The 72,089-nt window shown below is 40.9% G+C and overlaps 2 protein-coding genes across 7 annotated transcripts; one reads left to right on the forward strand and one right to left on the reverse strand.

The window, feature by feature from the left end:
- Window positions 1-24,281: 24,281 nt before the first annotated feature.
- On the forward strand, window positions 24,282-24,896 carry LOC110685262 (GEM-like protein 1). The gene has a single exon (XM_021861760.1). It carries the CDS (start codon window positions 24,282-24,284, stop codon window positions 24,894-24,896), a length of 615 nt encoding a protein of 204 aa, XP_021717452.1.
- Window positions 24,897-25,248: 352 nt separating this feature from the next.
- Window positions 25,249-31,356, reverse strand: LOC110685189 (probable protein phosphatase 2C 52). Of its 6 annotated transcripts, none has more exons than XM_021861665.1 (7): window positions 31,291-31,356; window positions 30,732-30,788; window positions 29,649-29,979; window positions 29,213-29,557; window positions 29,015-29,132; window positions 28,714-28,937; window positions 25,249-26,071 (listed from the first exon to the last, which is right to left on the reverse strand). In XM_021861665.1, the coding sequence occupies exons 3-7, from the start codon at window positions 29,895-29,897 to the stop codon at window positions 25,601-25,603; spliced, it is 1,407 nt and encodes a 468-aa protein (XP_021717357.1). In that variant the 5' UTR covers window positions 29,898-29,979; window positions 30,732-30,788; window positions 31,291-31,356; the 3' UTR covers window positions 25,249-25,600. The 6 variants fall into 6 exon arrangements, with proteins under 6 accessions (XP_021717357.1, XP_021717359.1, XP_021717355.1 ...); XM_021861667.1 differs by lacking the exon at window positions 31,291-31,356 and adding an exon at window positions 31,103-31,284 and having other exon boundaries at window positions 29,649-29,968; XM_021861663.1 differs by lacking the exon at window positions 31,291-31,356 and adding an exon at window positions 31,103-31,284.
- Window positions 31,357-72,089: the final 40,733 nt, after the last annotated feature.

Here is a 72,089-nt window from a genome sequence, read left to right on the forward strand (position 1 = left end):
TAAAATTCATTACTCCATAAATGAATGGTTTCAATACAGTGTCTTACATTAAAAACACTAGTTTAATTAAAACACATGTACAGGGAATTTCAAAGCCAATCTCCAACGTGCTTGATTCCCAGCCTCAATGTGTTTGTTGTGCTTCACTTGAAGCAGAGGTTTAGTCAAAGGATCGGCCACATTATCATCCGTTCCGATCTTGCAAATTCTGATTTCACCTTCGGATTTCCATTCCCTTATCATGTGAAATCGCCTCTGGACATGTTTGACCTTCTGGTGCTCTCTTGGCTCTCTAGCCTGAGCGATAGCTCCATTGTTGTCACAGTAGAGATCTATGAGACCCTTGATGGAGGGTACAACACCAAGTTCACTAATGAACTTGCGAATCCAAACAGCCTCCTTAGCGGCTTCTGAAGCCACTAAGTACTCGGCTTCAGTTGTAGAATCTGCAGTTGTGCTTTGCTTGACACTCTTCCAGCTAAACGCTCCTCCATTTAGGAAAAATATGTACTCTGACTGTGACTTGTAGTCGTCTCTGTCAGTCTGGAAGCTAGCGTCGGTGTATCCTTCAACAATCAAGTCTTTGTGGCCACCATAGACTAGGAATTTATCCTTGTTCCTTTTCTGGTACTTCTGGATATTCTTGGCCGCAGTCCAATGCGCCTCTCCTGGGTCTGATTGGTATCGGCTTGTAGCGCTTAAAGCATACATTACATCTGGCCTGGTACATATCATGGCATACATGATCGATCCAATTAGCGAAGCATATGAAATCTCATACATTCTCTCTCACTCAACAGGTGTTTGCGGACACTGTTTCTTGTTGAAAGTCACGCCATGAGACATGGGTAGGTGCCCTCTTTTGGCATTTTCCATGTTGAATCGTGCCAGTACTTTATCAATGTAAGTACTCTGGCTTAATCCAATCATCCTCTTAGATCTATCCCTATAGATTTTGATGCCTAATATGTATTGTTCCTCTTCTAAGTCCTTCATTGAAAAGCACTTTCCCAACCAGCCCTTTACGGATTCTAGTAATTTTGTGTTGTTTCCAATGAGCAGTATGTCATCGACATATAGGACTAGGAATGCGATGTCAATCCCATTGACCTTCTTGTAGACACAAGACTCATCTAGATTCTTGATAAAGCCAAACTTACTGATGGCTTCATCAAACCGCAAATTCCAACTTCTTCTTGCCTGCTTTAGTCCATAAATGGACTTCTTAAGCTTGCATACCTTTCCAGCGTTGCTTGGAACAACAAAACCTTCCGGCTGTGTCATATACATAGTTTCTTCCAAAATCCCATTTAGGAAGGCGGATTTGACATCTATTTGCCATATTTCATAATCGTAATATGCAGCAATCGCTAGGATAATCCGGACAGACTTTAGCATTACAACAGGTGAAAAGGTTTCATCATAGTCAATCCCGTGGATTTGTCTATAACCTTTCGCCACCAGTCTAGCCTTGTATATTGATACATGTCCATCTTTGTCTGTCTTCAATTTGAATATCCATTTGTAGCCGATGGGTGTGTAACCCTCGGGCAAATTCACCAAGTCCTAGACTTGATTTTCAGACATGGAGTCCATCTCGAATTTCATGGCCTCTTGCCATTTAGCAGAGTCGGGGCTCGTCATAGCTTGTTTGTATGTCGCTGGCTCATCACCATCCATAACTAGGATGTCCTGATCATCGGTTAAGACAATACCAAGGTATCTGTCTGGTTGAGATCTTAGTCGTTGCGACCTACGAAGGGTAATGGGTTGAGCATTTACATTGTCTGTTTGATTTTGAACAATCTTCTCAACTGCTTCCAAAGCACTTAGATTGTCAGTTTTATTAGGTTGACATTGTTTCTCATCCTCTCGAACTTCGTCGAGTTCGATTTTCCTCCCACTTGTCATTTTGGAAAGGTGTTTCTTCTCCAAAAAGACACCATCACGAGCAACAAACACTTTGTTCTCGGATTTATTGTAGAAGTAATACCCTTTGGTTTCTTTTGGGTAGCCCACAAAGAAACACTTGTCTGATTTGGGGTGAAGTTTGTCCGAAATTAATCGTTTGACATATTCTTCGCATCCCCAAATCTTGAGAAAAGACAACCTAGGAGGTTTCTTAGTCCATAATTCATATGAATCTTTTCAACAGCTTTTGACGGAGCTCGGTTCAGTGTTAGTGTCGCGGTTTGTAGCGCATGTCCCCAGAAAGAGATAGGAAGTTCACTAAGACCCATCATTGATCGAACCATGTCTAACAAGGTTCGATTCCTCCGTTCAGACACTCCGTTCCATTGAGGAGTTCCGGGAGGTGTTAGCTCTGAAAGAATACCATTTTCTTTCAAGTGATCGTCGAATTCATGGCTCAAATATTCGCCACCTCGATCCGATCGAAGTGATTTTATCTTCTTGCCAAGTTGATTCTCAACTTAACTCTTAAATTCTTTGAATTTCTCAAAGGATTCAGATTTATTCGACATAAGGTAGACATAGCCATATCTACTAAAATCGTCGGTGAAAGTGATGAAATATTTGTAACCTTGTCTTACGGGTGTACTCATTGGTCCACATACATCCATTTGTATTGGACCTAATAAGTCACTTTCCCTTTCTCCCAACTTGGAGAACGGTTGTTTTATCATCTTGCCTAATAGACATCCTTTGCAATTTTCAAACGACTCTAAGTCGAATGAGTCAAGAACACCTTCTTGTAGAAGTTTCTTGATGCGTTTGACGTTAATATGGCCAAGACGACAATGCCACAAGTAGGTCTGATTCGACTCGATGGTCTTAGCCTTTTTGGTGGTGTCATTAATGTTATAAACTTGTTTGTCTAGAGAAAGCACATAAAGACCATTTTCTGAATTTTCCTTACCATATAAAACATTGTCGAAATAAAATGAACTACTATTGTTCTTAATTCAAAATTCAAAACCTTTTGCGTCCAATGCCGAAATTGAAATAATGTTTTTGGTAACTCTAGGAACATGATAACAATTGTCAAGTTCTAAAATAAGCCAAGAGGGAAAAGACAAACTGAGAGTTCCAACGGAAACGGCAAACATCTTGGCTCCATTGCCGACCTGAAGCTCGACCTCTCCCTTCCCTAGCCTCTTATTTATCCTTAGTCCCTGAGCATTGGAACAAAGGTGTGAGCCACATCCGGTATCTAATACCCTTGATGTTTTGCTAGCAAAGTTAAAGTCTATAACAAAAATACCTGATGAAGAAGCAACGTTGACATTATTCTTATCTTCCTTGAGCTTGAGGCAGTCCCGTTTCCATGTCCCTTTTTCTTGCAGTAGAAACATTCGGAGTCGGATTTGGAAGAAGCTACCTTCTTGTCCTTGCTGGTCTTGGCAGTGTTTGACTTAGGCAAAAAATTCTTCCTTTTTCCTTTAAAGATTTTCTTCTTGCCCGGACGCTTGAATGGCTTGCCCTTCCTCACCATGAGCATGTCATGCTTGCCCTCATCCTTGAGGGTTTTCTCAGCTTGCTTCAACATACCATGAAGCTCGGTGAGGGTTTTCTCCATGCTATGCATATTATAGTTCATCTTGAACTGAACATAGCCTTTGTGAAGCGAGTGGAGAATGATGTTAATTGCCATCTCGGTTGAATACCCAGCATCAAGCCTTTCCATGTTCTCCAATTATCCAATCATTTTGAGGACATGCAGGCTGACTGGCTCTCCCTTCTTGAGCTTACTCTCAAGGATCTGCCTATGGGTTTCGAACCTTTCAGTTCGGGCCTGCTCTTGGAACATATTCCGCAATTCAGAAATGATCACAAAAGCCGTCTCCTTTTCAAAGAAAGTCTTTTGAAGCTCTGAAGACATAGTGGCCAACATGATATATTTGACATCCCGATTGGCACTTTGCCATCGGTTAAGGGCAGCCTGGGTAACCTCCTTATTGGGAGTTTCGGGCATTTCCTCATCAAGGACGTATTCCTTTTGCTCTTGCATAAGTACAATGCAAAAATTTCTTTGCCAATTAAGAAAATTTGGCCCGCTCAACTTCTCCTTGTCGGGAATTGAGCGTAAAGAGAATTGGTTGTTGTTTGAGTTACTTGTAGACATTGTTCTACAATTGAAAGAATTTGAAATGAAAAACCATTCATATAATCAATAAGTTTGAAATTTAAAAGCGTTCATGCAAATTTTCAATCTTATTGAGCATTTTATCCACACATTAATAATTTATCCCTTTTAGGCGAGAATAAAATGATTCCGAGATCCCAAAAATCAAAAAGTGATTAAGCATGCTTTGGCTTGTCTTAACACTAGATATTTTAGGGTAAGCAATCCAATTTCTAATAGCTCCAATCTACTCTCGGTTTGATAAAACGCCGCATCTAATGCATTCTTGACATTTTATCTCTTTTGCTACGACATCTAAGGACTCCTTACTAATATCGTTGAGCTTAACCAAGACCAACTCGTATACCTAGTATACCTTACGTTCCTAGGGTAGTAGTGATGCCTCACTTTGGCGTAGCCCATCACGTACGCGCATTAGTTCGGTAAGTGTTGTTCTTGGAACGGCAAATTTTAGCTCAATATTTTAGGGACCTAGGGTTTCTATGTTGGTTGATTTAAGTGAACTTAACTAATCATCGCAACATATCGAAATCCTAAACATGCATCCATCATTCACAATATATATATATATATATATATATATATATATATATATATATATATATATATATATATATATATATGTATATATGTATATATGTATATATATATATATATGTATATATATATGTATGTATATATATATGTATGTATATATATATATATATATACATATATATATATATATATATATAAGGCATAAATTTGATGCATTTGGCAACTAGCATGACCCATTGAAATCTTCAAATCTTCAAGGGTCTTCATCTTGGCTCGTCTTCTTCGAAACGCCGTCTTGAGACATCTCTGCCAAGAAACTAATTACTAGTTACTACGACTAAGGTTAATCTAAAGTACAAAAATACTTAACGGTACGCAGACCGTATTTAGATTACAAAAATACTTAACGGAACGCAGTCCGTATTTTCTATCCTAATCGGGTCCCACTAGTTGCCATTTTCTCAAAACCTATTTTGAAACAATCTTTCATTCACCCATTCACTATTTGTGAATGGCCATTGCATTTTACGAGATAAAAGAAGTAAACACGCAAAACTAGTAACCAACTTAGGTGGTTAATCCAATTAACGCGCCTAATTAAAACTAGTCAATGTTGTTTAATAAATTATGTTTTATTAAGGCGCAATTTGTTCACGTAATTAGCTAAGCTCCCAGTAAATTCCGCATCCAACTTAATCAATCAAATTAATTAAGCCGGTTAACCCAAATTTGTCAAAATCTTGCAAGAGCCGGAAAAATCGAGGTCTAACCTCGTTAAAATAATTACATAAGTATTTAAAACGGCAAAATTTTCACAAAACACATAGCCCGAAATTAAGCAAAAACAACCCACTCATTTCCTTGTGGGTTGCGCACCATGGCTGCTAGGCAGCCCATGGCATGTGCGTGATGCTTGGTGCAAGCATGCTGCGCCCAGCATATCACACTACGCTGGCTAGCACCAGGTGCTTGCTACGCATGCTGGCTCTCATGCTGGCGCCTGCCAGCAAGTGGTGGGCTGGCTGAGGCTTGCTACCATGCTGCCCAGCAACATTCCCAAGCATCCAGCAGCCTAGGCCACTACCCAGGCACCAGTGCACTAGCATCCCTTCGCCTCACAGCAGTGCCATTTCGAGGCTTAGCCCCTGCGCGCACCATAGGCAGCCCGGCTGGCCTTGGTGGCGCTTGGGGTTTTTACCTAGATTTAAGTGCATTTTTCTCGGGATTTTTTAATCCCGATATACTTGTGAAGTAACATTAATCTAAATTTATTTTAGAATTAATTTAGGGCAAAATGAAAATAAAATAAGTCCAACTTAATTAAATTCAATTTTAATGGTGCACAAGCCTAAATTTCCAATATCACCTTGGAATATTTTAGGTCTTTCTTGATGCTTAAAATTGAAAAAGCTATATCCATAATTAATTTAACCAATATGCAAATTAATAATGGATTTTGACAAATAAGGAGTTGGAAAAATAAACCAATCATCCAATGAAAAAGTTTCCAACTTTTAAACTTGTGTAAAATAACAAGATTACATCTTCCAATATGAAGATTAATCAAAAGTAATCACAAGCATTTGAACTTTAAGGATTTTAATTAACCAAATATGGAAAAAAAAAATATCCAAAGTTATTTCAACATGGAATTTAGAGTCAAGATTCCAACCATTTAGACATTTAAAGATTGGATCTTTAACATGCTAGGAACTTTAACATTACACATTCACAATAAACATTCACTCATTAATGCAATTTATTTGCATAATTGTGAAAAACAAGTTTATGTTAAAAAGAACATATCAACTTAAGCACATATTATAACTCCATAATCATGCTTAAAAGATATTTAAATTGTAGTAGATTAGGGATGCAATAAAGCATTTAATCTACCCTTGACATGCTTTCATTAATCAAGGCATAAAAGATTTAAAATTTTCGTTGAAAACGAAAAAACCCTCAAAAAATGGGTTTCCGGTTTGAATTAGGCTTCTGGACAGCCCTTATAAGAGTTGAAACTGATTTAGAACGTCGATTCCACCCAAAAAATACTATTTTGGAGCAAAAATCCGAGTTCTTAGGCCAAAAACCGAAAAATACGAGATTAAAACTATTTTAAAACCGTACTTCTAATCTAATTAGAAAAGCAAAACCAGAAATTAAATCTACTTTAAAACACCTTAATTAATAAATAATTGCAATTATTAAAAAGAGCACGGCTCCGATACCGCTGTAGGGTTTCGTAGAGACCCACTCTACGCGGAAGGAAACCCACCAAGACCCGCCCCGATAACTAAAGCAATTAAAGCATGCAAAACATAATTAATACATAATTAAGAGAAAAGGGAGAAACCCACCTAGACGTGTGCTTTGCTCACCAAAAGAGCTCTTACTTGAACCCTGCAATCGCAAGGTCTCCGACGGCTCGTACCCACGAACCCTGACCCGAGCGATCCAAGTCCCGAAGGTTAGTCGAGACCCGATCAAATAAAAAGGGATTTTTACGAACTTAAGGCTTTCTCAACTATTGGAGATACCTTTTGAGTTCTACTCAAGTTGTTGTATTCTTAAAATCCCAACCAAGGGGTATTTATAGAGAATGGGGACTTGAATCTCATTTCATGATCAATGTGGGATCATGTGCAATTGCACTAATTTATTTAATTCCAAAATAAATTATTAAGCAAATGCAATCACATAGAAACAAGTGGCAAGAGGAGAGAATGGGTTAGGTGAGGACCATATCCCATGGGGGGACCATTGCCTTGCTCCCCAAGGGAAGCCTTGAGGCCTTGGTCCCCACCTCTCCTAAACCGCCACTCACTAGGGTAGCTGTGCTGCGAGCTGCTGGATTGCTGGGCGCTGCTTAGCGTAGTGCTGCTGCATAGCCAACGCACACACACGTATAGCCTTGATGGATGGTGCGTAGTGCAGGCCCAGGGCATTCGCACTCAGCGCATAGACAGCATGCGTTATGCTAGCGAGCCACGCATGTAGGGCATTGCCTCGCCAGCCACACGCACAAGCACGCTATTGCTTGGTGCTGTGCTAGCGATGCACACGGACATGGCGATGCTGCCTAGTGCTGTGCTATGTGCTGCGATGGTGTGATGAGCGATGCAAGGTCTTGCCTAGCGCCAACGCCTAGCATGCAAGCAAGGCCTAGCCTTGCGATGCTTGGGCGCATGGCTTGCTAGTATATGCGTAAGAACCTAGCACGCCTAGCATGCTAAGCTTGCGATAAACTAGCCTAGCCTAGCACTCACATGGCTACGCCAATGTGATACTACGGCTATGCTCGTACTTGTTGCTTGGGATTTTGCGATGCTCGGTCTCGATACCCTACGTCTGTGTTCGTAAAACTCCGACGACTCATCGAATCCTTCGGATTGATTCTTCATCTCAGATCGGTTGTTCGATTGGGTTCAACCCGAAGGGTTCAGTTCAGATTAATCTGTAATATTAATTGTACCTTAATATTACTGATCGAAAGCGGCCTCCACCTAGGCATTCCGATCACTTGACCTTACTGAAGAATTAGATCTGTAATAATTCTAAACCCTTTATCAGAATAATACACTTGTTGGAAAGACACCATTCCTTTCAGATGCGTGCTGGCTGGCTGGGCTGCCCAGCCTTGGTGCTAGGCGCCACCTGGCAGCCAAGGCAGGCTGCTAGCTAGCCATGTGGTATGGTCAGCCGGTTAAGGGAGGGGACCAAGGGGCTGGTGTTTGGCTTGGGGAGCAAGGTGATTTGGTCCCCCCCCCCTTTAGTGGTCCTCACCTACTCTCTCCCTCCATGTGACACTTGGAGCTTGTTGATTGTCTTGCATTTTTATTTTGTTTTTGATTAAAATAAAATAGAGGAAAATGTAAATCTCCCACATTGATGGGAGAAAGGAGATCAAGTCTCCATTCCCTATAAATACCTAACTTTTGGGTTTGGGAAAAATCGCTTGAGTTGAACTTAGTAAGGCATTTCATCATTAGTGATAAAACCTTAAAGTTCGTAATACTCTAGTTTTATTTGGTTAATTCCCGACTAACCTTCGGGATTAAGACCTTTCTGGTGGGGTCGAGGGTGAAAGCCGTAGGAGGTCGTCGCACTTGCGTGGCTCGAGCTTTGAAGTAAGAGCATGTGAATCGAGCGAAACACGCGTCAAGGGAAAATTGTGTCTTTTCTCTTTCTCTTTCTTATGTTGTTAATTATGTGATTGCATATTTAGTTGCTTTAATTAGTGGGCGGGTCTTGGGCGGGTTTCTCTTCCGCATAGCGTTGGATGCTATGAAACCCAACAGGATTTGACTATCATGTCATCAATATACGCCTCTAAATTCCTCCCTATTTGATTAATGAAGACTGTATTAATCATTCGTTGGAAAGTAGCTGGCGCATTTTTCAAGCTAAACGACATCACAATATAGCAAAATAACCCCCTGATCAGTGTCGAATGTCGTCTTCTCTTGAACTTTTTTCCACAAGGGTATCTAGTGAAAGCCTGAATAGGCGTCCATAAAGCTCATCAAGGCATGTCTGGCTGTAGAGTGGACTAGACCGTTGATCTTTGGAAGTGGATAACTATCCTTCGGACATGCCTTGTTCAAGTTAGTGTAATCAACACACATGCGCCAAGTACCATTCGGTTTCTTCACAAGCACAACATTCGCAACCTAATCGGGGAAGTGACATTGCCGAATGAACCTGGAGTCTAACAGCCTTTTCACTTCGGCGCCTGCTGCCTGACTTGAAAGGAATGGTGTCCTTCCAACAAGTGTATTATTCCGATAGAGGTTTCAGAATTATTAGAAAGCTAATTCATCAGTGAGGTCAAGTGATCGGAATGCCTAGGTGGAGGCCGCTTCCGATCAGTAATATTAATGTGTAATTCGTATTACGGCTTAATCTTGACTGAACCCTTCGGGTCACAGCCAATCGAGTAACCAATCCGAGACGAGGAATCAATCCAAAGATTAGATGAGTCATTAGAGTATTACGAACAAAGACGTCGGATATCGAGCATAGAGCGTCGAGACCAAGTATCGTAAGTCGAGTCGAATTTAGAATTCGACAAGACGTGGAATCAAGCAAGCAAAAAGTACAAGCCAAGCCGTAGCATTGCATTGGTCTAGCCATACGAGTGCTAGCTAGGTGAGGTGCCAAACCGCATGCGTGCTAGCGTGCCTGGCATTGCCTAGCACACGCACGTCGCAAGATGCGTGCCATGAGTGTGTGTGTTGTAGCCTTTCATGCGTGGCTAAGCGCGCTAGCTAGCATAGCAGCACCAGCCGCAACATCGCTAGCATCGCAGCATGATGAGAATAGCCCAACACATCACAACCTCTCACATAGCAGCCACGCATCGCAGCGTGCTGTGGCTGGGCATGCTTGTGTACTGAGCAGCACTCTTGCATAGCAGCATCACGCACCCAGCAGCAGCGTGCTAGGCATGCTGAGTTGTGCGTGTGTGCTAGCGAGCAGCACCAAGCACCACGCTACTCGCATAGCATCAGCACGCACCAAGCAGCAGCATACGCTGGCTGGCTGGGTGCTAGCTGGCTGTGCGCATGTTGCGTGCTAGCTGGCTAGGCTGCCCAGCCTTGGTGCTAGGCGCCAGCTGGCAGCCTTGGCAGCTAAGGCAGGCTACCAGCCAACTAAGTGGCGTGGTGGTGCGGTTTTGTGTGGGGACCAATATTGAGGGTTTTGCTTGGGGAGCTACGGGAGAATGGTCCCCCCTTGTGGTCCTCACCTAACCCCTTGCTCACCTCTTGACACTTGTCATTTGTTGATTCACTTGCATTTCAATTTGATTTTTGAATTAAAAATAAATTGGATAAAATGCATTTTACCAACTCTCCCACATGGATGGGAGATTGAAGTTCAAGAGCTCCCTTTCCTATAAATACCCATCATTTGGGATTGGAAAGGGACACTTGAGTTGAACTCAATGAGGCATCTCCATTTAGGTGAGAAAACCTCTAAGTTTGTAATACTCTAGTCTTATCTTGATCTAGCCCTGGCTAACCTCCCGGGTAGAGACCGTTCAGGTCAGGTCTCGAGGGTGGACTTCGTCGGAGGCTTTTGCGCTTGCGAACCTAAGGCTTTGAAGTCCAAGCTCTATAGGAGCGAAGCACGCGTCAAGGGTAAGAATGTCATTTCCCTTTCTCTCTTTAATGTTGTTAATTATGTGATTAAATATTTAGTTGCTTTAATTAGTGAGCGGGTCTTGGGTGGGTTTCTCTTTTGCGTAGCGTTGGACGCTACGAAACCCAACATCGGTATCGGAGCCGCGCTCATTTTAATTAATGTAACTAATAATTAATTGAGGTGATTTAAAATGGATTAAAATTCTGGTTTTGCTTTCTAATTAGATTAGAAGCTCGTTTTAATTAGTTTTAATCTCGTATTTTTACTAATTTTGGCTGACGAAACCATATTTCGACTCAAAAATAGTAATTTTTGGGTGGAATCAATGTTCTAAATCATTTTTGATACTTTAAGGGATATCCAGAAGCCAAAATCCACCCAGAAACATGTTTTTCGAGGGGTTTTTCGTTTTTGACGAAAAATTTTAAATCTTTAAACCTTGATTAATTATGGCATGTTAAAGGTAGATTAAATGTATGGTTGCATCACTAATCTACTGCAATTATATACCTTATTAAGCATGTTTATGAAGTCATAATTGGTTCTTAATTTGGTGAGTTCATTTTTCACATAAACTTGAAATTTTCACATTTTTGCAAATAAATTGTTTTAAGTGTAAATGTTTATGGTGAACTTGTAATTATGAAGTCCCTTATATCTTAAAGATCCAATCTTTAATTGTTTATTTGGTTGGAACTTTGGTTGCTAAATTCCATGTTGAACTAATTTTTGGATTTAATCATCTTTTAGTTGATTAAAGTCGTAAAAGTTCAAAACTTGTTATTGAAATTTAATTAATCTTCATATTGGAAGATGTAATTTTTCAATTTTACACAAGTTGTTGTTCGAAATTTTTCATTGGATGAAAGGGTTTATTTTTCCAACCTCCTTAATTTTGTCAAATCTCATTATTAATTTATTTGGTTAAATTAATTATGAGTGTAGCCCTTCAATTTTGTGGCATCAAGATAGACCTAAATTGATTTAAAGAATGGTTCTTGAATAATTTAGGCTTGTGCACCATTAAAATTGAATTTAATTAAGTTGGACTTGTTTTATTTTCATTTTTGCCCTAAATTGATTCTAAAAAAGATTTAGAATTAATTCTATGTCACACGTATAACGGGATTAAAATCCTGAGAAAAGGCACGCAAATCGAGGCAAAAACAACCAAGCGCCAACAAAGCTAGTCAGGCTGCTCACGCAGCCCACATGTGGCTGCCTTAGGTGCGCATAAGGGTGCTCCACCTCGAGATGCAGCTGTAGCTGTGTGGCTGGTCATATGTGCGCTGTTGTGGTGGATGGCCGCTCGCCATGCATACTTGTGCGTGCTACTGGGCAGCGAGGCAGCAAGCCTGCCATTTGCCTACCAACGCTAGCAAGCAGCTAGCATGCGTAGCAAGCTGCTGGTGCCAACAAGTGTGGCATGCGTTGCTGGGCAAGCATGCCAACACCTAGCCCATGCAGCCGCAACTCCCAAGCGCTGCTAGGCAGCCATGGTGCGCATCCCACGAATTTGGGGTGGGTCGATTTCTTGCTTGAATTGGGATATCGAGTTTTGCAAAATTTTTATCGTTTTAATTTTATTTAATTATTTTAACGAGGCTAGGCCTCGATTTTCCGGCTTTTGCAAAATTTTAATTTTTTGACAAAATTTGGGTTAACCGACTTAATTAATTGGATTAATTAAGTTGGATGCGGAATTTAGTGGGAGCTTCGTGAATTGCATGAACTAATTGCGTTTTAATCACATAAAATATTTAACAACTTTGACTAGTTTTAATTAGGCGCGTTAATTGGATTAACCACCTAAGTTAGTTACTAGTTTACGCGTGTTATGCATTGGTACTTGTTTTTTGTTGTAAAATGCATGGGCCATTCACATATAGTGAATGGATGAATGTAATGAATATAGTTTCGCAGGTTTTGCGAAAATGGCAACTAGTGGGGCCCGACTAGGATAGTAAATACGGACTGCGATCCGTTATGTATTTTTGTAAATCTAAATACGGTATGCGTATTTTTGTACCTTAATATTTAGATTATTCCTAGTCGTAGTAGCTAGTAGATGCATAGTTGGCGGAGGTGTCGCGAAGACGGCGTTTCTAAGAAGCCAAGCCAAAGAAGTTGCATCAGAGACCCTTGAAAATTTGAAGACTCAAGGGGTCATGCTAGTTTCCAAATGCATCATTTACTTATGTTTTATATATATAATTATGTTTATATATGATTGAATAGTATGATAGATGCATGTTTAGGATTTTAAATGTTGCGATGATTAATTAAGTTCACTTAAATCAACCAACATAGAAACCCTAGGTCCCTACAATATTGAGCCAAAATTTGCCATTCCAAGAACGACACTTACCGAACTAATGCGCGTGGTGATGGGCTACGCCAAAGCGAGGCATCACCGCTTTCCTAGGAACGTAAGGTATACTAGGTATACAAGTCGTCTTGGTTAAGCTCCACGATATCAGTAAGGAGTCCTTAGATGTCGTGGCAATGGAGATAAAATGTCAAGGAAGCATTAGATGCGACGTTTTATCGAACCAAGAGTAGCTTGGAGCTATTAGCAATTGGATTGCTTACCCTAAAATATTAAGTGTTAAGACAAGCCAAAGCATACTTAATCACTTTTTGATTTTTGGGATCTTGGAATCATTTTATTCTAGCCTAAAAGGGACAATTTTTTAATGCGTGGATAAGACGCGTAATAAGATTGGAAGTTTGCATGAATTTCAAACTTATTATGTTATGAACTTGATAAAGGTTATACTTTGCACTTATATTTGTAGAATTCTAAATCAAATTATATTGTTTTCAATAATTGGTAAAGGAAATCTTTTGAGAATGGTTCTCAAAGAATGGAAAGGCATTTCTAAAATACAACCTCTCATAATTGACTTTTATGAATTAAGTCCGAAAGGACGGTTGGATATCATGTATTCAAAATACTGGGTAGTATTGATGAACATGTATTATTGAGTTGGAAAACTCAAATTGTCAATAGTTGACAACCAACAAATCTTTTCTCTTCATACACAAATGAGTAGGACTCATTGATGTATCAATTCAAGTACGAATTGAAGGAAAAGATGGAACTTTGTTTCATGGCGCATTAGATGCTTAATTATGTCTAACAAAGTGTAAAGGTCAAAGTACTTAAAGAAATGATTCTTAAAGTTATGAGATGGTGTATGATAAGAAATATAGGAAACAAGGAACAAAGGAAAGGAATAAGATTCTTTTTCTACCCATGAGTTCATGCTATTATGGTCAACTTAGCAATTCATTATCTTCATAAGTATAAGATACTGCTTAAGTGTTCCGCTTTGAAAGTGACCCCAAACCATTGAAGACAAGCTAAGTTATTGACTTACAAGCTTAGAATGAAGCAAGTAGAGCTACATCAGTTGTAAGGTCATTTGTTTTGTTTAAAGTCCTTTTGAGCCAAGGCTGGAATGGTTATTATGTTCCATAATCAGCAAACGATCCATTTACACACGTAAAGACTCACATTCAATAAAAAGGAAATAGTTGTGGGTTTTATTTGAATGGCATGGTTGTCTAAGCCATAAGTCAAGAATGCTAGATTATAAACAAACATTTCCCTAACATGAAAACTCACAAGGTTCAAGTCATGGAAATGATTTGTGTTCCAAACATATTTAGCAATGTCACATCGACAAGAACATACTCAAGGCTCTATTAGATAGACTCTTGATAGTTGATCGATTCGGAATCGTCCTAAGACAAGCAAGTCTTACATGTTGAAATTGAAAAATAAAGGAACTATTATGCTTGGCATAGACAATTGACTCCAAAAGCTAAAGAGGATTCCATTACTTCAACGTCTCACAAAGAATTTGAAAGAATGTGGCTACATTCAAATGTGAACAAACTGGATCTTGAGCAGCTCAAATGTTCAGTGAAGTATAGAATCGACTTGGCAAGATATCAAAATGTCTAGATTAGATCGAGCGGTGTTTGCTTGAGCCAAGAGTGATCATATCAAACTTATGAAATTGAAAATTCATAATGAGCTCCACAAAGAATATAGTATGTCTTGACGGAGACCTCGATGCCATTTGGAAATCACTCAAATGATGATGGATCACATCCCTTCATATAAAGTTCTTAAAGATTTGCACAGATGACTAATATTACACTAAACAAAATTGTCGAAGCTATGAAAGGACACCATATTCAATTATGGATAAAAATAGTTTCTAGCGTCTTTTTAAGTATATGTCTAGGGCTCTTAGCTCAGTGGGAGTTCATTGGCTCAGTAAGAGTTCATTGACTTAGTGAGAGCTAAGTGGCTCAATAAGGGCTAAGGTAGATCAAGAAGGAGCTAACTATGTTTCACAATGAACTTTTACCTAAAGACAATATACATGTCTCTTTGTAAGTATTCAAGGGAGACTACGGGCATTACCTCCACAACCTAATTGAGAACATAGTATTTGTTGCTCTAAGTGGTGTCTTTCTAAAACGACAAGTGGGAGGAAAATGAACTCAATGACTATCGAGATTAGCAACAAACTAGAATTAAGAATATCCGAAGACTTTAGAAGGGCTTCATGAGAATGGTTGATCAAGAATACTCAAAGGACTTTACAAGTGCCTTAAATGAGAATTCAATAATCACAAAACTTTAGAAGTGGTGGAGTAATATCAATATAATCAAAGGGCTTTAAAAGCACCTTGAAACAAAGTGTTTGATGCAATTACCCATATAGGTATAGAATTCACCAAAGGCTTGGATTGAATCCTATAAATTTCTATTAAGTTAGAAATAAATCTATACTATTTACCATTGGATGGTGAGGGAATAGTGTCTTGTAAATTAGCTACGACAATGGTTAGAGGCCATAAAATCCGAATTAGACTCCATGTTTGTAAATCATGTTTGGAAGGGTGAAAGACCCATCAATCGCAAATAAGTTTTCAAGAAGAAAATTGACCAATGTGAAATGCATAGTGCATACAAAACTAGATTGGTTGAAAAGGATACAATTAATTCACGGTGTTGATTTTAATAAAAACCTATTCACCAATCGGAACGCTTAAGTCTTTTCATGATTATTCTAGCAAAATTGCGCATATAAAAATATGGTAAAATAGATAACGAAACCGCCTTCCTAAAATGGGATTTTAGGAAAAGACTATGAAATTAGTCTAAGGGTTTTGAGAATCTAAATAATGCTAGATTTAAAAGCAAGCTCAAGAAATCTATGTGGGATTAAGTGAAGCATTGCATGTAGGAATTGGAACATGTGTTCTCATAAAGTCAATAAAAGGTTTGACTTATGGAGAATCATAGAAATTCTTATGAACAAGAAGTTTAGTGGGAGCAAAAGTCAATCTTGAATGGTCCAACAAGAAGTTTACAAACCCTATTGTGAAAAGACTATCAAATGCTAAATTCTTAGATTTGAAAGGATTTTCGACAATGGACCAAGCAAAAGGCGATACTTAGTACATGGTGGGAATTAAGATCTATTGGATAGACTTAATGAAATGTTTAAACGAGTAGAGGAATTTACCGTGTTAAACATGAAGGACTTGAAAAGACTTTTGACCCATAAAACTAAGTAAATGTTTGAACTAAGTCAAACAAGAAAGACTCTAGTAGAGACTTTCAATCGTATCACATAGTAAACAATTTAGCAAGACTCAGTGAAACTTGATGAGCTAAAAGGTCACATGAATGGAACATATTGGGAATAATTCTGCAATTAAAACCATCATGTATGCTATGATATGGAGTCGTCACTCAACTTACATACTTAGAGCATGAGAAGTATAAAATACCAATCAATTAAATCTAAGTGATGAATCGTTAGATAATGATCAAGAAATATCCAAAGTACTTTGATAAGTAAAAGGGGATAAGTTCTTGACGTATGGAAACAAATGTAATTTGAGAATTGATGATGCAAGCACATCCTTAGCAAGGATTAGATCCTTAATAAGGAAGCCGTTTATAAGCACGAGCTAGAATGCGTCGTGGCTTGAGAATGGTAACATGGACGCGCATCCATGTATAATGTGCGGAAATTTAAGATAAATTTCCATAATCACAAGTGATTAGGGTCTCCCAAATCATTATGAGCCGTTTGGAATGAAATCCGAGCAAAGCACCATCAAATGTTTACTGAAATATATGTTGAGAATATTGTTGCCTGGAAGGCAATAATAAGAAAGTGTTCAATGGAAAGTTCGTTGTCGAACATTGATTGTAGGTTGTCAAGTTGAAAGATCTCAAGTCATGAAAATGAGTAGGAGCCATCACTTGGACAATAAATCCTAAATCACATATGATCCATAACACTCTCAAAATTTTATCATCTTATTATGAAATTGATCGATAATGAAGATGCTAAGATTTGCAAAGTAATAGTAGCTAAACCTATGCAATAAGTGAACGAAAACATTCACCAGATTGCATGAAAGGAATCAAGCATATTAAATATGGGTGTGATTTCTATAAATGTTTTGTGAAGAGTGTTACTCTTGAAACATTTGGGGAAAACCATTTATCATAAAATGAAACGTTGAAAAGTTTCATGGTGGAATAAAATATTACTAATAAAATTCCACAAACAATTTAATTGTGGTTTAGAATTAAATAATGAGTCCATTCAATTTTAAAGAATATTCAAGACAGGGTATCAAGACCATGTCTTGGATAAAGAAACACCTGTTAAGTGAACATTGAATATTTCAATCGAAAATTATCCCTAATCAAGGTCATTTAAATAATGGACGATTAATGACCACATGAGATTAGTGTGTAGTATGATTTATAACACTGTTTCTTGTGCTACGAGGACATGATAGTCATAAATCATTTGCACAGATACTAGTTTGGAACTGTACCGAATCGACCTATGAGAGTACTTTTAGAGATTTAAAAATCATCATAAGTATATTTCTCATTATAGCTATCGAAACCTTTTTCCTCGACCATGAGTATTGCAAGTTCTCTTGTTTGGGTACTAGACATTTTGATGTTGTCAAACGTCTGTTGTAAATGGGGATTATAACGGCAACACTCAAGCGACTAGGTCCTCTTAGTAAGAGAAGCTTACAGTACAAGACTGGGAATGTCCCCCTATTAACAATAGGGAATATGTCTTTGTTGTTTACAAGGCCTCTCGAAGAGCGAGACTATGAAAATGCATGGCCATGCTTAGATGGATTTTAGAAATCATCTGTTTATTAACAGTCAAACTCATGAATCGAGAAACACTTCTGGACGTAATAAGGATGACGAAGAATCTTACCTTATAGTTCATGAAGACACATTAAGTGACATAGAAAAAGGGCTATACACCTTTTGCACACTTGTCCGAAAGGACAAGTGGGAGATTGAAAGGAATGATGTCCTTCCAACAAGTGTATTATTCCGGTAGAGGATTCAGAATTATTAGAAAGCTAATTCTTCAATGAGGTCAAGTGATTTGAATGCCTAGGTGGAGGCCGCTTCCGATCAGTAATATTAATGTGTAATTCATATTACAGCTTAATCTTGACTGAACCCTTCGGGTCACACCCAATCGAGCAACCGATCCGAGACGACGAATCAATCCGAAGGATTAGACAAGTCATTAGAGTATTACGAACAAAGACGTCGGATATCGAGCTTAGAGCGTCGAGACCGAGCGTTTTAAGTCGAGTCGAATTTAGAATTCGATGAGACATGGAATCAAGCAAGCGACAAGTACGAGCCAAGCCGTAGCATCGCACTGGTTTAGCCATGCGAATGCTAGGCTAGGCGAGGTGCCAAACCGCATGTGTGCTAGCGTGTCTGGCATTGCCTAGCACACGCACATCGCACAGCACGAGCATCGCAAGATGCGTTCCATGCGTGTGTGTGTTGTGGCCTTGAATGCGTGGCTAAGCGTGCTAGCTAGCATAGCAGCACTAGCCGCATCATCGCTAGCATCGCAGCATGTTGGGCATAGCCCAGCACATCGCAGCCTCTCGCATTGCAGCCACGCATCGCAGCGTGTTGTGGTTGGGCATGCTTGTGTGCTGAGCAGCGCTCTCGCATAGCAGCATCACGCACCCAGCAGCAGCGTGTTAGGCATGCTGGGTTGTGCGTGTGTGCTAGCGAGCAGCACTAAGCACCACGTCACTCGCATAGCATTAGCACGCACCAAGCAGCAGCATACGCTGGCTGGCTGGGTGCTTGCTGGCTGTGCACATGTTGCATGCTAGATGGCTGGGCTGCCCAGCGTTGGTGCTAGGCGCCAGCTGGCAGCCTTGGCAGCCAAGGTAGGCTGCTAGCCAGCCAAGTGGCGTGGTGGTGCGGTTTTGTGTGGGGACCAACATTGAGGGTTTTATTTGGGAGCAAGGGGAGAATGGTCCCCCCTTGTGTTCCTCACCTAACCCCTTGCTCACCTCTTGACACTTGTCATTTGTTAATTCACTTGCATTTCAATTTGATTTTTAGATTAAAAATAAATTGGATAAAATGCATTTTACCAACTCTCCCACATGGATGGGAGATTGAAGTTCAAGAGCTTTCTTCCCTATAAATTCCCATCATTTGGGATTGGGAAGGGACACTTGAGTTGAACTCAATGAGGCATCTCCCTATAAAGTCCGAGCTCTATAGGAGCGAAGCACGCTTTAAGGGTAAGATTGTCATTTCCCTTTCTCTCTTTGATGTTGTTAATTATGTGATTAAATATTTAGTTGCTTTAATTAGTGAGCGGGTCTTGGGTGGGTTTCTCTTCCGCGTAGCATTGCACGCTACGAAACCCAACATAACTTCTCTCCTCGCCGTGGTTTCTTTTCTTTTGCCTAATCGGCTTCTTTTTGGGATCCACGACGAGCTTGTGGACAGCTAGATCCGAGCTGATGCTTGGCATCTCTTCCACTTCAAAGGCAAAGATGTCTTTGAATTCATTTAACAAATTGTGCAAGTCTACACCCAGCTTGGCAAGAGCAGCCGCCCTAACTTTAAGAGTACGCTCCAGAAGGTTATCGTCCAGAGCAATATCAACATGTTCACCAGCCAGCTGGGGAAGGAGTTCATTTAACCGTTCCCCGGTCAGTGATTGCTATTTCTTATCTTTTTCCATGGCCACCAACTAGTCGGCCTTTCTCTTCTTTCCGGCTACTGTTGGAGCAGGCTCAGCTTTCTTGACATTGTCAAGGTCTATTGGCTCCTCACCCCGGCCGGCTGCGGCCACTGTGGGCTTAACGTCTGAGAGGTAGCACTCTCTTGTCGTCTTCTAGTCCCCGTTCAGGGAGCCAACAGACCCATCATCCTTCTCAAACTTCAACAGCATGAGGGATGGAATAATGACGGCCTTGGATTCTTTTAGAGTCGGATGGCCTAATATCAGATTATAGGCGGTCAGCTCCTCTACGACCAAGAACTGGACTACCATGTGGCGTCCCTCTCCTTTTTCCCCCAGCCGGATGGGTAGGTCAATCCGTCCGATTGGGTCCACAACTCCACCCCCAAAACCAACCAAGGGGTGAGAAACCTTGTGCATGTTGTCGGGCTTGTACTTCAGCTTTGACAAGAACTTGTAGCTGATGATGTCAGACGAGCTTTCGGTGTCAATGAGGATCAGGACGACCTTCTGGTTAGCCACTTTGCACTCAATGACAATGGGGTCATCATGCGGTCGGTGGACCTTGCCCCTGTCCTTTTCAGTGATGATGACCTCAGGGAAGGTGTCAGTAGACGCCTGGCCCTCATTAACTAAACTGACATCCAGCCGTCTGACATGGTCCTTGGTGCCCCTGATGGTTGGGCCCCCTCCATCAAAGCTGTCTCCTACTGTGTAGGTCGGTTCTTTGTCAGTGTCCGAACTACTAACAGTTTTGGCATATTTTTTGGATGACTACCTGGGGTTTGTCTTCATGGTCACCTTAGACTTTAGGATGTAAGACTTCAACACCACTTTATCAGCCAGACGGTCCAATAGCCACTTGAGACTATAGCAGTCGTTGGTGTCGTGGCCAATATCCTCATGGAAGTGGTAGTACTTGTTTTTGTTCCGATTTTGGCGGAACCTTTCATAGCAGCGGGCTTCTCTATGGTCACCCGGTCCTTTATCTCCATGAGGATGGAGTAGCAGTCTTTGTTAAACTCGTACTTTGGGACGTCCGGTTTAAATTCTTTCTTATTCTTCTAGGATAGCTGATGAGAGTCATTAACCGCCCAGATCTCTTTTCTCTTCTTACTCTCTTCAGGTTTCTTAGCCGGCTGAGCTTGTCGACTCTCTTTTTTGTCAGACTTCTTGGAGTCCGACTGCTTGCTGATGGAGCAGAGCTCGGTCGCCTGTATATAGGCTTCCGCCTCCATCAGCGCTTCCTAGAGGGTGGCAACCCTCTTTCTGACGAGGTCAAACTTAAAAGTCAACCCGTCCTTCAGACCCTTGAAGAATTCTGTATAAGCCACATTGTCAGACAGCCCTTGAATCTGGATTCTCACCAGATTGAACCGCCTGACGTATGACCGAAACCCTTCTCTATCCCCCTGCTGCACTGCACCCAAGTCAAGACTTGTTTTCTTGGCAGGGACATTCATATAGAAGTTAGAAGCAAACAAGAACGCAAGCGTCTTAAAGCTATTGATGCAGCCGGCTGGCAAGTTGCCGAACCATTTTTGGGCGATGCCCTTCAATGTAGCCGGAAAGCATCGGCACTAGGTGGCATCATCCAACCCCTGCAAGTACATGAGGTTAGTGTAGGCCATGAGGTGGTCTTCAGGGTTGGTGGTACCATTATAAGTACCAACCAAAACATTTTTAACCTTGGTCGGTTGTGCCGCCTCGGTTATTTCCTTAGAGAACGCCGAAGGTTGTTCCCCAAGTTTTAGCAGACGGAGTTGCCAGTTCTAAGGTTGGACGTTATATGTCGCCTGACCCCCAAAGAGGGCCGGTTACTTGTAAGGTTGTCCATACGACATGTATAGCTGCTGAGGCACATACAGGGCCAAATGGATCATCTGAGGGCCAGTGTGGATGGACGGGCCGCCCGACTGACTCTCTCGTACAGATTGAAAATACCTTATTGAGGTATTCTGGAAGCTGTCTGGGTAACTCGACGTTGAAGATGACTCAAACAGTTGCTGGTTTCTCTTCGGCTCGATTAGGAACCGAGCATCAAAGTATGTCTTTTTTGAGCCATCCGGCTAAACATGTCGGATGACCTTGTTCTTCCCTGTCTCATGAAATCGGATCTTGGAAAAATCAATCAAGGGACGCTTCCCCTCCTTTGATTTAGGATGTGTTGTGGGCTCTCGATCCCTGACTGGCTTGTTCTTCTTAGAAAGAGAAGGCTTCTTGGCCGACTAACACTTGCTTTGACTAGCCGTCCTCTTTGTGATCAAATCCTTGATCTCTCCCTTGAAACTCGCCATGAGTTTCATTAGCTCATCTCGGATAACAGGGGCAGTCTCCCCTGCCGCCTGGGGTTGACCAGATGGCTGGCCGGACGACCTGCCTGGACCCGATTGATCATTGCCCCGTTCCCTTATATCTTTGGGCCGGATGCGTCTAGTTCTGAGTGACCCATCTGCAGCCACATACGTTTTGACTTCAAAGTCATCAGTATCATGGTTCGAATGGACCCCAGCTTCAGTCGTAGGTCGTTTCTCTTTAGGAGGCGATACAGACGGTTGTGAAGCCATCTTAGAGGTACTCTCCCTACAGACGGCGCCAAATGTTTCAAGGTTTTCTATGCCCCTCGGGAGAGTTACGTCACTAAGTGTGGATTCCGGGCGCCTGTACCTACAAAACAACAGAGACTCCAGGTGGTGGGAGCTCCGTCTCCGACAATCAAGTTAAAACTAGTCGAAGAATGTAAAAGGGTGCGGAAAGTAAAGTAAGATCTTCTTGGATTCCGAGATCGGGTGTTTTTCTCTAATGTGAGAGAATTGATTGTGTTATCAAAATTGAATGGGTTCTTTTTTTTCCAAAGTGAGGTAAATCTCCCTATTTATAGGGTCATTGGTAAATGTGCCCCTATCTAGGTCATTTTGACCTAGATTTTAGGAGCTGCGCCGTTTTGCGGCTTTTCTCGGGAATTGGGCCCTAAAAGCCGTCTTTTTCCCCACTGGTTGAAAGTGCCACGTGTCAGCTAAGGATTGGTTCAGTTTTGAACCTCTCCTAAGGTGACACGTGTCACCCTCTGATTGGGCCACGTGGCCTGGGTATTTTTACCCAAAACAACTGGCATCCAAAGTTCCTTCGGTTCAGCCTTCGGTCGTTGATTATCTCCCTAGCATCTCTCTACCGACTCAGCTGACCTGACTCTCGCCGGGCTACAGAAGACTGGTATGGTCGTGACCTACGAGTCTCTTGGGGATGAGGCTGAGAGGATGCTTGATGGGGTTGGGCCAGAGAAGCTAAGGGTTAGGCTGTGGAGCGTCCCTAACTTACCTTGCCCCCCGCCCTGGTTCACATGTGCCCATAGGCTCTCCTCAAGGTTTTTATTGATTTGGGCTGTCAGCTGCTCCAAATCCCGATGAGTGACTACATGAGGGCTAGTCACCTCTCCCACGGACTTGCTTCGAGCTTGGTGTACAACCTCCTCAACTACATGATTATGCCAAGTTGAAAGAATTGGAGCTTTTCTAGTAACATCTTGATATCGAGGACGCTTAGTGTTCACCATAGCTTTTTGTTTGTTATCCCCACAGACGGCGCCACCTGTTTCTGGAAACCAAATGCTCCTAGGAGTGTTAGGGTAAGGTATCAAGATGTCCTGGAATCCAAGTCTAATTGTCCAAAGGTCAGAGAGCTTCGCCTTGCAAAGGTATATCCGAGGGCTCCGTCTTGATGTCTGAGGGCTCGGCCTGCAAAGCAGAGAAGGTTAGCTGCCCCGAGGGTGTGACCTGAGAAAACCCCTCGATACTTTAGTCAGCGAATGTACTTTCTAGAGAGAGAAAGTAAAGGGGGAGTTTACTTAGAGAGAGAAAGTAGAGAGAGAAGAAGAGAGAATTAGAAAAAGTTGTCATCATTAATGATTGGAGAGTTATTTATAGTTGTACTTTCAGGTGGCAAACCTGTACTTAGTTGGACAGATTAGGGGTAAATCCATATTTTGTAATGATTAATGGTGGGCTGGATCATGAAGGGGTATTTTCGTCATTTCATGCCATTGGGCTTAGAACTTGGACTATGTCCAAACACTTACTATAACTTAACTTTGTCTATTAGCCTCTTAATGACCCACTATGAAATTGATGTTAATGATCTAGATACTTCACGAATCACAACTCACAAGCGATAAATACCAACGGTAAAATGCACTCATAACTTTCAAATTGCAACATGAAAGTGAGCCCCTTCTTGTCCACCTACTCAAGTACACGATTCCACACATCATTTTTCCCATTTATATAGGACAAATTGTACGCAAAAGTGCCAAACCCACAACATTCTTGATTCTCACTCCACTAATTCAATCCTTGTTTACATTTAACTTCAACGATCAACTCTTTCCTACAATCATGAACAACACTACCACCATGACCGTTCCCGGAAACCCCTACCTCCACGCTTCCCCCGCTCCACCGCCATCATCATCTTCCGACACCTTCAACAATCTTGGACGTAAACTCGAAACCGCCACCAAAAAAGCCGAAACCTTCGCTGGTAACCTCTACAACCACCTCAGAACCGGACCCGGGTTAGTCGATGTTGCCATGACACGGATCGAGCAGGCAGGTCGTGTCATCGCCGATGGCGGTTGCGACAATGTTTTCCGCCGAGAGTTTGGGAGTGTCAATGGTGAGAAGCTTAAGAAGACTTATGCTTGTTATCTGTCCACCACTAGCGGGCCGGTGATGGGTACGCTTTATGTATCGAATAAGCGAATTGGGTTTCGGAGTGATTCGCAGGTTTGGAGTGGACCGGTTGGCGGGCCAGGCCAGTGGGTTTACTACAAGGTGATGGTGATGTTGGATCAGGTGTTGGCTATGAACCCATCGTCGAACCCGAATAAGCCGGCTGAGAAGTATATTGAGATCTTGACTAAGGATGGACATGAATTTTGGTTTATGGGGTTCATTTCATATGATCAGGCTCTTAAGAATTTGTACAAGTCTCTTCAACATTGTACTTGATTGTAATTTTTCGATCTGTTGTACTGTAATCGATTTAGTTGATATATGAAATTTGTCAACTTTGTATGCAGAAAATAACTATCCTCTGCTAGTAATTTGTCAAATGCTCTTGGTTATACAAGTATACAACCGTGTGAGATTCTGGTTGATTCGAATGAAAAAGTTTTTATCTGTGAACACAATGAATAGATCTTAAAGAGACCGATCAAGGCAACCAGCATAACAACTTACAGATAATTTCTTCGTGCTCTGTTCAAATTTTCGGACAGATGAGATTTCTGATTGTGAAACCAGTGAAGATTTAAGAGCAGTTAAGACGAAGTTGACCCTTGAAATAAAATGGAAAAACATATGCAAAACAAACAAGGTCATCTAAAATAAAAAAAAACGTATGCAAAACAAACAAGGTCATCTGTACATGAGCTTTATACCGAAAACAAGACCCAAAAGGACAGCGGACTAGCTGACACTAACAATAAGATGGCTGCAAAAAGATTGATACATTTTACCGGAAATGAGAAGAATGAATGTTAGCCATATATCTACTCATGTCCTTTACATTTCATTTGGTGTACAACACAACTATTTCACAGCAAAACAGGAACCAGCACAAACCTTCTACAACATGTAACTTTCTCCAGAAATCAGCCCAGAATCATGTAGAAACCAGACTCTATCCCATAATTTAAATCATTAAGAATGAATCATGAATTTGGCTTTTCTTCTGAAAATCTAGGAAGCTGAACAAGTGAATTGACGCGAGTTACCCCTTCCAAACCAGACCAATTCTGATCTTCATTTAAAACAGATCCCACAGTAGGTACTACTTCAACAGGTAATCTACGGAAAGAATCATTCTCTTCTGATGATCTAACGGTCATGTTTCTCTGGAAAGATGGTTCAGAATTCTGACCATCATCAGATTCCATTGCTGCACCAGAATGGTTGCTTTGGATTGTCACAGAGGAGAAGCCTTGTTCATCGTAATCTGATTCTGTATCCATTTTACCATCCAAAAATAAACAAACAACAGCACAGTCATCCATCTTTGAGGTGGGATATTTGAGCTTCCATTCACGGGCAGCTGCTTCAACCAGTACACGTGCTGCTGATGCTCTGGAGGGAGCTGTGGATACTATTTCTACCACTTCCTCATTACTCAATACATCCCAAACCTGGGAAAAAAAAAATTAATAATAAAAATAAAAAATAAAGAGAGAGAGAGAGAATAAACTATATAAGTAAACCTATTTGTCTTCGTCCCAAAATGTAGAGAGTGACTCATGACTTGAGAAGCAATATTTCAAGAGACCTAAACATGTCATGGCATGCTGCAAGCAAGTTACCCGTATGTATTTTTCCCAATAAGATCAGATACACATCACTCACTTATCTTTTCTTCTTCCAGACAAATAGATACAATGAAACAACAGAATGTATATCTGGCAATCAAAAAAGAGCTGAATACATCTCAAAAACTACAAACTCTCTTCTTAAATGAAGTTCCCATTACCTCAAGCAAGAATAAAAGATAGGATTACTCGTGGAAGAAATCACAGGTATTATACAATTTCACTGTACGTAGGCAACTGTGCCAGTGTTTGGTTAGAAGATAGGAAACTGTCCTCATTCAAGTTGGAAGGATGCAATTACCGAGTGGGTACAGTTAATGGAAGGGCTGAGCAAACTGTAAAAATCAACTTTTATATGAGTTTTACTTCGATGAAAAACCAAAGCTTATTTTATCCAATTATACCAAAGGTGATCATGCCAAATATTTGCACACTAAAGGCCCAAGCCCCCCTTTCCTGTTTACACCCCGAAATTGTTGTGGAAGATCCTTAAGCAGAACACTTCTAGCAAATTTGTGCTCATGCAAAAAAAAAAGAATTACGATTTAAACCATGTACCACTAGATGACTTTCCCACAAGAGTAACAATTAATAACAATTGAAACAATGGGATCAGCTTCAACAATTGAAATGGAAATAACAATGTAAAAAAGTTATTTTGAGCTACCATATAGGTGAAGATAAGGGAGAAAACAGCCATCTGAAATTACAAACCCAATGGCCAATACTCAACCTTAGAAGAAAAGAAAAAGAGCCATAGCACTTAATCAACACTTCTCTAGGACTCCAAGCTCACAAAAATATAATTGTGCTCATGTTTGAAAAAGAGTTGGGTCTTGAACAATGTACCGCCATGTGGCTTACTAACAAGGACTACAACCAATCAGTTCTTTGACTTGCTATATACAAAGGAACCAGCATCAAGTATAGAAATACCCACAAACAAGGTAGTTTAAGTGATACACTGATTTCGTTCAAGTAAAAATAAAATAAATAAATAAAAATAGAGAGAGAGAGAGAGAGAGAGAGAGAGAGAGAGAGAGAGAGAGAACAGCCATTCTAAAAGCACCGGTCTTTGTGGGGCTTCCAACACCCAAAGGCTAATACTCAACCTCAAAATCCGCATAGTACAAATTCAGCACTACTCTCAAACTACAAGCTTACACAATCAGCAAAAATACTATGTGTTATTCTGGTCTCCGAAGGATAAATTAGACCACCACTTCCATCCACATATTCATTGCATCACAGAAGAGCCAAAAAGCAACCATACAGCACATCACCTGTCCCCTCTTCTTAATGTTTTGGATTTTGGGTAATCATGAGAACTTGACACAATTTGGCTTTGATTCAATCATATCAAATTCTTTTGGAAGATTGGGCTTATCTCCATGACAAAACAATCACTTTCTAAGAAACTAAATAATCATCAATCCCATCTTCGTTCCAATCATATCCAAGTTGTTCAGTCTTATATTAGTTACAAGTTATGAGAGAATTGCACAAAAGCAGATTGGAAAACTAATCTCAACTAAGATATTTAGCCTATTTTTAGTAGTTTCATCTACTAACTCCGTTAATTTTTAATTGCAACAAAGGAATTTTTTACATCTCACAGATAATACCCTTTTATTGCAACTAAAAATTAACGGAGGTAGTAGTATTACATATTGTGATTACATTTTAAGGGGAGCAAACAAGATCAAACTTTCCTAGTTTATTACTTTATTGTAGACAGAATGAATTGAAATAAGTTATCCCTTAAAATACTCTTCCAAGGCTTGGAATGGCTCTCCAAAATGATTTCAAGATAACTCCAAGGAAAACTTTAGGCCAAGCAAGGAAGGATAAGCTTAGAAAAATATGATTTGTGATGATCTTTACAAAATAGAAGGCATATTCATGACTTTCAACAAACCTAAGATTGTAATGGACGTAGTGAGAATCCTGCTTTCTAAAAAGAGATCCCACCCTGCAACTGCTTGATCAAAACCAAAAACCATATTCCACAAATTTTCATCAACTCATTTCAGAGTTGCAAATTAGATCCTTGGTCTGAATTCCCTAACTCACTGTCAAAGCAGTAAGATTATAAACTTAATTTCATTGAGCTAGCAATGAAATATACTATATATATGAGATAAACACGGATGAACTTGAGAACCTGCAAAACTATATTTCCATAATAACAAATTCGACCAGTCTAGTGCATTTAAATTCACCCAAATATTTGTTTGAACAGACAAGATGCCATATTGCCAATCCCATCCAGTCGAAGAAAGCAGACTAGTATCTTTAAAATAAATGTACTATATCCATAAACAAGTCTCAACATCTTTGCTATTGATGGTAACAGAAAGTCGACAATAGTTAGTCAAATCAGTGCCATTGAAGTGATTTAACAGGTATTATATTAGTCATATTGTGAATGCCAGGAAACAACAAATGGACAGAAGCACACTTACCCCATCAGAGGCCATTACGATGAACTGATCTTTATCTGTCAAAGTTACGTGAAAAAATTCTGGTACAGAGATAACCCCGTATTCCTTTAGACAGAAGTCACCAAATGCTCGTGCCATTGCTAACCCAGGAGCATCATCAAATGGCAACCAAACTCTAGGAACTTCAGGTTCATCTTGCAATGCAAACACCCTACCCTTGCACCGTTTTATCCTTTCGGCTTCCCCTACAACGAAGCTTTCACAGCTAATTAGATTTGCTCCAGGGGGACAAAACCAGAATTTTACAATAATACACACTTACTCGGTAAATCTGGCTTCAGATCAACAGTTAATTGGACTGCTATCAAAGCATCATTACTGTCCTTAGACCCCATGATTGCTCGTGAATCGCCAATATTTCCCATGAACAGATTCGAACCCTGCAACCTCAAAAAGAATTAAATTTGGGAGAAGAATCCCAAAGTATCAATAAAATAAAAGATTATAGACAATGACACACTTGTTTCACAATAGTAACAGCTGTGCTACCACTGCAAAAGCAATCCACATTAGGATGTGACCTCAACTCTTTATCCATAGCCTTGTATGATTTAAGAAAAACATCCCTCCACACTGAGCTAATACTATCTTCAATTGAACCATCTTTCTCAGCTTCTACACCCTCAGATTTAATGTCACCATTACAACAAGCTCCACTTGGCCCAACTTCCTTCATCTGGCAAGCGTTTATAAATGACAACAGCTTTAATGGCAAAGCATCCCTCACTCTGCGAGCAACAAGATGGCCATGAGGCCCATGCCCATCAAATACACCACAAAATGTCACATCATCTGCCATGAAATCCTGCAGCACAAATGATTCAAATGTTAGCTACAATATAAAGCTCCATGTGCATAACAAGAGAAAAAAAAAAAAAAGTTGAAAGAATACTCACTTCCCACACTATCATGGCATCCTGGTTTATCCCCTTGCGACCCTGCTGGGTGAATATACATGAACTACGACTCTTCCCATTCATAAAAATCCGATTAGGTATCGATGACAGATGTTGCAGTGTGGCAACATGGTCAGAGAAAGTTCTCTTATTCCTCTTCCGACCACACAATCCCATCCCTAAGCAAGACGATGATGATGACACTGCTTCTCCATTGCTCCCACTACTAGTTGAAACACAGCCACCCATTTGCTCAAAACCAGAAAACCCAACACATTGGATCAAGTTCAACCAAGGAAGATTTCTCCTTTAATTTCCTCCTACAACGGATCTAAACACAAATAAGTATATTAACATGAAAACTCAAGTTCAAGATTACTCCAACATAGAGAGTACCCACATTTTACCAAACCCTTGAATACGGATATAACAACACACCACGCGTCAAACAGTGTACACTAATAGAAAAACTACGACTTCTCAGTTCTCACTATTCAATCTCAAGTCAAATTTGTTGATCCATTGGACGATACGTTTACTGGTGACCATACCAACCAAACAAACATCAATCACAATGCCAGCATTAAACAAAAAACCCCAATAATTTATTCGATATATACCAATAACGACACATACAATCAACAAATATAAACAAATCTCCCCTACTAATTAAACAACAGTATCAGTATTATATTACTCAACCATGTGACCAAGCATTTAGAATATAAACCAGAGTGTCCTCGTCATCTTGTCCTTCATGCAATTCGCTAATTCGATACGAATAAAATTTTCCCTAATTGTTTTTACCAACAAGTAGCAGTCAAAATTCCTAATGTTGAGCAAACCCAAAACCCCAAATTTTGGAAAATTAAAAAAAAAAAGTTACAATTATATACTACTCCGTACTAATGCCAGCAAAGATTCAACGGATAATTCCATAAATAATTGGACAAGTTAAAAAATGGTTCAAATTACAATAAATCTAGGGCAATCAACTAACTTGCTAATGTTCTTCATCTCCTACTCCAAAAAATTATAATTAATTATTCATAGCAAAGAAATTAAGCAAATAAGAAATCTTACCAGTTAACTATTGCAGGATATTCAGAACCCTAAGAAGGGTAGATTCAAAATTGGAAACTGAAGATAAGAAAATATTGAAAAGTTAGAGAGAGAAAAGAGGCGCAAAAAATGAAAAAATGATAAATAAAAAAAAGTAAGAAAAAGACGAATAAAGTTGGGATTTATTGTCAAACAAAAACCACTATCTGATAAAACTGAGAAAAAATTAAATAATTAAATACAAAAAAAAGGAGAAAAGACACATGAGATCCACCATTTGAAAAACAAACACCCAGAAAAGTTGAGAAAATGGAAAAAGGAGTCAAAAATGTGAATATTCAGAGAAATTCAACAGTTTAAGTAATAAATAAATAAACAAAAAGAGAAAAGACCTAGAAGAATAAATGGAGGAGATAAGAGAGGAAGAAGAAGAAGAAGAAGAAGAAGAAGAAGAAGAAGGAGGAGGTTGGGTGGTAATAAAGAGAGAGAGGTGGAGGAAGGTGGTGAGCATTGATTGTGAAAGCAAAGCAGATAGAAAAAGTGAAGAGAGAGTGATGAATGAAAGAAAAGGGGTAGTTACTGTTAGGCTGGACGAGAGGGGGAATTCATGATGTACTGATGGATGGGCCGATGGGTGCGATACATAATAGACAGATATCCAACCTTTTTTTAAATTTAATTTTGGTGTAGTACTTAGTTGATTCGGTCTCTAGGGGTGTTAAATGCTGACTCGATCATTCTGATTAGATCGCAATCTTATTTCGAGAATGATCTAATATGAAATACAATGTTATAGTGATTTAAGCGTGTGAGTTATACTTAAAGTAGACTCGACCCGAATAGATTCGACAAAACTTGGTCTAGTGACTCGAATCAATACCTTTATTCGTCAGTTTTTGTTTGCACCATTCAAATTCTAAGTTGTGTTATTTCTTTATTTTGGTATAGTGACACACTAGCTTTGGTGTTGAGATTTAAGAAAATATTCCCCCTCAATTTTTTTTTATTGTAACATTAGGAATTTGGGATTACTCAGCCTTGCCAATGTAATTTTTATATCATAAACATATTTAAGTATACGTTGGTAAATATTACTAACTCTTTTTTTTTTTAGTTGAAACGTTTTAACTTTAACACTATTCACTCACTCCCATTTGACTGTGTTTTGTGCTTTATACCTAATGAAAAATATAGTCATGTGGGGATCTTGTTAGATTCGTCGCGATATGTATTCTCAAAATATCAACTTTTCATAATTTTTGTTTATCGGTAATTAGAGATATTAATGGTTGAAGTTGTGCATTGGCAAACGTGACTAAAGAAACGTGTCAATTAAAAAGAAACGGAGGAAGTATAAAAAGTTACTCCATCTGTTTTCTATCGTTTATCCTATTAGGAATCTTGAGAAATTCTAACGGAAATGTAATTTAGTAATTAAAATAGTTTATCTATACTAAAAAATATTGTTATGAGAGATCTTGTTAGACTAGTCTTGATTTTTAGTTTCAAAATATAAAATTTTTATAATTTTTTATAATGCATAGCTTGAGATATTTTGATTACAATATTATTGAAAACCGTGAAGATACCAAATGGGACAAACATTTATAAAAAGAGGGAGTAATATTTTAAAAGTATTAATCGAGACTAATCTAAAAAGACCCCACATGACTATACTTTTTTCCAACATATAAATCATATAAGACTTTTAAAAGCATATGTGTGAATAGTGTAAAAACTCAAACTTTGCGATTAAAAAAAATAGAAGAAGTATACAAAGTGTATAGAGTGATAGATATGTGTACAATTAAATTTTCATACTAGAAAATTAATTAAAAAATGTTAAAGTAGGGAACAAAGGAAAGATATGTAATTTAACCGAGGTTAGTCCGATGCAATGCACGAGTTTAGCAATAATTTTTTTTTGCTTTTATGTGTGTAATACAGAGTATAATTAGTTTAGGCAAAACATAATAGCTCATGAGACATCTCATTCGATAAATTGAGCTATACCGAAGGATAGGATGTTAAACGTTATAATTATATACTATATTGTATACTTCATATTTAATATAAAATAAAAACCTATTTTGTAGGATTCATTTGATATTGTTGTGGTTTTCTGTTTTTTGCTTTTTTAAATCATGTGATGTATGTCATTTAATAATTATATATTATATTGTATACTTCATTTTTAATACTTCGTATAAATTGAAAACCAATTTCTAAGGGTTCTTTTGGTATCGTTGTAGTATTATCTATTTTTTTCTTTTTTTTTAAATCGTTTGATATATGTCATTAATAAAGCAAATATTGGTCAATTTTATTAGAATCATGCTTATTTTGTAGACTTACAGCAGGAAAGGGCAAAACAACTTTTTCTAGTTTCCTGTTTTTTAGTTAAAAAAATGAAAACAAAATACAATCCCCAATAAGCCTATATGTTAGCATTATTTAGTGGTTTCTTCTTTCAATAAAACAATTGAAGAACAATTAAAGAGTGGAAACCTCAAACCTATACAATCACTATAAAATGTATAGAGTAGGAGGAAATAAAAAGTTTCTAGGAAAATAAAATAGTCCAACCTCCAATTTTTATTTTATTCTTACTCTATGAAAATTGTGTAGTTAGTCAATTTAATCATAAAATATTTTAGGAAAATGTACAACTTATTTACCATTTTCAAACCTTTATTTATCTTAAAAAAAAATGAAGCCACTAACAGTTTTGGCAAGAACTTTTTTTTTAAGAAGTTAACACATGAACAATAATGATGTTAGCGGAAATTTCTTTTCTTAATTAAAGTTATAGACGTAAACCAAAAAATATTTAATAAACTAATACCAGCAACTTTTTGGTGCAACAGGCCACACCGTGTGGCATGAAAGGAATAATGTCCTTCCAACAAGTGTATTATTCCGATAGAGGGTTCGGAATTATTAGAAAGCTAATTCTTCAGTGAGATCAAGTGATCAAGATGCCTAGGTGGAGGCCGCTTCCGATCAGTAATATTAATGAGTAATTAATATTACAACTTAATCTTTGTTAGGTTTACAATGAATTTCAAACTAGAAAACACTTATAATATCAGTGTGGGAAACAAAACCTAAATATATAATTACAAAACAAGGTAATGTAATTAAACAAACACAACAATGGTGTTCCAATCAAGTATTATAATCTAGAAATTACAGAAATTTCAAAAGAAAAACACTAGTGAGAAGATTAATCACACTTGCCTAAACTCCAAGCCGAAGAACCACACATGAACATGAGAATCAAATTGCCCCTTGAGACTTCGATCTTGATACACTGTCAAAGGCGTATGAATACTTTCCTAAAGAGATTAATTTCCCCCACACGGTGCTAGGGTTAATCCGGAAATTCCCTTTGAGATAAAATTGACAGCTCTTTCCGTTCTTAGCACAAAGATTCGAAACTCATGAATGAATCACAAAGAAGGCTAAAATCAAGAAGATTTCTCAAAATAGTTTGCAAGAAAATTTAGAGAAAATATGGAGAATTCTTAGGGAGAAGAATTGAGAATAATGTTCTGTATATTTTGCTTTCGAAAAACTCATTCTATATAAAATAGAATCAACAGTCGCATAAAACCGCAAAACGGCAAGAAGCGCGGGCGCGCTTCTAGCTCGTGTGGGCGCACCTCCTTCTTTGCCTAAAAACTTCGATTTTTCCAGAAAGTTAGCACGATTTATGCGCGGTTTGGGCGCGGGTCGCGCCATGCCATGACGCGGGCGCACCTCCAAACTTTCCAGATTTTCCAGAAACTCATCGCGGTTTATGCGCGGTTTTATCGCGGGTCACGCCTAGCTGGCGCGAGCGCGATTCCGTAGAGCGAACGCTCCACTCCGACACTCTAAATTATCAACAATCCTCCCCCATTTAGAGTGTCTTCTTAATACATTCTCCAAATCTATCATTTAGCCACATCTTATGCATCAATGTTAATGTCCCTTCGGATTGAATTAACACCTAGTACAACACACTTAACGATGATCATATCCCATGATTTCCATATGGATTGAATCACACGGATATATCCAACCATTCGAAGGTGAAGTACACATAAGATAAATCGAATCATTCATCACTTGAGACTTTTAAACAGCCATGTGTCCGTATCTATCATAAGTTCATTAAAGCCTATATGTCCATCTAGACTTCTTGAAGCGGCTAAACTTCGAACTTATATAGGTAGGTTCTCATATACGTAAATGTGCCCTTGTGACAAGACACTTACATTTAGAGCTTCTCAACTCTAAATCTTTGAGAACTTTTAATTGACGCTACCTAATACATCACAAGTTCCATAGCAATATGAGTCATTAAATATTGCTAACAAACATAAAAAATGCGATTCAACCACATTGAATCTAAGACTTGATGTTTCTTCAAGCGTTAGATTGGGTTTCACAAATTTGTGTTTTTGGACATAAACTCATTCCATTCATAGCAAATATGATGGAATGTCTTGGCATTTCCTTAGTAAAGCAATCCGCCAAATTCATTTTTGTTGGAACATAGTCAAGACTTATGACCCCATCATTGATAAGCTCTTTCACTAGGCTATGCCTTAGTGAAATATGCCGAGACTTACCATTGTACACTTGACTATAAGCCTTTATCAAAGCCGAATTGGAATCACAATGGATTGCCACCGGTGGCATTGGCTTAGACAATAAAGGCAACTCTATCATGAGATTCCTCAACCACTCATCTTCTTTACTAGCTGAAGCAAGAGCTATAAACTCAGTTGCCATAGTGGAATCCGCAATGCAAGTTTGTTTCTTGGAAGACCATGAAATGGTACCTCCCCCAAACATGAAAACCCAACCACTTACAGAAGAATCATCTTCTTTGTAAGTGATCCAACTAGCATCCGAAAAGTCCATACAATGACTTAACCAATTTACACACCTTATCTTCATGTCCTTCCAAAACAAACCCTTCGGGTTATTTCATATACACTTCTTCCTCTAGATCTCCATAAAGGAATGTCGTTTTGACATCCATTTGATGAATCACTAGATTATATACCGAAGCCATTGTAATTAACAACCTTATTGAGTTATTCTTGCAACCGGTGCATAGGTGTCAAAATAATAAACACCATGCTTTTGCCTAAAGCCTTGGATAACCAATATGGCTTTAAATTTCACTATGGAGCCATCCGGTCTCCTTTTCCTAGTGAAAATCCACTTGCAACCAAGAGGTTTGCAACCGGGAGGTAAATCCTCTATGACCCAAGTGTTATTTCCCATGATGGAATCCATCTCATCATTTATAGCCTCTTTCCAAAATGAACTATCTTGGGAAGATATTGCTTCACTATATGTCTTTGAGTCACTATCCACATTGAAACAATATGGAGTAGTAGAACTAAGGACATCCCTAGATCCTTCAACCAAATAAATTATGAAGTCATCTAGAGGATTCCTAAGTTTCCTTTCTCTAGTACTTCTCCTCAATTGAGGAGTTTCAACATTCTCATTATCGAATGGACTTTCATGAGTTTCAAGTTGATCTTTCAACTCTACTATCTCCCTATCATTAGCACTAATTTGTAGATCTTTCGGTCTACTCATTGATGAAAATCGATTTTCATCAAAAATTGCATCTCTTGACTCTATAACCGAATGAACGGATATATAGTCATTTTGTTCTATTACATAGAACCTATAGGTTTTGCTATGCTCAGCATAACCTATAAATATGCAATCCAAGCCCCTTTCACCGAGCTTTCTTTTCTTGTTGTCGGGCACTCTTACGATTGCCCTACAACCCCAAACCTTGAGATACTTCAAGTTTGGCTTTCTTTTGTACCAAAGTTCATAAGGAGTAGATTATTTTCCCTTTGTGGGAACCCGGTTAAGAATGTGACATGCTGTCAACATTGCTTCACCCCAGAACCCTTCACTTAAACCAGAGTAAGATAGCATGGAATTAACCATCTCTTCAAGAGTTCTGTTTTTCCTTTCAGCTACACCATTTGATTGTGGTGCATAACCAGCTGTAGTCTCATGAATTATACCCAAAGATTGGAAATAGATTGGATCATAGTATTCCCCTCCCTTATCAGTTCTAACTCTCTTAATAAATGAATCAACTTGCAATTATACTTCTTTTTTTGTAAATATCAAACTTGGTTAAAGCTTCATCTTTGGAATGCAAAAGATACACGTAACAAAACCTAGAATAATCATCTATAAACGTGACCATGTATCTTTTGTTCCCCAAAGAAGGCGTACTATGAAAATCACACAAGTCACTATGGATTAGTTCTAAAATGTTAAAACTTCTCTCAATTCTCTTAAATGGAGTTCTAGTGATATTGTTCAACATGCAAGTAGAACACTTATTAAGAGAAATATCACAAGAAGGAATCAATTCTTGTTTGGACATGAAAAGCATTTTATTGTAATTCACATGTCCTAATCTAGAATGCCACAAGTCAAAATAAACTTAAATCAACATGATTAATACTTGCATCAACATTCAAACATAAATCATCATTACAAACATACTTGTCTTTTAATGAAAGCTTAAACAAACCATTATCCAAGTAGCAACGACCTATAAACATTACACCCCTAGTAATTATGCATCTATTAGCTTCAAATACTAACTTATAGCCAAGACTATTCAAGGAAGGCCCGGATACAAGATTTCTACTAATTTCCAGAGCATACAACACATTCCTAAGAACTATTGCAGTCCCCGAACTAAACATAAGCTCAACTTGCCCTCTTCCAAGGACCTTGATGGTAGAGTTGTTCCCCATGTAGAGGTCTTCTCCATCAACAACCTTTTGAAAGGTTTTGAACCAATGTTTACTCTTGCACACGTGCCTTGAAGCCCCCGAATCAATCCACCATGAGTTATCATCCTGCACAACAAAAATGTTAGGATCCGTTGCATTTAAATCCAAACCGGAATTAAATTCAACCTCATGAATTGGATTACCTTTGGTGGGTTGGTCCTTGCTAGTGCTAGCATGGCCCTCCTTGGCTTTCTCCATCCTTTTCTTAAAGGAAAAACAGTCCTTCTTGCGGTGTCCAACTTTACCGCATTCCCAACAAGCAAACCTTTTGTTGTTTGCTTGCTTTTTGGACTTTCCTTTGGAAGAATTATTATTCTTCCTCTTTCCACTAGTAGATGCACTAGCTCTCCCATCATCTACCATATTCACGGTAGATGAGCTAGAATTTCCATCCTTAGCTCCTTCCATGGCACATATCCCCTCTTCAATTTGAAGGTGGGTGGCCAAACCGGACAATGTCATGTCCTCTTTCTTATGCTTTAAATCATGCTTCACATTTTTCCAACTAGGGAGCAATTTATCAATTATTCTAGAAACAACAAACAGCTCATTCACAGCAATACCATGTTGTTCTAAGCTACCATAGATACGTTGCAACTCATGAAATTGATCCATTATGGATTGACCATCAACAAACTTATAATTATTAAAATTACTGAATTTCTTGCTTGAAGCGTCTTCCGCCATGTATTTGCTCTCTAAGGACTCCCAAAGCTCCTTAGCCGATTCCACATTTTGGTAGACATCAAACAAGTCATCCTCCATCCCATTCAAGATGTGACCACGACAAATGAAATCGTCGTTGTCCCATTTTGATCTTTCCCGAACGGATTCCAAGGTCTCATTCTCATGTTCATTTGGCCTTAGAGTACTTATAACATAGGCAACATTAAGAGAAGTAAGAAGAAATACATCTTCTTCTTCCATCTCCTAAATTTAACACCGTCAAACTTCTTGAGTTTGACGAAGTTAGTTGTAAGTTCCTTCACACTAGACATACTTGACAATTCTAAGTATTAATCCCTTTAGATTGTTAGGTTTATAGTGAATTTCAAACTAGAAAACACTTATAATATGAGTGTGGGAAACAAAACCTAAATATATAATTACAAAACAAGGTAATGTCATTAAACAAACACAACAATGGTGTTCCAATCAAGTATTATAATCTAGAAATTACAGAAATTTCAAAAGAAAAACACTAGTGAGAAGATTAATTACACTTGCTTAAAACTCCAAGCCGAAGAACCACACATGAACATGAGAATCAAATTGCCCCTTGAGACTTCGATCTTGATACATTGTCAAAGGCGTATGAATACTTTCGTAAAGGGATTAATTTCCCCCACACGGTGCTAGGGTTAATCCGGAAATTCCCTTTGAGATACAATTGACAACTCTTTCCGTTCTTAGCACAAATCGAAAACCGATGAATGAATCACAAAGAAGGCTAAAATTAAGAAGGATTTCTCAAAATAGTTTGCAAGAAAATTTAGAGAAAATATGGAGAATTCTTAAGGAGAAGAATTGAGAATAATGTTATGTATATTTTGCTTTCGAAAAACTCATTCTATATAAAATAGAATCAACCGTCGCATAAAACCGTAAAACGGAAAGAAGCGCGGGCGCGCCACCACAGCAGCGCGGGCGCGCCTCCTTCTTTGCCTAAAAACTTCGGTTTTTCTAGAAAGTTAGGGCGATTTATGCGCGGTTTGGGTGCGGGTCGCGCCATGCTATGACGCGGGCGCGCTATCCGGAGGCGCGGGCGCGCCTCCAAACTTTCCAGATTTTCCAGAAACTCATCGCGGTTTATGCGCGGTTTTGTCGCGGGTCGCGCCTAGCTGGCGCGAGCGCGATTCCGTAGAGCGAACGCTCCACTCCGACACTCTAAATTATCAACAATCTTGATTGAACCCTTCGGGTCGCACCCCAATCGATTAACCAATCCGAGACGACGAATGAATCCGAAGGATTAGATGAGTCATAAGATTATTTCGAACAAAGACGTCGGATATCGAGCTTAGAGTGTCGAAACCGAGCGTCGCAAGTCAAGTCGAATTTAGAACTCGACGAGACGTAGAATAAAGCAAGCAACAAAGTACAAGCCAAGCCGTAGCCTCGCATTGGCCTAGCCATGCAAGTGCTAGGCTAGATGAGGGCACCAACCGCATGCATGCTAGTGTGGTGGGCATCGACCCCAGCCATATGCATAGCCGTAGCTCGGCTGCGCTTAGCATGCAAGCATCGCAAGCATAGTGCTATGCGTATGCGTGCTGTGGCTATGCATGCTTGCTAGCATGCTAGGCAAAGCATTCAGCCCCTCACAGCATCGCACTCGCATAGCACAAGCAACGCAAGCAGCGTGCTGTGTGTGCGTGTGTTATGCGTGCTTGCTAGCGTAGCAGCTAGGCCTCGCCCCTCGCTAGCACACACACAGCAGCAGCAGCAGCAGCCCGCAATGCATGCGTGGCTTGCTTGCTGCACGCATGCAGTGTACGAGCTGGCAGCCAGCCCAGCCTTGGTGCTAGGCGCCAACTGGGCAGCCTTGGCAGCCAAGGTGGGAAACCAGCCAGCTGTGCGTTGGAGGCTAGCTCACGGTCATAGGGAAGACTGGTCTTGGTGGCTTTACTTGGGGAGTAAGGAGCTTTGGTCCCCCCCCCCCCTTGGTGGTCCTCACCTACCCTTGCTCTCCCCATGCCACTTGGCGCTTGTTGATTCATTTTGCATTTTAATTTGTTTTAGATTAAAATAAATTAGGAAAAATGCAATTCTCCCACATTGATGGGAAAAGGGAGATCAAGGCTCCCTTCCCTATAAATACCCAAGTTTTGTGTTTGGGAAAAATCACTTGAATTGAACTCAATAAGGCATCTCATCATTAGTGATAAAACCTTTAAGTTAGTAATACTCTAGTTTTTCTTAGGTCAAGTCCCGACTAACCTTCGGGATAAAGACCGCTCGGGTCGGGTCGAGGGTGCGAGCCGTCGGAGGCCTACGCACTTGCGAGGCTAAAGCTTTCAAGTAAGAGCTCGTAAGCAAGCGAAGCACGCGTCGTGGGTAAGATCGTGTTTTCTCTTTCTTTCTCTTTTGTTTTTTAATTATGTGATTGCATGTTTAGTTACATTAATTAGTGTGTGGGTCTTGGGCGGGTTTCTCTTCCGCGTAGTGTCTTGATTTGGTAAGCTCATTATTCACATAAATTTGAAATTTCACAATTTTGCAAATTAATTGCTTCAAGTGTGAATGTTTATGGTGAATGTATAATTTTGAAGTCCCTAATATGTTAAGATCCAATCTTTAATTGTTTATTTGGTTGGAACTTTGATTTCTAAATTCCACGTTGAACTAATTTTTGAATTTAATCATTTTGAGTTGATTAAAGTCCTAAAAGTTCAAAACTTGTGATTGAAATTTAATTAATCTTCATATTTGAAGATGTAATTTTTCAATTATACACAAGTTAGTGTTGGAAATTTTTCATTAGATGAATGGGTTTAGTTTTCCAACCTCTTCAATTTTGTCAAAACTCATTATTAATTTATGTATGGTTAAATTAGTTGTAAGTGTAGCCCTTCATTTTTGTAGCATCATGATGAACCGAAAATTGATTTAAAGAATGGTTCTTGAATAATTTTGGATTGTGCATTATAAAATTGAATTTATTTAAATTAGACTTGTTATACTTTCATTCTTGTTCAATGTTGGTTCTAAAATAAATTTAGAATCAATTTTTATCACACATAAATCAAGATTAATTCCCGAGTTAAGTGCACGCAAATCGAGGCAAAACCGCCCAAAACACACCATTAGGCTAGTATATGTGGCTGCCAAGGTGCGTGTGTGGGCCGCCTTGCCTCGTTGATGCGTTAGTGTGTGGTGTGTCCAAGTGTGGTGCACACTTGGTGCTGCAGTATGTGCTTGGTGCATCGAGGATGCGGAGATGATGCACGCAAGGTGTTACGTGGAGCTGGAGCCTGCATGCAAGTGCTGCCAGGCAGTGAGGCTTGCGAGTGCTAGCAGGCCAGCCACACGCTGCCAGTGCCAGCAACGTGCTAGCATAGCCAAGGGCCTTGGTGCCTAGAAAGCCTAGCCCCATGGCTTGGATGGTAGGCACTTGGCCATTTGGTGGGCTATTTATTTGTTTTTTATTTTTTTTTGCATTAATTGGGCCGTTTTAATTATTTTATTAAAAATTATTTTAACTAGGCTAGGCCTCGGTTCCTCCCGCCCTTGCAAAATAATTTGGCAAAATATGGGTTAACCGACTTGATTAATTGGATTAATTAAGTTTGATGCGGAATTTAGTGGGAGCTTCGTTAATTACTTGAGCTAATTTATTGCGTCTTAATCACATAATCGGTTAACAACTTTGACTAGTTTTAATTAGGTGCTTTAATCGGATTAACCACCTAAGTTAGTTACCCTAGTTTACGCGTGTTATGCATTGTTACTTGTTTTTCGTTGTAAAATGCATTGGCCATTCACATATAGTGAATGGATGAATAGAATGTATATTCTATCACAGGTTTTGTGAAAATGGCAACTAGTGGGGCCCGACTAGGATAGTAAATACGGATGCGATCCGTTATGTATTTTTGTAAATCTAAATAAGGTTTGCGTACCATTGCATATTTTTTGTACCTTAATATTTAGATAAATCCTAGTCATAGTAACTAAGAGTTGCATATTTGGTGGAGATGTCTCGAACACGGCGTTTCTAAGAAGACAAACCAAGAAGTTGCATTAAAGACCCATGGAGATTTGAAAACTCAAGGGGTCATGCTAGTTACCAAATGCATCTTTTACTTATGTTCTATATATATATAATTCTGTTTATATATGATTGAATGGTATGATAGATGCATGTTTAGGATTTCAAATGTTGCGATGATTAATTAAGTTCACTTAAATCAACCAACTTGGAAACCCTAGGTCCCTATAAAATTGAGCCAAATTTGCCATTCTAAGAACAACACTTACCGAACTAATGCGCGTAGTGATGGGCTATGCCAAAGCGAGGCATCACTACTTCCCTAGGAATGTAAGGTATACTAGGTATACAAGTTGGTCTTGGTTAAGCTCAACGATATCAGTAAGGAGTCCTTAGGTGTCTTGGCAATGGAGATAAAATGTCATGGAAGCATTAGATGCGACGTTTTATCGAACCAAGAGTAGCTTAGAGTTATTAGCAATTGGATTGCTTACCTTAAAATATTAAGTGTTAAGACAAGCCAAAGCATGCTTAATCACTTTTTGATTTTTGGGATCTTGGAATCGTGTTATTCTCGCCTAAAAGGGACTAATATTAATGCGTAGATAAAACGCTCAATAAGATTGAAAATTTGCATGTATGCTTTAAATTTCAAACTTATTGGTTTTATGAATGGTTTTTGATTTCAAATTATTTCAATTGTAGAAACATGTCTGCAAATAACTCAAACAACAACACTATGTGCCTGGAACTCCTCGACAAGTTTGCTTTTAGCCTTAACTTGGTCAACTTCAAGGAATAGGAAGAGGAACTCTGGAAAACTCTTCGGAATTGTTCCATGGAGTACATCCTTGATACTCCCATTCCAAGCTTCTTCTCTAAGGGAATCATGAGCGATGAGGCACATGATGCATGGTCTTCTGATTGCAAGAAAGTCTCACGACCAATGGCTAATTCTATCTTGGAAGAATGGAAGGAAAAGTTCTCCTCCTACCTTCCGGACATGTTCCTCAAAGCACTTGAGGACGTTGTCAATGTGAGAGTCACCAAGAGTCTTAATGGCAACTATGATGGACTCGTGTTTGATGTGACTAGGTCACTATCGAACATGAAGATAAAGCCACCGGAAGAAGGTTGTCTTGCTAAGGAGAGGCGCCGACTTTGGTCAAGGGTCTACAATACCAAATTGAGACCCGGTATGCCCCTCCTACCTCATGTGCTTAGAATGACTAGGATCTTCAAGCACATGGAGCTTCTCGGAATAGGGAGGATGTGGTGGCGGGTGATATCTTGCTTGATTCACTCCACTCGGGCTATTATGCACTTAGGGCGCATATAGCTGCGGGAAAGGAGAGACGCTCTTTAAGAGAGGTGGTGCAGCTGCTCACTGAGCCTCCTCATATGGAGCAACCGAAAGTCCCTTAAGAGCAAGGAAGAGGGAGTTCAAGAACAAAGCGAAGATGCGATGCTTCTATTGTGGTGGCCTAGGCCATTACAAGAGGGAATGTAAGATCTTTCAAAAGGATGAGGAGGAGAGGAATGTTTCATCTACCTCAGGTATCTTCATTAACACTTGTGTATAAAGCTATTCATAGGTATTGGATACCATGTTTAACTCACTTTATGCTCCCATTTCAGGGACCAAGTAAGAGGGCTTCACAAGTGGATGTGCAACTACGAGCGGACGATAAAGATGGTCTTTCAGTCGTGCTTGTAGGCACATTTTTGTCTATGGCTTGTAATTAACTAATTTTTATTTATCATGCTTTTGAACATACTTTGATCTATGGTGTTGGACACCGGGTTACATTGATCACAAGACTATGACAATGGTTGTTTCGAATGTCTTGCTTATATGTTCTATGAAAATTGAATGTTTTACATATTATTAGACAAACAAGTTTATAATGTTAACGATACCACCAAAAGTGCTAAGACCATTAAGTCGAATCAAACCTACTTATGGCATTATCGTCTTGGCCACATTAACATCAAACGCATCAAGAAACTTCTTCATGAAGGTATTCTTGACTCATTTGACTTAGAGTCGTTTGAAAATTGCGAAGGATGTCTACTAGGCAAGATGATAAAGCAGCCATTCTCCAAGTTGGGAGAAAGGGCTAGTGACTTATTCGATCTTATACATACGGATGTATGTAGACCAATGAGTACACAAGCAAGGCAAGGTTATCAATATTTCATCACCTTCACCGACGACTATAGTAGATATGGTTATGTCTACCTTATGTCGAACAAATCTGAATCTTTTGAGAAATTCAAAGAGTTTCAGGGTGAAGTTGAAAATCAGCTTGGCAAGAAAATCAAAGCACTTTGATCGGATCGAGAGTATTTGAGGCACGAATTCGACGATCACTTGAAAGAAAGTGGTATTCTTTTAGAGTTAACACCTCCCGGAACTCCACAATGGAACGGAGTGTCCGTAAGGAGGAATCGAACCTTGTTAGACATGATTCAATCAATGATGGGTCTTAGTGAACTTCCTATCTCTTTCTTGGGACACGCACTTCTAACCGCGGCACTAACACTGAACCGAGCTCCATCAAAAGCTGTCGAAAGATTTCATATGAATTATGGACGAAGAAACCTCCACGGTTGTCTTTTCTTAAGATTTGGGGTTGCGAAGCATATGTCAAAAGATTGATTTCTGACAAACTTCACCCAAATTCAGACAAGTGTTTCTTTGTGGGATACCCTAAAGAAACCAAAGGGTATTACTTCTACAACAAATCCGAGAACAAAGTGTTTGTTACTCGAGATGGTGTCTTTTTAGAGAGGGAACACCTTTCCAAAATGACAAGTGGGAGGAAAATCAAACTCGATGAAGTTCAAGAGGACGAGCAACAAAGTCAACCTGACAAAACTGACAATCAAAGTGCTTTAGAAGCAGCTGTTGACATTGGTCAGAGTCAAACTAACAATTTTTAAAGTCAAACTGACAATGAAAATGCTCAACTTATTACCCTGCGTAGGTCGCAACAGCCAAGTTTTCAACCAGACAGATACCTTGGTATTGTCTTAACCGAAGATCAAGACATCCTAGTTATGGATGGAGATGAGCCGGTGACATACAAACAAGCTATGACGAGCCCCTACTTTGCAAAATGGCAAGAGGCCGCGAAATCCAAGATGGACTCCATGTTTGAAAATCAAGTCTGGGACTTGGTTGATTTGCCGGAAGGTTACACACCTATCGGTTGCAAATGGATTTTCAAGTTGAAAACTGATAAAGATGGAAATGTATCTATACACAAAACTAGATTGGTGGGAAAAGGTTACAGGAAAATTCACGGCATTGATTATGATGAAACCTTTTCGCCAGTTGCCATGCTTAAGTCCGTCCAGATTATCCTAGCGATTACCGCATATTTTGATTACGAAATATGGCAATTGGATGTCAAAACGACCTTCCTTAATGGGATTTTGGAAGAAACTGTGTACATGACACAGCCAGAAGGTTTTGTTGATCCAAGCAATGCTAGGAAGGTATGCAAGCTTAAGAAGTCCATTTAAGGACTAAAGCAGGCAAGCAGAAGTTGGAATCTGCGATTCGATGAAGCCATTAATAAGTTTGGTTTTATCAAGAATCCAGATGAGTCTTGTGTTTACAAGAAGGTCAGTGGGAGTGACATCGCATTCCTCGTCTTATATGTGGATGATATATTACTCATTGGAAACAACACTAAACTGTTAGAGTCCGTGAAGGGCTGGCTTGGAAAGTGCTTTTCAATGAAGGACTTGGGAGAGGCACAATACATATTTGGCATTAAGATCTATAGGGATAGATTTAAAAGGATGATTGGATTGAACCAAAGTACTTATATTGATTAGATACTAGCACGATTCAACATGGAAGGGGCCAAGAGAGGGAACCTACCCATGTCACATGGCATAACTCTCAGCAAGAAGCAGTGTCCACAGACATCTAATGAGCGAGAGGGGATGAGTCAGATTCCATATGCTCCGCTTATTGGATCGATCATGTATGCCATGATATGTACTAGGCCGGATGTATCGTATGCCTTGAGTGCTACGAGCCTATACCAAGAGGTGCATTGGACTGCGGCCAAGAATATCCTAAAGTACCTGAAAAGGAACAAGGATAAGTTTCTAGTCTATGATGGTAGTGATGATTTGGTTGTTAGAGGTTATACCGGCGCGAGCTTCCAGACTGACGGAGACGACTCCAAGTTGCAGTTAGGGTACATATTCTGCCTAAATGGAGGAGAGTTTAGTTGGAAGAGTGCTAAGCAAGGCACCCCTACAGTTTCTATAATAGAAGCCGAATACTTGGCAGCTTCGGAAGCAGCTAAGGAGGAAGTTTGGATTCGTAAGTTCATTAGTGAACTTGATGTTGTACCCTCCATCAAGGGTCTAATAGACCTCTATTGTGATACAAATAGAGCTATTTCTCAGGCCAGGGAACCAAGGGTACATCAGAAGGTCAAACATGTCAAGAGGAGATTTCACATGATAAGGGAATGGAAGTTCGAGGGTGAAATCAGAATTTGTAAGATTGGAACGAAAGACAATGTAGCCGATCCACTAACTAAACCTTTGCCTCAAGTGAAGCACAACAAGCACGTTGATGTAATGAGAATCAAGCATGTTGGAGACTGGCTTTGATTCCCTATATATGTGTTTTAATTAAACTTGATGTCTTAATGTAAAACACTATGTTGAACCATTCGGTTTTGGAGTAACTAAAATTTCTGCAAATTTGTTATTACTCCATTTCTATTTAATTGTGGTTTAGAATTAACTAATGAGTCCATTCGATTTCTGAGAATATTCAAAACAGGGTATCAAGACCATGTCTTGGATAAAGAAACACTTGTTAAGTGAACATTGGATATATCAAATCCAAAATTATCCCTAATCAAGGTCATTTAAATGATGGACGGTTAATGACCACTTGAGATTAGTGTGTACTATGATTTATAGCACCGTTTCTTGTGCTACGAAGACATGATCGTCATAAATCTTTTGCACAGGTATTGGTTTGGAACTATACCAAATCGACCTATGAGAGTATTTTAAGAGATCTAAAATCGTCTTAAGTACATTTCTCATTATAGCTATCGGAACCTTTTTCCTCGACCATGAGTATTGTAAGTTCTCTTGTTTGAGTACATACTAGTCCGTTTTGATGTTGTCAAACGTCTGCCGTAAAAGGGGATTATAATCGCAATACTTGGGCGACTAGGTCCTCTTAGTAAGGGAAGCAAACAATGCAAGACTGGGAATGTCCCCCTACTAACAATAGGGAATATGTCTTTCTTATTTACAAGGCCTTCGAAGAGTAAGACTGTGAAAGTGCATGGTCGTGCTCAGATGGATTTTAGAAATCATTTGCTTATTGACTGTCGAACTCGAAAATCGAGAAACACTTCTAGATGTAATAAGGATGACGAAGAATCTTACCTTACAGTTCATGAAGAGACATTAAGTGACATAGGAAATGGGCTATACCCTAACTGCACACTTATCCGGAAGGACAAGTGGGAGATTGAAAGGAATGGTGTCCTTCCAACAACTGTATTATTATGATAGAGGGTTTGGAATGATTAGAAAGCTAATTCTTCAGTGAGGTAAAGTGATCGGGATGCTTGGGTGGAGGCCGCTTCTGATCGGTATTATTAATGGGTAATTAATATTACAACTTAATATTAACTAAACCCTTCGGGTCGCACCCCAATCGAATAACCGATCCGAGACGACGAATCAATGCGAAGGATTAGATGAGTCATTAGAGTATTACGAACAAAGACGTTAGATATCGAGCTTAGAGCGTCGAAACCGAGCGTCGCAAGTCAAGTCGAATTTAGAACTCGACAAGGCGTAGAATCAAGCAAGCGACAAGTATGAGCCAAGCCATAGCCTCACATTGGCCTAGCCATGCGAGTGCTAGGCTAGGCGAGGGCACCAACCACATGCATGCTAGCGTGGTGGGCATCGCACCCAGCCACACGCATAGCCGCAGCTAGGCTGCGCTTAGCATGCAAGCATCGTAAGCATAGTGCTATGCGTATGCGTGCTATGGTTGTCCATGCTTGCTAGCATGCTAGGCCAAGCACCTAGCCCCTCGTAGCATCGCTGCAACATCGCACTCGCACAACACAAGCATCGCAAGCAGCGTGCTGTGTGTGCGTGTGCTGTGCGTGCTTGCTAGCGTAGTAGCACCAAGCAGCAGCTAGGCCTCACCCCTCGCTAGCACACGCAGAAGCAGCAGCAGCCCGCAATGCATGCGTGGCTTGTTTATTGCGAGCTGGCAGCCAAGGTGGGCAGCCAGCCAGCTTTGCGTTGGAGGCCAGCTCACGGTCATAGGGAAGACCGGTCTTGGTGGCTTTGCTTGGGGAGCAAGGAGCTTTGGTCCCCCCCTTTGGTGGTCCTCACCCTACCCTTGCTCTCCACATGCCACTTGGCGCTTGTTGATTCATTTTGCATTTTAATTTGTTTTAGATTAAAATAAATTGGGAAAAATGCAATTCTCCCACATTGATGGGAAAATGGAGATTAAGGCTCCCTTCCCTATAAATACCCAAGTTTTAGGTTTGGGAAAAATCACTTGAGTTGAACTCAATAAGGCATCTCATCATTAGTGAGTAAACCTTTAAGTTCGTAATACTCTAGTTTTTCTTTGGTCAAGTCCCGACTAACCTTCGGGATAAAGACTGCTCGGGTCGAGTCGAGGGTGCGAGCCATCGAAGGCCTACGCACTTGCAAGGCTAGAGCTTTCAAGTAAGAGCTCGTAAGCGAGCGAAGCATGCGTCGAGGGTAAGATCGTCTTTTCTCTTTCTCTCTCTTTTGTTGTTTAATTATGTGATTGCATGTTTAGTTACATTAATTAGTGTCCGGGTCTTGGGCGGGTTTCTCTTCCGCGTAGTGTCGAACACTACGAAACCCAACATGGCAGGGGTTACCCGAGTTATTTTGTTAGGGGTTACCCGAGTTATTCAGTCAGGGGTTACTCGGTCATGCATTACTTGAGGAGTTCAAACAGGGGTTACTTAAGGGGTTCACTCGGTCAAGGGTTACGTGAGGGGTAACTCGGTCAGGGGTTACTCGAGTTACTCGGTCAAGGGCTACTCGAGTTACTCGGTTAGGGGTTACTTGGTCATGGGTTACTCAAGTTACTCAGTCAGGGGTTACTCGAGTTGCTCGGTTAGGAATTGTTTAAGGAGTTCAGTTAGGGGTTACTCGAACAATTCAGTCAGGGGTTACTTAAGGAGTTCGGTCAGGGGTTACTCGGTCAGAGGTTACTTGAGGTTACTTAAGGGGTTACTCAGTTAGGGGTTACTTGGTCAGGGGTTACTCGAGGGGTTCGGTTATGGCTTACTCGAGGGGTTACTCGATCAGGGGTTACTCAGTCAGGAGTAACTCAAGTAACCCTTGACCGAGTAACTCGAGTAACCCCGACAACTCGAGTAACTGCTGATCGAGAAACTCGAGTAACCCCGACAACTCGAGTAACCCCGGCAATTTGAATAATCCTTGACCGAGTAACTCGAGTAACCCCTGCCGCATGATAGAGTAGGCGGCATATAAAAAATCGTGATGTAATACAAAGTACAAAGAATAATTATTTCTATAAATAGAAGTGTGTCAATTAAAAAACCAAGAGACTACTTTTACATTTTTTAGTTTCGCAGATAGAGATAAAAGTAGTCGGACCAAATGTAATGAGTGTCATAATATTATTATTACTTTTTTAATAAATGGGTGTGATAATATTGTAGTGAGATCCTACAATTAAATGTAATATGAAATTCAAATAAATGAAGTACAAGTAAAAATAAAAAAGAAAAATTGTTCATAATAATCCCACCTTTGAATTATTATGGGTTACTTTTAAATAATCCCACTTTTACCCTCAATTTGCTCTCAATTGTCCCGGTTAATTAGTTACATGTTAAAAATGGTAATTTTTTTTTGGGTTTAAAGTACATGCGTCACCATACAATTTGTCTAAAATTTTAAATTTAAAACAATGAATTAAAAAAAAGGGAGTCATCCAGCCACCACCTCCGCCAGCCCAAGCCACCGCACTCGATTCCGAATTGCAATAATAATCAGATCGGAGCTCGCGTCGTCGTCATCGCTATTGTGGGTGGTCTGGGCGGTCTAAATCGAGGCTAGGGATAGTGATGAAGGCCGAAGTTGTGGTGGGAGATTATGAGGGAGGCCGAACTCGAGCCAGGAAAAGGGAAGGGAGGCCGGGATTGGGACAAAGATGGGGTTTTCGAGGGTGGCAAGATGATTTTATGGGCCGGAAAAGGGACAAGGGAAGAGGAGAGGGTCGAAAACATGGCGGGGGGAGGGGGATGGAGGTTGGGATCGGGACGGGGAAAGGTTTCGAAGGTGTTTGGTGGTTCAGGGGGAAGGATACGGCGGTCGGCGCGTTCAAGGGGAGGGGTATGACGGTCGGAGCATCACGCCGCGTCGCTCCAGCGCTGAGGGGACGGCAGGCGGTCGAGCTGGTGGGAGTGGGCTGCTGTGGTAGGTGGTTAGGCTGGTGGGGGTGGTTTTGTATTTATTTTTCGATTGTGTTTGGTGGTTTAGGGGAGGGGGTTTAGGTGCGCCGCCGGTGCCGGCGCTTGCACTAGGGTTGGAGGTCTGGGTGACCGGAGCCACGAGGTAGGGGTGTCAGGGGTGGCGGGGAAGGCTTAGATTGGTGGTCGTTTTTAAATAATTATTAATTTTGTTTATTTTTTCTTTAAAAAAATTTAACTTTTTTTATAATTTATTATATTTTTATTTTTTTGACAAATCACAGGCCGACATGTGTCAAATAACTTGTTATAACAAGTTACATGACCGGTTAGGATCATTTTGAGCGGATTGATATCAAAGGTGGTATTATTTAAAAATAACTCAAAGGTGGGATTATGTTTAGCGGACGCCCCAAACGTGGGATTATTCCGGGCAATTTTTCCAAATAAAAATGAGGCAACCACTAAGAAACTGGGAGTATTGTTATTACTCTCTTTGTTTTGTTATAAATACAATAGTTTTACTAGTGTATAAGTCAATATACAACTTTGCTCATTAATATGTTTAATTATAAATTAGTAATAAGTATAAAACTTGATACGATGAAAACATACATAAAGACTAATCACTAATCTAAAATATATTACACAACAAATATGTTTTTCTTATATATTGGTAATAAAATATAGTCAAAGTAATTATTCCCTCTGTATTTAAATAATTGAAACGTTTTGCCCTTTTTGCAATATTTATCTTATTCACTTTTAATAATGTTTATAATTTATATATAAGAATAAATATAATCTTGTGGGCACTTGTTGGAATCGTCTCAATGAATAGTTCATTAATATTCAATTATTATATTTTTACTTATTGAAAACTAAAGATATTATAAGTCAAAGTTTTGTATTAATATATGTGCATAAGAGAAACGTTTCACTTATTTATATACAAAGAGAAATAAAATAGAGGAAGAAGAGGTAGAAAAAGAGAAAGGGAATGAGAGTTGAAGTGGATAAGTGACTTCCCCCACACACAGTAAACTATTCAATGAAAAATCAACTAGTTCAACAAACACCAAGCATCTTATTAACTTTTTTATGGGTTTTGGAAGATAAAGGTTATCTTTTTGAGATATTAGCAGCAAAATTATTACGAAGTATTTATTAGGCGCAAAATGTGTGTAGTTTGGATTGGACATGGTAAGAACAAGAAATATTGCATATATAGAAAGATGATAACGGGCTAAGAAGGATTTCGTGGGTTGACGATTTGGGTTGCGATTTTGATCGAACCAATATAAATTTTCTTAGAAAGCTGTAAGGATAATAATGTAATACTTTCTCCGTTTTTGTATAGTTGTAACACTTTTGTTTTTACGCTTGTTGATCCATAAATTCAATCGTTAATATCTTTAATTACCAATATATAAAAATTATAAACATTTGATATTAAAATAGTATAAATCGAGATGAATCTAACAAGATCTTGCGTGACTATATTTTTGCATATCTATAAATCATTAAAGCTAGTCGAAGTGGAACACATGAATAGTGTAAAAGTCAAACTGTTCCAACTATAAAAAAACGGAGAAAGTACGAAGCACAATCTCGAGCCTAAGATATCATCAATAAGATTTTAATTAAGTAGACATAAATTGAACCAATCAAAATGTGATGATTAAAAAAAAAAATTTCTTTATTATAAATCTATATCAATACCAATATATTGAAGCAGCATTTTTTTGTACTATCATAACGAATTTGAGAGAGAACTTATATTGAAAGAAAAATTGACAAGTACTAGTAAACACACACATATTTAACGTATTTAACCAAAAACCCGTTGGTAATGTCCACATGTAGGCGAGAGTAATAGTTTTACTGATGTTGAGGAAAAACAAAATACAGATTTAGAAAAATTGAAACTAACCACAGAATTTACAGATTGATTGCCTCTTAGATTTCTCGATCTATTCCTATAAATTTCTCTTAGAACTCAAAGAAGAGAGATACACATAAGACTTCCACATTTCTAAACTATGACTGAATTGACCTTCATAAAACCATAGGTGAGACTATAAAGAACTCCGTAATGAATTGAAATGATCGCTCGAAAGCGGAACTGTTGGCAAAAAAACTACTTAATGGCAACTATGGAAGTCGCGCATTGGTAATGTCGAGTGTAACTTTTAAAGTTATGCTGCCTGCTGGCGAGCGTACATGCGCAAGAGATCTTGCTTGAACAGCCGTACATACTTCCCTTTGTGAGCTATAGTTCACCCGCCTAAGAGCTCTATCTCTAAATTTGTCGCAACCTTCATTTGACCCTAAAACATTCAAGGCATATTTCTTATGAATCTCCACTTTGACTTGAATCCCTTCATAATAAAACTAGTGTACTAGATGCATTGATCAAAATGCTAGATGTACATAAACAAACGGATGTACCGGATGCGTAGGGTGTTAATGTACCAAGCTTGTTGGTGAACTGCTCGACACTCGACTAGACTAAATCTCGGTATAGGCACGGCTTGAGTGAGAAGCTCGGCTTTGCTCAAGATCTTTACAAAAAAAAAAAAAAAAAAAAGGGAAAGAAATAATCCCACATTGAAAGATAGGAGCAAGGGATAGAATATGAGAGTTATAAAAGCAAACTTTGATTGTCTTACAAACAATGACTTCTTATATTCATATCACATATGGAGTCAGTGTAACATTTTTATTTGACGTATGTAGCCTTATTTAGTATTATATCTCATCTTAAAAGTATATCCCGTGAATAATGGTTGGAAGATAGGTAATTATAATCCATTATCAAATTATATCTCATATAGATTGATAGCTCCTTTCACAAACACTTCACAAGGTTTTTCTTTGGAAGTTTGTTGTAAAACAATTTCACAATTCTTTCATCAAGGTCTTGGCATAAATTCTTATTATTACGATCATATCACAATGTTTTGAATACCTTGCCAAGTAAATGTTTTGACTCAAACTTTCACCATTACAATCATATTGTAATGTATTTATTATCTTATCAAGTTGACAACTTATACGTTCATTATGGCTCAAACCATATCTAACAATGTTCAATTTTTCCTTTTTGACACGCCGTTCAATTGTGGTGTTCCAGGAGGAGTTAATTGTGAAATAATTCCACAATATCTTAGATGATCATCGAGTTCTTGGCTTAAATACTTTCTGTTTCGGGGTTTTTTGATGTCCTGCGGGAGATTTACTATTCCGGGACTGGTATCCTTGCGCCTGTACCTGCAAAATAACGGAGACTCCTTGTGGTGGGAGTTCCGCCTCCGACGATCAAGTTAGAACGTGTATGAGGAGTGAATAGTGCGGAAAAGTAAAGGTTGGGAGATCTGGTTCCTCTAGGTGAGGAGTGATCTAAGTGTTTAGGTGAGTGTAATTAATGTTCTTAACCCCCCATTAATGAGGATTAATGAAGGTATTTATATGCCTTGGGATGCGTGTTAATCCTAGGTTTAGGTCAACCTAGGACTGATTGGGCTTCCACAAGACTTTGGGCATAGGTGGCCGGTTTTCCCATTTGGCATGGGGGATGCCACGTGTCGTAGCATAAGAGGTCCAAGGTGGACTGATCAACACTTGACATGTGGCAGGCTCCAATTAGTCCATGTGGCGGACACTTGGCAGAGCCTGAATGGTCCACTTGTCAAGTGATGATTGGTAGGGAAAAATCCCTTAATCATTTGCCCCTCACAAGTGGCACGTGACTGTTCACATGTCACCTGTGACAGGTGTCGGCTTGTAATAGGCGACGACTTGCTACAGGTGTCGCCCTATGGCGGGCCGAGCATTTTTCCCGCTCGTTTTTTTAATTTGGAGGCGACCCTTCGCATTCTCCTTTTTCCCTATATAAGGGCATGTTGACCAAGTCTTTTGTTCACATTTGCAAACTTTTTAAGAAAAATCTCGGACCCCTGAACTTGAGCTCTGACACTTTGCAACTTTTGACGCCGATTATTTCTGACAGGACGACTGCTTTTGTTAGGCGTCTGTTTAATCAAGATCTCCTTCAGAACTTAAGTTTCAGGTAACCGTCTGTTCCTTTATTGTTTTTGCTTTTGCACTTTTTCTTTCTTTTTTGAAAATGAGACCTCAAAAGCATCCGGCACGACCTAGGTTAGCAATCAGCCGGTCAGCGGGGACGGTTGAGTCTAGGACTAGGAGTGCCGACTGCCCTGCGATGCTTCAAACTTTGCGCAAGCCCCGGAATCCAACTGTCTTTGTATCTATGCAGGACAGTATGGCAAGAACAAAAAAGACAAAGAGGATTGAAAACTCTGTTGGCTCCTCTTTCCGGGTTCAGATTAGTGAGCTGTCGGACCAGCCGCCTGATACCGCAGGGACCCAAGGTGGCCCTTCTACCGAGAGCTCTGAGGAGGGAGCTAAGGTAGCCCATTCCCACTTCATTGTTGACCTGGGCCAGTCAGCAAACGGCCCCTAAAGAAGAAGAGGGGTCGGCCCCCTCAGGGAGAGGGGAGGAGTCGGACTCTTCTGATAGTGAGTCTGACTCTAGCTCTTCAAGCCGCTTCTCTATAAACTCAGAGGAAAGGCACTCTCATTTGCGTGAGGCGAGACTTTCTCATGCTGCTGAAAAGGGGGACGGCTAGTTGGAACCATCCGCCTCTCATAGGGAGTTGAATACTCCTTACTATTGTCATGTCCTAAAGGGCCGGATCAAGGCCATGAAAGAACGATTAGACTCTTTTTTGTCGGACCATGTGATGGGGCCTGATTTTCAAGTATTTGTGCCAGATGGTGAGGATACAATCGTCTGGCTCGCGGGAACAAGCTGCGGTGACGCCTGTTTTGGCTGCTACGAGGTAGCAATTAAGGCTGGGCTTTGATTTCCCTTGCATCCGGTCGTTCAACAAATCCTCGATGGATACGAGGTGGGGCTATGGCAGTTAGCCCCGAATTCCTGGTTCAACATCCTTGGCTATGTAGCCGGATGTGAAATGCATGGGGCGGAGCCGAATTTTGAGGCGTTCACCCATATGAACTATCTTAGCCGGACCCCCAAAGCAAGCGGTACCGGCTGGTACCAAATAACTAGCCACAAAGGCTATCTGATGACGAAGGGCAAAGAAAATAAATGGAAGGATTGGAGAAACACCTTCCTCATCATTGCTAGCCCTAACAAGCTGCTAAACAAGCGCTACAATAGGTGGAACAAAGATCCGCCTCTTCTAGCAGGTGGTCGCAGCATGCCGCTTGTTCCCCTCAAGGCTAGGGAAGAGATCCTGGACCAAGGGCTTTTCAAAGTAGAGATTAGGGCAAACTCTACTACTGGGGTACAAAAGCAAGTGCCCCTAAACTGCGTCCTAGAGTTTCAATGGCTCTATGACGAGTACTTTCTTGCCGCCTGCGGCCTTAGCAGTCGGACCTCCAGAGGTAGCCGGCCACTTGAGCATGTATACGTCTTTTGCTTTGTTTTCGAACTTTTTCTAACTCTTTGTGGTTCTTATTTGTAGCTGAAGCTATGGATCAGATTTCTGCATCTAAGAAGGTGGCCGCCTTGCTGGGGACCTCCATCATGCATCGGAAGCGGACCTCTTCTGATTCTCCTGCCAAGGAGACGCCCATAGTGAGTTTCTAATCTTTCAAACTTTGCCTTGAAAGCCTGCTATTATTAGTATTGACCATTTCATATTTTTCGCAGGCGGGCACGTCCAAACCCTCCTCTTCCCAGCAGCCGGATACAAAGGCTCGCAAACTGGCGATTGGGAGCTCTCCTGACTCTGCCAGGAAGCAGCCGGCTGATAAGCAGCCGATCACCCCACAAAGTGTGGGGAAATCATCACAAGTCCTTAGGGACAGTCGGCCGCCAAGAAGTATAAACTGCTCTGCTAAACTTAACTTATTTCTTCATCGCTTTCTTCATGTTTTTGATGTTTCTCTTTTTTGGATGCAGGAGGCCCTCAAGAACCAGACTTGGTCCAAATGGCCAAGTCTATGATTAAGGTCGTCCCTCAAGAGGAGAGGGATGCGGTCAAGGGAGTCGGCACCCTTAAAAGGAATGGTGTCCTTCCAACAAGTGTATTATTCCGATAGAGGGTTCAAAATTATTACAGAGCTAATTCTTCAGTAAGGTCAAGTGATCGGAATGCCTAGGTGGAGGCCGCTTCCGATCAGTAATATCAGGGTACAATTGATATTACAGCTTAATCTTAACTGAACCCTTCGGGTCGAACCCAATCGAATCTCCGATCCGAGACGTCGAATTAATCCAAAAGGTTTTAATGAGTCGACAGAGTTTTACGAATACAGACGTCGGAAATCGAGCCTAGGGCGTCGATACCGAGTGTCGCAAAATCACAAGCAACAAGTATGAGCGTAGCCGTAGCTAGGCTAGGCTAGCTCATAGCATGCCTAGGCGCACCATGTGTGTTCTAGGCGCACCATGGTGTGCTAGGCACCATCGCAGCCTAGGCGCACCTTAGCAGCCCATTGCAAGCTAGCATGGGTGCCTAGGTGCGCATGGAAGCTATCGCAAGCCACACAGGCACCAGGCAGCCCATAGAAGCTAGCAAGCATGCTAGCGTGGTGCCTGGGTGCATGTGGCGCCTATCGCAGGCAATGGCCGCACCAGGCGCACCATGGCAAGCACTAAGTGCTGCGTGCGTGCGTGCCTGGCTTGGCAGCACCATCGCAAGCACCAAGTGCTGGCATGGTTGGCTGCCTGGCAATGGTGCGCCATGTGCGTGTGCTTGAGTGCTAGCCTTCGCATGGTAGCACCAAGCATCGCAGCACATGCGAGAGGCTGCGCGCCAGCGTGATGCCAGGCCTCGCACAAGCAGCCTCGCACCACAGGCGCATTGATGCGTGTGGGCTGGCAGTGCGTGGTGCGTGGCGCAAGGCTGGTGCATGGCGCATGGCTGATGCGAGGCATGTGCGACCAGCCAATGCATGGGTTGCGAGGGCCAGCATCAGCGATGCCCAGCAGGCACTAGCTGGGCGATGCATGGCTGCGCATGCGATGGCAAGGCTGCACCACGCATATGTGTGTGTGTATGCCTGCGATAACAACAAGGCAGCACCACGCATATGTGTGTGCGTATGCCTGCGGCAGCGATGCCCAGCAAGTGCTAGCTGGGCGATGCATGCTGTGCGTGCGATAGTGGCGCTGGGTAGATTGGTGCGTGATGCATGGTGCGCCAGCCAAGCAAGCTAGCTGGCTCTGCGTGCTGGCAGCGCCAGGTGGCAGCCAGCCTAGCTGCCTTGCAAGTGGCGGTTTGAAGGGGAAGTGGGGACCAAAGCCACCAAGCTTCCCTTGGGGAGCAAGGCAATGGTCCCCCCCCCATGGGATATGGTCCTCATCTAACCCATTCTCTCCTTTTGCCACTTGTTGGCTTGTGATTGTTTTGCATAATTATTTATTTTAGAATTAAATAAATTATTGCAACTGCACATGATCCCACATTGATCATGAAAAGGGGTTTTAAGTCCCCATTCTCTATAAATACCCACTTGGTTGGGATTTTGAGAATACAACCTTGAGTGGAATTAAAAAGGCAACTCTAAGAAAAGAGTAAACCTTTGATTTGTAAAACTCATAGTTATTTTGTCCGGGTCTTGACTAACCTTCAAGACTTAGGACGCTCGGGTCGGGTCGAGGGTATGATCCGTCGGAGATCTCGTCTTTTCGGGATTTTGAAGTAAGAGCTCTTTGGGAGCGAAGCACGTGTCAAAGGTATAATTCTTTTTCTTAATCTTGTTTGATTAAGTTTAATATGCTTGTTAATTGTTTTAATTAAGGGGCGGGTCTTGGTGGGTTTCCTTCCGCGTAGTGTCGGGTCACTACGAAACCCTACAGTAGTATCGGAGCCACACTCCTTTTAATTTTTGCAATTATTGTTTAATTAAGGTGTTTTAGATAATTTATTTTTCTAGTTCATGTTCATCTAATCAGATTAGATGCTCGTTTTAATTAATTTTAAAACTCGATTTTATTATCGATTTGGCTGTCGAACCCAGATTTTGGCTCAAAAATAGTGATTTTTGGGTGGAATCGACATTCTGGAATTGTTTCAACCCTTTTAGGATTGTCCAGAAGCCAAATTCGAACCAGAAACCCAATTAATCTGGGGTTTTTCGTTTTTCAACGAAAGTTTTAATTCCTTTTAAGCCTTGATTAATGCAAGCATTACAAGGTTAGATTAAATGCACATTTGCATCACTAATCTACTGGTTTTAAAATATCCTTGAGCATAATAATAGAGTGTTTATTAGTGCTTAAGTTGATATACCAAGTAATCACATAAACTTGTTTTTCACAATTTTGCAAATAAATTGCAATAAGGTGTGAAAACTTGTTGTGATTTTGGATTTTAAGTTCCCAAGTAATGTTAATGTCTAATCTTTAAGTGTTTAAATGATTGGAACCCTTACCCTAAATTCCATGTTGAACAAAGTTTGGATTTTTTCATATTTTGGTTGATTAAAATCCATTAAGTTCAATTACTTGTGAGTAAAATTTGATTAATCTTCATATTGGAAGATGTAATCTTGGTATTTTACACAAGTATGCAAGTTGGAAAATTTTTATCATTGGATGATTAATTTATTTTCCAACTCCCTTTTGTCAAATCAGTTATTAATTTGCATATTGGCAAGATTAATTTTGGACATAGCTCATTTTATTTTAAGCATAATGTTTGACCTAATTTTGTTCAAAATTGAAAATTTTGGATAAATTTAGGCTTGTGCACCAATTAAAATAAAATTTGTTTAAGTTAGACTTAATGGTTGTTTTTTTTTCCCTAAAATTAATTCTAAAATATGATTTGGAATTAATTCATGTCACAAGTAAATCGGGATTAAAATCCCGAGTCACAGCACGCAAATCAAGGCAACACACCCAAGTGCCACCAAGGCTAGCCGGGCTGCTTAGCAGCCCACATGTGGCTGCCTATGGTGCGCACAAGGGCGAGGCTTGATGCTGCTATGCGCTGTGTGTGTGTGGCTGGGATGCATGGCAGGGGTGCGTGGGGTGGCTGGGCTGGCTTGCGAAGCATGCTGCTGGGCAGCAGGGCAACAAGCATCGGCCAGCGCACCACAAGCATCATGATGCGCCTGCCCAGCAGGCCAGATGCTTGCAGGCCGAAGCGTGCTAGCAAGCATGCGAAGCATGCTAGCAGGCAGCTGGGCTTGAGGCGCTGCTTGCTAGGCACAGCAGGCCTCAACCACGCACCATGGCGCCATGCCATGGGCTGCCTAGCGGCCTTGGTGCGCACCCACCAACGGTTTTGTTGGGTGATTTTGCTTAACGTTGAGCTATGATTTTGCGATTTTTCCCGAATTAATAACTTTAATTAATTATTTTAACGAGGCTAAAAACCTCGATTTTCGATTTTGCAAAATTTTGACAAATTATGGGTTGTGCCGACTTAATTAATCGGATTAAATAAGTACGGATGCGGAATTTAGTGGGAGCTTAATTAAATGCGTTAGCATTTTGCGTTTAGAAATAATGGATTAAACCACTTTGACTAGTTAGTTACTAGTTTTGCGTGTTTAATTATGTATTTCGCAAAATTGCATGGGCCGTTCACAAATAGTGAACGGGTGAATGAAAAATTGCTTTCAAAACAGGTTGTTTGAAAATGGCAACTAGTGGGGCCCGACTAGGATAGAAAATACGGACTGCGTTCCGTTATGTATTTTTGTAAATCTAAATACGGTCTGCGAACCGTTAAGTATTTTTGTACTATTTAGATTAATCTTAGTCGTTCTAGCTAGCTTCTTTTATTTCATTTTTGGCCAAGAAGTCTCAAGACGACGTTTCGACGAAGACGAGCCAAGATGAAGACCCATGGAAATTGAAAATTTCAAGGGGTCATGCTAGTTGCCAAATGCATCTATTTTATGCCTTATATATTGTTATATATGATTGCTAGATGTATGTCTAGGATTTCTATGATGTTGCGATGATTAGTTAAGTTCACTTAAATCAACCAACATAGAAACCCTAGGTCCCTTAATAATATTGAGCTAAAATTTGCCATTCCAAGAACAACACTTACCGAACTAATGCGCGTACGTGATGGATTACGCCAAAGCGAGGCATCACTACTTCCCTAGGAACGTAAGGTATACTAGGTATAAAAGTAGTCTTGGTTAAGCTCAACGATATCAGTAAGGAGTCCTTAGATGTCGTGGCAAAAGAGATAAAATGTCAAGTATGCATTAGATGCGACATTTTATCAAACCGAGAGTAGCTTGGAGCTATTAGCAATTGGATTGCTTACCGTAAGATATTTAATGGTTAAGACAAGCCAAAGCATGCTTGACCATTTCTTGATCTTTGGGATCTCGGAATCATTTTATTCTCGCCCATAAGGGACAATCTTAAAATGCGTGGATAAAATGTTCAATAAGTGTGAATAAGTGCATGAACGCTTTAAATTTCAAATTATTGATGTATGAATGGTTTTTCACTTCAAATTCTTTAAATTGTAGAAACATGTTTGCAAGTAACTCGAACAACAACCAAATGTGCCCGGAACTCCCTGATAAGTTAGCTATCAAGCTTAACTTAACAAACCTTGATGAATGGGAAGAAGAACTCAGGAAAACTCTCCGGAGTTGTTCCAAGGAGTATGTTCTGGATACTTCCCTCCCAACTCTCTGTTCCAAGACCCTCTTGAGTGACGAAACTTATTGTGCATGGTCAAAAGACTGCAAATTAGTGTCACAACTCATGGCTAACTCCATCCCGGAAGAACGGAAAGAAAAACTTCCATTCTCCTTCCCAGATTTGTTCCTTGGAGGACTAAGGGATGTTGTCGGTGTGAGATTCTCTAAGAGTTTCAACGACAACAATGATGGACTCTTGTTTGAAGTGACTAGGTCACTTATGGACATGAATGTAAAGCCATCGGATCAAGGTTGTCTTGCGAAAGAGAGGTACCATCTTTGGTCTACGGTCTTCAACACTAAGTTGAGACCGGGTATGCCCCTCCGACCCCATGTGGCAAGAATGTCTTAGCTCTTCAAGCACATGGAACTTCTCGGAATTCCACTAGAAGATGGAATGGCTGGTCATATTTTGCTCACTTCACTCCACTCAGGATATGATGCATTAAGGGCATATATTTCTGATTCAAAGGAGACACATTCCTTAAAGAATGTGGTGGAGCTTCTGCACTGGGCCAACTCATTTGGGGCAACCAAAAGACCATCAAGAAGGAGGGATCTCAAGGTTAAGGCTAAGATGCGTTGCTTCTACTGTGGCTGGCAAGGCCACTTCAAGAGAGAATGCAAGCTCTTTCGGGAGGAGGAGGAGAGGAATGGAGCATCCGCCTTAGGTATCTTCCTTAACACTTGTGGATTAAGCTTATCATAAGGTATTGGATACCAAGTATGACTCACTTAATGTTGCCTTTTCAGGGATCGAGTGAGAAGCTTATCAAGTGTTGGTGCATGGGCAAAAGACGACGAAGATGGTTTTTCGGTCGTGCTTGCATGCACTATTTTGTCTATGACATGTAATTAAACTATTTCTAGTTTTATCATGCTTTGAACATATTATCCATGGTGTTGGACACCTAGGAATTTCAAATGTAAGACTTTTGACAATAGTTGTTTCAAGTTTGTCTTACAAATTTATGTTCAATTAAATTGCATGTTTTACATACGACAAAAGTTGATACCACTAAGCTAAGACCATCTAGTCGAATCAAACCTACTTGTGGCATTGTCGTCTTGGCCACATTAACATCAAACGCATCAAGAAACTTCTTCAAGAAGGTGTTCTTGACTCATTTGACTTAGAGTCATTTGAAAATTGCGAAGGATGCTTATTAGGCAAGATGATCAAAAAAACCATTCTCCAAGTTGGGAGAAAGGGCAAGTGACTTATTAGGTCTAATACACACGGATGTATGTGGACCTATGAGCACACCCGCAAGGCAAGGTTACCGATATTTCATCACCTTCACCGACGATTACAGTAGATATGGCTATATCTACTTAATGTCGAATAAATCTGAATCCTTTGAAAAGTTCAAAGAATTTCAGAAAGAGGTTGAAAATAAACTTGGCAAGAAAATTAAAGCACTTCGATCGGATCGAGGTGGCGAATATTTGAGCCATGAATTCGACGATCACTTGAAAGAATGTGGCATTCTTTCAGAGTTGACACCTCCTGGAACTCCTCAATGGAACGGAGTGTCCGAACGGAGGAATCGGACCTTGTTAGACATGGTTCGGTCAATGATGGGTCTTAGTGAACTCCCTATCTCGTTCTGGGGACATGCGCTACAAACAGCAGCACTAACACTGAATAGAGCTCCGTCAAAAGCTGTTGAAAAGACTCCATATGAATTATGGACTAAGAAACCTCCCAGGTTGTCTTTTCTCAAGATTTGGGGATGCGAAGCATATGTCAAGCGATTAATTTCGGACAAACTTCACCTTAAATCAGATAAGTGTTTCTTTGTGGGATATCCAAAAGAAACCAAAGGGTATTACTTCTACAACAAATCCGAGAACAAAGTGTTTGTTGCTCGTGATGATGTCTTTTTGGAGAAGGATCACCTTTCCAAAATGACAAGTGGGAGGAAAATCGAACTCGACGAAGTTCGAGAGGACGAGCAACAATGTCAACCTGACAAAACTGACAATCTAGATACTTTGGAAGCATATGAGAAGATTGGTCAGAGTCAAACAGACAATGTAAATGCTCAACCGATTACCCTACGTAGGTCGCAACAACAAAGATCTCAACTAGACAGATACCTCGGTATTGTCTTAACTGATGATTAGGACATCCTAGTTATGGATGGTGATGAGCCGGCGACATACGAGCAATCTATGACGAGCCCCGACTCTGAAAAATGGCAAGAGGCCATGAAATCCGAGATGGACTCCATGTCTGAAAATCAAGTCTGGGACTTGGTGAATTTGCCCGAGGGTTATACACCCATTGGTTGCAAATGGATCTTCAAAGTGAAGACAGACAAAGATGGAAATGTATCGATATACAAAGCTAGACTGGTGGCAAAAGGTTATAGACAAGTCCACGGGATTGACTATGATGAAACGTTTTCACCAGTTGCAATGCTAAAGTCCGTCCGGATCATCCTAGTGATTGCTGCATATTACGATTACGAAATATGGCAAATGGATGTCAAAACTGCCTTCCTTAATGGGATTTTAAAAGAAACTGTGTATATGACACAACCAGAGGGTTTTGTCGATCAAGGCAACGCTGGAAAGGTTTGCAAGCTGAAGAAGTCCATTTATGGACTAAAGCAAGCCAGCAGGAGTTGGAATCTACGATTTGATGAAGCCATCAACAAATTTGGTTTTATCAAGAATCCAGATGAGTCTTGTGTATACAAGAAGGTCAGTGGGAGTGATATTGCATTCCTAGTCCTGTATGTAGATGACATACTTCTCATTGGAAACAACACAAAATTATTGGAGTCCGTAAAGGGCTGGTTGGGAAAGTGCTTTTTAATGAAGGACTTAGGAGAGGCACAGTACATATTGGGCATCAAGATCTACAGGGATAGATCTAAGAGGATGATTGGATTAAGCCAGAGTACTTACATTGATAAGGTACTGGCTCGATTTAACATGGAGAATGCCAAAAGAGGGCATTTACCCATGTCCCATGGCATAACTCTCAGCAAGAAACAGTGTCAACAAAAACCTGTTGAGCGAGAAAGAATGAATCAGATCCCATATGCTTCGCCAATCGGATCGATCATGTATGCCATGATATGTACAAGGCCGGATGTATCGTATGCCATGAGTGCAACGAGTCGATACCAATCGAACCCAGGAGAGGCGCATTGGACTGCGGCCAAAAATATCCTTAAGTACCTGAAAAGGAACAAGGATAAATTCCTGGTGTATGGAGGCCACAAAGAACTGGTTGTTGAAGGTTACACCGACGCTAGCTTCTAGACTGACAGAGACGACTTCAAGTCACAGTCGGGGTATATATTATGTCTGAATGGAGGAGCGTTCAGCTGGAAGAGTGCCAAGCAGAGCACTACTGCAGACTCTACAACTGAAGCCGAGTACTTGGCCGCTTCGGAAGCTGCCAAGGAAGCTGTTTGGATTCGCAAGTTTATCAGTGAACTTGGTGTTGTACCCTTAATCAAGGGACCAATAGACCTCTATTGTGATAATAGTGGAGCTATCGCTCAGGCCAGAGAGCCGAGAGAACACCAGAAGGTCAAACACGTGCAAAAGCAATTTCACATGATAAGGGAATGGAAATCCGAAGGTGAAATTAGAATTTGTAAGATCGGCAGGTTGATAATGTAGCCGATCCTTTGACTAAACCTCTGCCTCAAGTGAAACGCAAAAAACACGTTGAGGCAATGGGAATCAAGCACATAGGAGATTGGCTTTGATATTCCCTGTACAAGTGTTTTAATTAAATAGGGTTGATTTAATGTAAGACACTGTACTAAAACCATTCATTAATGGAGTAATTAATTTTTGTGCAAAATTATCATTCACTCCATTACTATTTAATTGTGGTTTAGAATTAAATAATGAGTCCACTCGATTTACTGAAATATTCAAAACAGGGTATCAAGACCATGTCTTGGATAAAGAAACACCTGTTAAGTAAACATTGAATAATAAATCGAAAAGTATCCCTAATCGAGGTCATCTAACAGGTGGACGATTGATGACCGCAATAGATTAGTGTGTAGTATGATTTACAACACCGTTTCTTGTGCTGCGAGGATGTGACAGTCATAAATCATTTGCACAGGTACAGTTTAGAACTGTACTGGATAAGACCTATGAGAGTACTTTAAGAAAATTAAATTTTGTCATAAGTACATTTCTCATTATGGCTATCGGAACTTATTTCCTCATACCATGAGTACTATGAAGTTTTCTTGTTTGAGTACTAGGCTCTTTGATGTTTCCAAACGTCTGCCGTAACTGGGGATCATAACGGGAACACTCGGGGGTCTATGTCCTCTTAGTAAGAATAACTTACAATACAAGACTGGGATTGTCCCCCTACTGATAATAGGGAAAATGTTTTGTTGTTTAAAAGGCCGCTCGAAGAGTGAGACTGTAAAATGCATGGCCATGCTCAGATGGATTTTAGAAATCATCTTCTTATTGAAAGTCGAACTCGGAGATCGAGAAACACTTCTGAACGTAATAAGGATGACAAAGAATCTTACGTTATAGTTCACGAAGAAACATTAAGTGATAAAGGAAATGAGCTTTACACAATATGCATACTTGTCCAGAAGGACAAGTGGGAGATTGAAAGGAATGGTGTCCTTCCAACAAGTGTAATATTCTGATTGAGGGTTCAGAATTATTACAGAGCTAATTCTTCAGTAAGGTCAAGTGATCGGAATCCCTAGGTGGAGGCCGCTTCCGATCAGTAATATCAGGGTACAATTGATATTTTAGCTTAATCTTAACTAAACCCTTTGGGTCGAACCCAATCGAATCTCCGATCCGAGACGTCGAATTAATCCAAAAGGATTTAATGAGTCGACTGAGTTTTACGAATACAAACGTCGAAAATCGAGCCTAGGGCGTCGATACCGAGCGTTGCAAAATCACAAGCAACAAGTATGAGCGTAGCTGTAGCTAGGTTAGGCTAGCTCATAGCATGCCTAGGTGTACCATGTGTGTGCTAGGCGCACCATGGTGTGCTAGGCACCATCGCAGCCTAGGCGCACCTTAGCAGCCCATCGCAAGCTAGCAGCATAATAGCATGGGTGCCTGGGTGCGCATGGCAGCTATCGCAAGCCCCACAAGCACCAGGCAGCCCATCGCAGCTTCCAACGAGCTAGCCTTGGTGCCTGGGCGCTCATGGGACCTATCGCTAGCCTGTCGCACCAAGCACAACACCCATGAGCATGTGCATAAGTGTGAGCATCATCGCAGCCCCCTAGCACCACGCACAACACCATCGCTATGCTAGGCACATGCGTGGATGCGTGTGCGTGTGCACCATAGCACAACAAGTTGGCAAGGCAGTGCTGGCCTTGCGTGAGTGCTAGGCACCATCGCAGGCCACGCACCAAGCACAGCTAGCTGGCAAACAACGATGGCCTTGCGTGTGTGCTAGGCACCATCGCCGGCCACGCACCAAGCACATCGCTAGTGCGTGCTGGCTTGGATGCACGTAGCTGTGCGAGCATGGGCGAGTAATTCTGGCATGCTAGGTGCCATGCGTATGCTGGTGCGTGTGTGCGTGCCTTGCACCAAGCATAGCAGTGCTAGGCACTGGCTGATGCGTGTGCGAGGGATGCATGGTGCGCAGCGTGGATGGTGCGAAGGAAGGGGCCAGCATGCGTGGCTCGCTAGCAGCACGCATGCTAGCTGTGCTAGCAATAGGATGAGAGAGAGATGCTTGTGCGTGCGATAGGCAGTGCTGGGCAGCCAGCAGCACCAGCGCCTAGCATTGGCCAGCACCAGCGCCTAGCACAGCCTAGCACCAGGCATGCGAGGCTGCTGGGCTGGCCAGCACCATGCTAGCTGGCGTGCTAGCTGGCAGCAGCCTAGCACCCCTCTTAGGTGAGGTGGTTTTGGTGAGGGGTGGGGACCAAGCTTGGGCAAAGCCTTGAGGAGCAAGGCAATGGTTCCCCCCACCCATTCATGGTCCTCACCTAACCTTCTCTCTCCTTTTGACACTTGTTGCATTGTGATATGGTCCCCACCTAACCCATTCTCTCCTTTTGCATCTTGTTGGCTTGTGATTGTTTTGCATAATTATTTATTTTAGAATTAAATAAATTATTGCAATTGCACATGATCCCACATTGATCATGAAAAGGGGTTTCAAGTCCCCATTCTCTATAAATACCCACTTGGTTGGGATTTTGAGAATATAACCTTGAGTGGAATTAAAAAGGCAACTCTAAGAAAAGATTAAACCTTTAATTCGTAAAACTCATAGTTATTTTGTCCGGGTCTTGACTAACCTTCAAGACTTAGGACGCTCGGGTCAGGTCGAGGGTATGATCCGTCGGAGATCTCGTCTTTTCGGGATTTTGAAGTAAGAGCTCTTTGGGAGCGAAGCACGTGTCAAAGGTATAATTCTTGTCCTTAATCTTGTTTGATTAAGTTTATTATGCTTGTTTAATTGCTTTTATTAAGGGGCGGGTCTTGGTGGGTTTCCTTCCGCGTAGTGTAGGGTCACTACGAAACCCTACAACCCTTGACCTAGACGACATCATGGGTCTCCTTTCCGAGGTAGACTTAGAATATTTTTAAAGTGTTGACTTTGCGTGCCGCCTGTTATTCTCAAATCTGACGTCTGTTTTTCCTTTTTCCAGACCATGCTGAGAGTATACGGCCTCCGAAGGCCGATCAGCACCAAGAACAAAGAGGTAAAGGCTGCTAAAGCTATGGCCGCCTCTGACTTTTATAAGTCAATGTTTTAAATTGCCCAAAATGAAATTTTGATAACTGATATTCTTTATTATTAGGCGCAGGTCACTTCCACTATCCGCACCGAGTTAGAGGCGGCCAAAAAGAAGAATAATGAGCTGGAGGCGACGGTCAAAGGTCTCCGAGATGAGCTGAAGCCGCTTAGGCAGAATATGACCCAATTTGAGGCCATGGAAAAATCTTTGGCGGCTGTCAAAGACCGCCTGCAAAAGCAGGAGAAGAGCCTCACTGACGAGCCTGCGTGCCGTTTGTTCTTGTATGGTTTTACCCGGCCAAGGGGCCGGGGTTATTGAATATTTTGCTGGTCTTTATGGCCGGCTGTTCATATGAATTCGACGACCATCTTTCGGCCGTCTTTGATCACGGAATCTTGTTTTATGCTTTATTTTTGCAAAGTATAGAGGATCCTACTATCCGCTTATATGTCATACCGACTGTTTCGGCTAAAAATGTTTTAGATTTTGTAACTTATCATAAGCCAAAGATTGCGAATAGGTACTAGGTACCGACTGCCTATGCCCCTGGACGTCTGGTTGTCTTGGTTCCAGGTTAGGCAATCAGTCGGCCATTTACCCAGTCGGACCCCCAACGTATTTTAGGAAATACGTTAGGTTTGTTTAACATTTTCAAGTAAGAAAGGAACAGCCCGCTTATAACCAGCCCACCTGTTTGTTAAAATAGGAATAGTTCTTGAGTCCCTGTTTGCTAAAAAGCAGCCGACCTACGAACCAGATTTTCAAACATGTTTGGTTTGAACAGAAATCATCTTAGTAGGGGTCGTGGTACGAGAGCTCTGGTTCGCCTTTAGGCAGGCGACCTTGTCATACCTTTTTGGATCCTTACTAAGTATGAGAGAGTGACTTACTCGTCAGCCTTTATGCTTGAGTAGTAGATGTACCAGGCGGTGGAGGCAGGCTGTACTTATCCCAAGTAATACAGACGGTCATCCGACGCGGATGTTAACTGCTAACACTTGTTTGGTTTAGTGTTAGAGTTATCTTTGTCTCAAAAACGGCTACGTGGTTGTCCTTGGGGACAGTCATCTGGGTGCCGTGTAATTAGTTTATAGAACAATGTTCCACCCAAAAGGGAGCTGCTCTCTACGACGAATTTCATCCGAAGGGATCGCCGCCGGACGCCTGCTATGATGTTGGGACAGGTCGTATTAGTTTAAACATTAGATCAGTTGGCTGGGCGCCTGGTCTGATCATTTGGCCATAGGCCTTAGGTTGTTCATGGCGAACTAAGTATAGTAAAGTAACCGACTTTATAGCTACAGGCGGCGTGCCCCTCTTAATTGAATGCATATTTGAGTGAAATGGAGAGTAGCCGACTGTTTTACCAGTTGGCATGCCCCTCAATTGATGAGAAGATGGAGAGTAGCTGGCTGCTAATGGAGCAGGTGGCATGCCCCTCATAATACAAAATAGATGTAGCAAAATAGCAAACTTTTATTAGTAGCTCTTGGCTATTTACATCATTCAAAAATAATACTTCTTTAGATTATCTACATTCCAGGTTCGAGGCAAGGGTTGGCTGTCTGGTGTTTCCAGGCGATAGGTGCCGTCCTCGACCTCTTCATAGATTCGGTAGGGTCTTTCCCAGTTGGGAGTTAATTTTCCTGACTCATTAGCCCTACCTACTGCTTCCATTTTTCTTAGTACAAAGTCCCCCACTTTGAGTGGACGCCTATGCACTCTTTTGTTATATGACCTTGTCATTCTGAGGCGGTAGATTTCATGGCGCAGGGCTGCATTGCCCCTTCGTTCTGGAAGTGAGTCCAATGCCAGGCGCATGGACTCCCAGTTCGCCTCTTCGTCATACAACATTATTCAAAGAGTCGGCTCGTAGTGTTCAATTGGAAGAACAGCTTCTGCCCCATAAGTTAGGAGGAATGGAGTTTCTCCAATCGACCCTTTTTCAGTCGTCCTAATTGAAAGGAATGGTGTCCTTCCAACAAGTGTAATATTCCGATTGAGGGTTCAGAATAATTACAGAGCTAATTCTTCAGTAAGGTCAAGTGATCGGAATGCCTAGGTGGAGGCCGCTTCCGATCAGTAATATCGAGGTACAATTGATATTTTAGCTTAATCTTAACTAAACCCTTCGGGTCGAACCCAATCGAATCTCCGATCCGAGACGTCGAATTAATCCAAAAGGATTTAATGAGTCGACTGAGTTTTACGAATACAAACGTCGAAAATCGAGCCTAGGGCGTCGATACTGAGCGTTGCAAAATCACAAGCAACAAGTATGAGCGTAGCTGTAGCTAGGTTAGGCTAGCTCATAGCATGCCTAGGTGTACCATGTGTGTGCTAGGCGCACCATGGTGTGCTAGGCACCATCGCAGCCTAGGCGCACCTTAGCAGCCCATCGCAAGCTAGCAGCATAATAGCATGGGTGCCTGGGTGCGCATGGCAGCTTTCGCAAGCCCCACAAGCACCAGGCAGCCCATCGCAGCTTCCAACGAGCTAGCCTTGGTGCCTGGGCGCTCATGGGACCTATCGCTAGCCGGTCGCACCAAGCACAACACCCATGAGCATGTGCATAAGTGTGAGCATCATCGCAGCCCCCTAGCACCACGCACAGCACCATCGCTATGCTAGGCACATGCGTGGATGCGTGTGCGTGTGCACCATAGCACAACAAGTTGGCAAGGTAGTGCTGGCCTTGCGTGAGTGCTAGGCACCATCGCAGGCCACGCACCAAGCACAGCTAGCTGGCAAACAGCGATGGCCTTGCGTGTGTGCTAGGCACCATCGCCGGCCACGCACCAAGCACATCGCTAGTGCGTGCTGGCTTGGATGCACGTAGCTGTGCGAGCATGGGCGAGTAATTCTGGCATGCTAGGTGCCATGCGTATGCTGGTGCGTGTGTGCGTGCCTTCCACCAAGCATAGCAGTGCTAGGCACTGGCTGATGCGTGTGCGAGGGATGCATGGTGCGCAGCGTGGATGGTGCGAAGGAAGGGGCCAGCATGCGTGGCTCGCTAGCAGCACGCATGCTAGCTGTGCTAGCAATAGGATGAGAGAGAGATGCGTGTGCGTGCGATAGGCAGTGCTGGGCAGCCAGCAGCACCAGCGCCTAGCACTGGCCAGCACCAGCGCCTAGCACAGCCTAGCACCAGGCATGCGAGGCTGCTGGGCTGGCCAGCACCATGCTAGCTGGCGTGCTAGCTGGCAGCAGCCTAGCACCCCTCTTAGGTGAGGTGGTTTTGGTGAGGGGTGGGGACCAAGCTTGGGCAAAGCCTTGAGGAGCAAGGCAATGGTTCCCCCCACCCATTCATGGTCCTCACCTAACCTTCTCTCTCCTTTTGACACTTGTTGCATTGTGATATGGTCCCCACCTAACCCATTCTCTCCTTTTGCCACTTGTTGCTTGTGATTGTTTTGCATAATTATTTATTTTAGAATTAAATAAATTATTGCAATTGCACATGATCCCACATTGATCATGAAAAGGGGTTTCAAGTCCCCATTCTCTATAAATACCCACTTGGTTGGGATTTTGAGAATATAACCTTGAGTGGAATTAAAAAGGCAACTCTAAGAAAAGAGTAAACCTTTAATTCGTAAAACTCATAGTTATTTTGTCCGGGTCTTGACTAACCTTCAAGATTTAGGACGCTCGGGTCAGGTCGAGGGTATGATCCGTCGGAGATCTCGTCTTTTCGGGATTTTGAAGTAAGAGCTCTTTGGGAGCGAAGCACGTGTCAAAGGTATAATTCTTGTCCTTAATCTTGTTTGATTAAGTTTATTATGCTTGTTTAATTGCTTTTATTAAGGGGCGGGTCTTGGTGGGTTTCCTTCCGCGTAGTGTAGGGTCACTACGAAACCCTACAACCCTTGACCTAGACGGCATCATGGGTCTCCTTT

Source organism: Chenopodium quinoa, unplaced genomic scaffold, assembly GCF_001683475.1.
Source record: "Chenopodium quinoa cultivar QQ74 unplaced genomic scaffold, ASM168347v1, whole genome shotgun sequence".
Taxonomy (NCBI): Eukaryota; Viridiplantae; Streptophyta; class Magnoliopsida; order Caryophyllales; family Amaranthaceae; genus Chenopodium; species Chenopodium quinoa.

What these genes read in the sequence shown, in the direction of transcription:
- LOC110685262 (XM_021861760.1), top strand. Translation starts at nt 24,282, where the DNA reads ATGAACAACACTACCACCATGACCGTTCCCGGAAACCCCTACCTCCAC.
- LOC110685189 (XM_021861665.1), bottom strand. Translation starts at nt 29,897, where the DNA reads ATGGGTGGCTGTGTTTCAACTAGTAGTGGGAGCAATGGAGAAGCAGTG. An exon ending in ATGCCATGATAGTGTGGGAA is followed by an intron (nt 29,558 to 29,648) that starts GTGAGTATTCTT and finishes TTTGTGCTGCAG; the next exon opens with GATTTCATGGCAGATGATGT. An exon ending in CTGTTACTATTGTGAAACAA is followed by an intron (nt 29,133 to 29,212) that starts GTGTGTCATTGT and finishes TTGAGGTTGCAG; the next exon opens with GGTTCGAATCTGTTCATGGG.